Here is a 72,089-nt window from a genome sequence, read left to right as displayed (position 1 = left end):
ACAGAGAATTTTACACTGCAAACTTGCGAGCAGTAGCAGAGAATAACAGCAAAGGGTCGACCTTAAGAAAAGGTCACAAAATTGCCTTTATAGTTTAGGCATAACTGAGGAAACTGGCTCTGTATTAACTGCCCAACTACTGTCATCGAACCGCAAAAATATCCGATCAAAGATCACACTCGAGCATGATTCTGAAGTGCAAAATTAGATATTCGACTGAAGGAACACCTCGAGTAGACAGAAGCGGTGCCAATGAATGATCTTGACACAGTAGATGGATCGACTAAGACAGTGGAGTGTTTCCCTATGCCTTGCATTCATTTTTGGTAGGTCAAAATTGATCGCGAAGATCAGATCATAAGATAACATCGATCATCTTTACTTGCTGGTTCATGAATCCGTTGAAGTCAAAAAGTCGACCTGGCTATATAAACTAGCTGGGCCAATCATCTCTCTTTATTTTTCCACCTAGGGAGCCCTTCCGTGGTTGACCACCTTGATCGGACTGTTATTATTCACCGTAATCGCCAGCTGCTAATTGTCAACCCTGGTCTACCAGTGAGACACGTGTCATCAGGGCACTATGTCGCTAATGTAAAGATCGTGCAACTCTTCCATAACGCGATGGTGCGCATCATCGATCTCTGTAGATCTGATGATCGCAAAGACTCGTCATGTGTCGTACTTGCTTCACCCTGGCCCCGTCGTATCTGGTGCCACCTCAGCAGAATGCACTACACTTGAATGACACCTGGCGACATCTGTCTGACGTACCCCTTTGCAACTGGGCCCTGCTGACACGTGGCGAAAGGGCGCCATGTCGCTATGGTAAAGATCGTGTAATTTCACCATGGCGCCATCCGTTGATTTGTCTTAAATCTGACGACAAGCAAAGTGGATACTGCCCCTCAGTGCATCGACAAATAGAAATCGGCCATGTACCGACTATCTGTATTTCCTGCGCTGACATCTGAGATTCACCAGACACGTGGCCGAAGGGCATTATGTTGCCATCATATTCTCTGTGCAACTTTAGATAAGTGACATAGCGCTGACCATTGATCTCTGTAGATCTAACGGTAGAGAAGTTAACCTTTCCTTGTACTAGCGGCGGTGAAGATTCGGTCCCATGCGCTGACTGTATCCTGACTTGGCATATGTGGCGGTTCCTCATTGGTCCAACGAAGCACAAGTTTGGTCTGACAAAGCACCAACCCAGGGGGCCCATATTGCCTTGACCCTACTGAGGGACACGTGGCTTCATCTGATTCACCGCCGTAGCACTGGGCTTTCTGATTGGGCAGACGAGGTACCTGATGTGACCCAACCGCTTGCCTAAAGCTTTTGTCATTGATGGACTTTTCATTTGGGCGCTATGTCGCCAACAGAGAACTCGTGAGTTTTCCGTTGGCACCATGGCACCTTGCTACTTTTTCCCACTTTTCGGCCTATGAACTGGCCACTCACCATCGAACATTCCTGTCGCCATGAACTTGCCTGTCGAATGTTGGAAATCACTGTCGAACACCCTCCGGCCAGCCGGGCGCTATGTTGCTATGGAGATTTTTCGGCCAATGCACGATAGCGACATAGTGCCTATGATGCCGTAGAAACTTTTTTGACCCACCAAAACACGTTGCCCGTCGTGAGACTTTCTGACCCGCCGCTGGATCCACTAGACATGCATCAATAGGGCTCAATGTCGCTAATGTAAACTTCACACATCTTCATCATAGCACGATGGCACCAACCGTCGATCAGCCTTGATCTGATGGCGGAGAATTTGCGAGGTGCAAAAATATCATAAGGTTTGAAACTTAGGTAATTTTAATATCTCCGTGGGTATTAAAATATTAGTAATCGGGGAGGTGACCGTTGGGCGGGGTAACATTCAAATTTTGAAATTTTGCGGGGCAAACAAAATGTGGTAACATACTAGTGACTCACAGGGGACATGAGCCTGCTCAATGCATGACCAGTGCCTGTAAAATCCATTGGGCTACAGAGTTAGGAAATAAGATAGAATCTGGGTGTTATGTAACCCTAACCCTACCATGAAAGGCCAGAAAATGAAACCCTAGTCTCTGAAACCTGGAAAAAGAAGACTCAAAACTCCCAAAACTTTGAAAGGTTGGCAACTCCTAGAGATAACTATGTGCCTGTGCACTTATTGAAAGCAGGAAACAATAGAAAGGAACCTAAACCGATATGTACATGGTTTCACAAAACTTTAGAAACAGGGCTTTAGATAGATTCCATTGACTGGAATGGGCAGTACCTCACCATTTGGCCTGCTCAGCTGGAATGCATTGGCCTATTTGCAACTGGAGATTAGATAAGGGCCACTCCATAATGCATCAAACTTAGAATGTCTTCCTAGCTTTGCCCTATCAGCATCCCATTTTAAAACTAGATCCCCTTCTTTTTAAGTCCAAATCCTGGCCCTCTTATCAAAGTTTCTTTTCACCTGTTGCTGATGTAGCTCCAGGGTCTGCATAGCCTTGTTTCTCTTTTCTTCCAGTTCAATCAGTTCTACCATTCTCACTGACATGGCACTGTCTTCAATTAATTCCAGCTGATGAGCCAACTCCAAGGATGGGAATTCCAATGAAATTGGGAGTCTGGCCTCTCTACCATATACCAGCACAAAAGGTGAATTCCCAATAGATCTCTTGGGTGTTATCCTATTAGCCCACAGAGCAGTTCTTAGTTTCTTATGCCAGACCCTCTGATTGTCTTCTATTATCCTCTTCATGATTCTGATCAGATTCTTGATGGAAGACTCAGCCAAACCATTCCCCTAGGGATAGTAATTTGACGATGTGCTCAAGTAGATATTGTGGTTCATTGCCCATGCACAAATTTGGGTCCCAACAAAAGATTTAGCATTGTCTGAGATAATAGTAGAAGGAGCACCAAACCTAGATACAATCCCATCAAGGAACTCAACCACTGATGGTTTTTTGGCATCCTTCAAGGCAACTGCCTCTGTCTATCTAGTGAAATAATCAGTAGCAGCCAAAATCCATTTATGACCTGCACTAGATGGAGGATTAATGGGGCCTATAAAATCCAACCCCCACTGGGTGAAGGGCTGATCCACCTGAATAGGATGAAGGGGGAGAGCTGCAAGCCTTTATTTGCCTGAAAAGAAAGCACACTTCTCACATTTCCTCACATATCCATAACAATCATGAAACAGAGATGGCTAATAATAACCAACCCTCATGATCTTCATGGCAGTTGTTCTTGCAGAGAAATGGCCACCATCAGGACCATCATGAAGTTCTTTAATCATCCTCTTAGCCTGATCTTCTTCAACGCATCTCAATAGGGTCCCATTAAAATCCCTCCTAAATAGGATACCATCAATTACAACATAGGGAATTTACTGCAGTCTATATTGTCTCCTTTTAGCTTTGTCCAATCCCTGGGGTTATCCATTCCCTGATAAGAAGCTCTTCATATCATCTATCCAGCTCCTTGGGCCATTAACATTTCCTTCCTCCTGCTTCTCTATTACTACCATAGTAGCCTCTTCATCAGAATCTTGACCTGATAACATTTCTTTGCACAATCCTCTCCCTCTTACCAGCTTGGTAATCTAAATATCAACATAATATTCCATTACCCTAGTGATCCATCCAGCTCTCTTTTCACTGATATCCTTGTTTAATAGGAATTATTTTACATTGGCATGGGGCACCAACAAATGGATCCTATTGTGGGATAAGAGGTGCCTAAATTTCTTCAAGGCTCTGATGACTACAAGGGCTTGCTTCTCAACAAAGCTATACTTATCTTCATATTCCTTGAGCCCTTCACTGAAGAAGGCTATGGGTTGCTCCTCATCCTTGCCATTTGTTTGAGTCAAGACAGTAGAGATACTTGACTTACCACCTAAAGTGTAGAGGATGAAATCTTTCTCAAAATTTGGGTTCATGAGAGTAGGGGCTGAGGCTATGGCTGTCTTGATCTCTTCAAAACTCTCCTTCCCCACCTTGGTCCATGAGAAGACCATGTCTTTCTTAAGCATGGTTGTAAGAGGTTTCACCATGGTAGCAAGATTAGGGATAAACCTTCTCACAAAGTTTATTCTACCAAGGAAACTTTGCAGCCCCTTCTTCTGTTTAGGGAGAGGAAGGGAAAGTATTGCCTTCGTTCTTTCTGGATCAATGGTTAGCCCATCCTTAAATACAATGTGTCCTAATAACTTCCCTTGTCTTGTAGCAAAGACACACTTGGCTGGGTTGAGGGAAACCCCAAACTCTCTACATCTCAGAAATACCTGCCTTAGATGATCAAAATGATCTTCTACATTTTTTGAATATACAGTTATATCATCAAGGTATACAAAGACAAACTTGTCAATTAATTTTTTGAAGGCCATCTCCATTGCCTTCTAAAATGTGGCACCTGCATTTGTTAGTCCAAATGGAATCTTGCAATAAGCATAGGTGCCCCATTTAGTAGTAAATGTTGTCTTGTATCTATCAGATTCTTTAACCAGCACTTGATTATAACCAAAGAATCCATCAAGAAAAGAGAATCTCCTTGACCCACTGACCTTAGACAGGATTTTCTCCATGGAAGGGAGAGGATGGTGATCTTTAAGAGAAGCCTGATTGAGGTCTCTAAAGTCCACACACAGTCTGATTTCTTCATTCTTTTTCCTTACAGGGACAAGGTTAGCTACCCATGATGAGTGTTTGATAGGAAATATTATATTAGCCTCTATCAACTTGGATAGTTCTTTTCTCATTAGGGGCTCAATCTTAGGATTCACTGGTCTCTATTTTTGCCTTACTGGTTTGGCCTTATCAATTAAATCTATGGTATGCTGAAACAAACTAGGGTCGACCCCTTTTAAGTCATCATATGTCCAAGTAAATACATCATTAAATTCTTGACATAAATGAATGAAGTTTTCTTGCTCAACTTCAGAACATACCTTCCTCATATTCAGAGATTTACCATCAGCAATTGTAACTGGGGCATAATCATCCTTTTCTGCAGCTAGATTCATTCCTTTGCCTCTTGTTTGATCATCAGGATTAAAGACACTCTCCAAGGTAATGAGACCCTTGGGCAACTTGTTAGAACTAAGATGAATGATCTGATCACCATACTGATCTTGCAGCCTTGACTGATTTCTATCTGAGAATTCTACCTCATTCTGCAAGAAACTCGCAATTTGTTCATCAGAGTCAAACACTTGCCAATGAGTGTTGTTGTCGAGGATGGCAGGCCTCACTACCACCCTAATTTGCTGCTTCTTCTCCTCCTCAAGATTCCCTGGTACATCGTAAGTTGCACCTACTGCTGCAAGTCTATCAGCATGTTTATTTTCTTTCCTAGGAATGCTTTGAATATTAAATGCATTGAAGCCCTCAAGAAAATCCCAGACTCTGTGTTTGTAAGACTTGAGTAGGCCATTTTTGGTGAAATTCTGGTTTCTCACTTGGTTGACTACCAACTCACTATCTCCATATAATTTCAAGGCTTGAATTCCTCTCTTTTGGGCAAGTAAGAGACCTTGAATCAAGGATTCATACTCGGCCACATTATTAGTGCAACTGAATTGGAGCCTAAAGAAGAAGTAGTATCTTATCTGTGTAGGAGAGATCAACATAACGCCATCCCTTGATCCATTTCTATTCCTTGAGCCATCAAAGTGCATACTCCACATTCCACTTATATCATCATTAGTCCCAATTAGATCAGGGATTTGAACATCTTTCTCTATTATGCAATATGTACTAAGGCCTATCTCAAGAGTTCCTGACATAGGCTCAAACTGATATGTACCGGCCCATTCATCCAAGAAGAAATCAAGAATTTTTGCTGTGGAAGTGGCAGGCTCATTTACTATGTCATTTTCATCCATCTCTAAAATAGGACAATTCATGTTGATGGGATTGGGGGTGTAAGATTCAGTGTGATGAAGGGCTTGAGGTTCTGCTCTAATTGAGGCATTGGCTCCATATCTGGTCTTAAATGACATATATGACCAATCAGCAGATATGAATCCACCAATTTGAGCAGTGAAGTCTCTTGAAAGACAAATGGCAAAATAAGGCTTGACTTCAGCAACAGATATGTCTTGAATCACATTGCAACCAGGGCATGCATGTAGGGCCATCTCCACATTCCTAAGGATACCTACAATTTTGACAGTACTACCATCTAATTGTAACACATCCCTAACAATGGGCTCATATTTCATTCCTAAAGCATCAGCAACACACCTAGGCATTACTGAGCTACTAGCCCCTGAATCTATCATGCAATTGTGGACTAATTTGCCTCCTATAATCAGAGAAATGTAGAATGGAGGAGGTCTAACCTTTTTATTTGTCTCCACATCTCCTACTGGTTGGACTAGACTTGTAGTATTCTCCATGATAGATGGCTGATCCTTGGGTGCAATCTTCTCTAATTCTTGCTGCAGCATCCTCTTCTGCATTGGTATGGTAGCAACAGCATCCCACATAGAGATATTCACATTGGTCTTCTTCATTTGCTCTACCACACTGAAAGGTGTATTAGGAGCTTTGGTAAAAAATTTGGGAGCTGTATTTATAAGAGGTTGAGGTGGAGCAACATAAGGATCACTTGCATCTTTCTTTCTAGAATCTTTCCCTTGCTATTGTGAAGCACTTGTTTGTTCATTTGCTGCATGAGGTATAACACTTGAAGTTGAGGCCTAATTAGGAGAAGGAGGGGCATCATGTTCCATAGCTCTCTTCTTGCTTCTTGTGTTATGAGCAATGGAATCCTAGTTTACATTACAATGCTCCCCAACCTGATGATTCAAGAAAGAGCAATCATCACGTCCTTGAATATGTGAGGCCTCCTTGGGATGATCCTCCTTGTATGATTGCTTTGCTGTCAGTTCTTGGACAGTTAGGGCCATATAAGATTCTTCCTTCTGGCATATACAATAGGTATAAGAGTAGTTGCAAGAAGGATAGAAATCTTGATCTTGGGCCAAGTTATTTTGAGGGACTATAGCTCTGTTTTGATTTGAGCTTGAAGCAGAAGCATGACTATTTTTCCTATTTTGATCAAAAGAGCTATTCCACTGGTTAGGAGGCCTACCACCACTTGGAACCTGATATTGCAATTGGGGAGGCTTGCCATTTTGAGCTTGCTGCCTTTCCAAGGCCACCACCTTGTTACTCATTTTTTGTATCCTCTAATCTCTTCCCTTGGTCCTTCAACTCCCTCCCCTGCTCCTGCAATTTTTTATCTAGGGTCTTCTCTCTTTTATCTGTATTCAGCACTAGACCTTGGAGCATTTCTTTGAGTTCATCTATCCCATTTGGGAATGTAGAAGCTTGAGGGACTGGAGTGAGGGCTTGTGATGTAGAAGTTGTAGGAAGAGGGGCCATTTCTGGTTGGTGGTTGGGAACATCAGGAAAGAAAGGCATAGGGGGCCTTGGAGACAATTTTCCTCCTTGTATCAAGATGTTCTCAGCTTTTATGGCTATCTCATAAGCATCAGGCAAGGTATCTCCTCCCATAGTTTGGATTGTAGTGGCAATATCACTGTTAAAAGCTCTAAGGTAATGCAAGAAGGCATTACCAGGGGTAGGTTTCACTGAAGTAGGTATTCTATCCCATGTCTTTTGGAATCTATAATTAAAATCAGTCATACACTCATGAGGGGCTCTTTTTATTGTAGTCAACTGCTCTAAAAGTGACAAATGGTCACTTCTATCCTCAAAATGTTTGCATAATCCTGCTCCTAGTTCATCCCAATTAGTTATAGAACCATGAGCTAAGCCTCTATACCATTGTAACACTTTTCCTTTTAAAGATGAGGCTAGAAGTCTGACAACAACACCATCCTCTGTAATACCATGAATATTACAAACATTTGCTACCTCTTGGATATGCTCTAAAGGGGAGATGGAAGTTTCACTAGTAAAATTAGGTATACTTTTTAGTTCAAATACTGATATATCATGCCTTTGGGCTAACAAAAGAGGACTTCCACCATTAAAGGTGGCAAAGGCATGAACTCTTGGCTGTGCCATGTAAACAAGTGTTCTATTGATGAGTGTTGATGGTAGTCTAGGCTAAGTTCGAATAGTAGGAGGAGTAGAGACAGATCTTACAGGCACATTAACTGTTATTCCACCCCTAACTGGTGATAATGAAATTCTAGTCCTCCTTCTTCTAGGATTTGAAAGGGAAAGCTCTTGATATTGAAATTTACCTCTAGAAGACGCCCTTGTTTCAACTCTGGTCATGAATTACTGCAACTTTGGTCTGGAACTAGATTTTTGATGTTCAGAGTTGCCAAGTACTTTGAAGGATGAGCCTCTTAAAGGCTTGAATACTGAAGCCAACACTACCTCTTCAGCATTAATCTCTGAAACTCTTCCTTCTTGACACCAGTAGACTTTAAATCTTGTTTGAAAAGGGTCCCATCGGGCATGCCAAAAACTGTTGTCACTTAGGTTTGCACCCTTGTCCAAGGCCTATGCACGAGGACAACCTAGTGAAACATGGAAACAACCTCCAATCTGTGGGACTTGAACTGCGAGGTTGAGTCTCTGGAGAAGGCCAGCTTCCTCTTACCATCAGGGCGCACCTAACTACTCTTGAAAGGAAAAGGGGAAGAAGGAGATGCAGAAAACAACTCTACCTTACCTAAACTATGGAGGTGATGCACCAAAATAGAGTGTTCAGACCCATTTCTTCCCATATATGCACTACAAAACCAAGATAACATTCAGAGACATACACACTCAAACTTATGTCAATCAGTAACCACGTACAGATCAGAGAACCAACTGAATAACACAAGGAAAGGGTTTTCACTTATACATTATCCAGTAGGCCAAGAATAGATACAATATGTCAGTCACAGATCTCAATAGTACACCAATGAGAGGTAAGATGAATGCACATGCACATCGATGTATGAAGGAGATGATACAGAATGTTATACAGTTTAGAGACACAGAGAATTTTACACTGCAAACCTGCGAGCAGTAGCAAAGAATAATAGAGAAGGGTCAACCTTAAAAAAAGATCACAAAATTGCCTTTATAGTTTAGTCATAACTGAGGAAACTAGCTTTGCATTAACTGCCCAACTACTGCCATTGAATCCCAAAAATATCCGATCAAAGATCACACTTGAGCATGATTCTGAAGTGCAAAATTAGATATTCGACTGAAGGAATGCCTCGAGTAGACAGAAGCAGCGCCAATGAATGATCCTGACATAGTAGATGGATCGAATGAGATGGTGGAGTGTTTCCCTATGCCTTGCATTCATTTTTGGTAGGTCAGAATTGATCACAAAGATCAGATCATAAGATAACATCGATCATCTTTGCTTCCTGGTTCATGAATCTGTCGAAGTCAAAAAGTCGACCCGGCTATATAAACTAGCTGGGCCAATCATCTCTCTTTATTCTGCCACGTAGGGAGCCCTTCCACGATTGACCACCTTGATCAGACTATTATTATTCACCGTAACCGCCAGCAGCTAACCGTCAACCCTGGTCCGCCAGTGAGACACGCGTCATCAGGGCGCTATGTCGCTAATGTAAAGACCGTGTAGCTCTTCCATAGCGCGATGGCACCCATCATCGATCTCTGCAAATCTGATGATTGTGAAGACTCGTCATGTGTCATAGTTGCTTCACCTCGAGCCCGTCATATCTGGCGCCACCTCAGCAGAATGCACTACACTTGAATGACACCTGGCAACATTTTTCTGACGTACCCTGTTGCAACCGGGCCTCGCCGATACATGGTGAAAGGGCGCCATGTTGCTATGGTAAAGATCATGTAATTTCACCATGGCGAGATGGTGCCATCCGTTGATTTGCCTTAAATCTGACGGTAAGCAAAGTGGATACTGCCCCTCAGTGCATCAACGAATAGAAATCAGCCACGTACCGACTGTCTGTATTTCCTACCCTGACATCTGAGATTCACCAAACACGTGGCCGAAGGGCGTTATGTCACCATCATATTCTTCGTGAAACTTCTGATAAGTGACATAACACTGACCGTCGATCTCTGTAGATCTGACGGTAGAGAAGTTAACCTTTCCTTGTACTGGCGACAATGAAGATCTGGTCCCATTTGCTGACTGTATCCTGACCTAGCATATGTGGCAGTTCCTCATTGGTCCAACGAAGCACAACTTTGGTCTGACAAAGCACCAACCCGGGGGGTCCGTATTGCCTTGACCCTACTGAGGGACATGTGGCTTCATCTGATTCACCGCCGTAGCACTAGGCTTTTCAACTGGGCAGACGAGGTACCTGATGTGACCCAACCACTTGCCTGAAGCTTTCGCCATTGATGGAATTTTTGTTTGGGCATTATATCGCCAACAAAAAACTTGTGAGTTTTCTGTTGGCGCCATGGCACCTTGCCGCTTTTCCCCACTTTTCGGCCCATGAACTGGTCGCTCACCATCGAACATTCCCGTCGCCGTGAACTTGCCCGCCGAACATTGGAAATCACCATCGAACACCCTTCGGCCAGTCGAACGCTATGTCGCTATGGAGATTTTTTGGCCAATGCGCGATAGCGACATAGCACCTATGGCACTATAGAAACTTTTTTGACCTGCCAAAACACGTTGCCCGCTGTGAGACTTTTTGACCCGCCGCTGGACCCATCGGACACGCATCAACAGGGCATGATGTCGCTAATGTAAACTTCACACATCTTCATCATAGCACGATGGCGTCAACCATCGATCGGCCTTGATCTGAAGGCAGAGAATTTGCGAGGCACAAAAATATCATAAGGTTCGAAACTTAGGTAATCTTAATATCTCCGTGGGTATTAAAATATTAGTAATTGGGGAGGTGACCATTGGGCGGGGTAACATTCAAATTTTGAAATTTGGCGGGGCAAACAAAATGTGGTAACAATTACCAATATGAGATTTCCACAATCCATTTGTAGTGCAAGTTTGCTTTGGATTTGATTGTGTGTATTTTTCAACATCGTGGTTTCATATCACTCTACACAATCCATCATCAGCCGGATGAGAGAGAGTGCAAGATGCATTCAAAATGTCATATCATATGTAAGGCATGTGAACTATTTTATAGAATGCCTAAAAAACATTGATAGTAACTAATCTTAAGAATATATAATTAGTTATATGATTGAGACAAATCATGTACATTGTATGACGGTAGTCCATGGCTGGTAGGGCCCACCAAAAGATAAAACATATGATAAAAAGACTCCTTTTCATGTTTTGAACATATGGGGTACACATAACATGACTTATTATTTCACAATTCAACTAAGTTCAGTTAATTTCCACAAGCCACATTTCAAGCCTTTTGATTATATAAAGAAATGGATAGCATGAAAAGTTTAAGTAATGTCAAGCCATTTATTTACTTGATATATAATGTGAATAGAACTATTATGTTGCTCAACAACAAAAACCAAATAAAATTATCATCATGTACCCAAAAAGGGATGGATGGAATGTTGGAACTGACCTCCAACTAACTACTATCACCATCCCTCTATATTATAAGTTATAGTGGTGCTCTAGATTTTCTCTATTCCATCATACACTTTACCATAGTCCATATCAACAAGGTCAGAGAGATCAATTTCATTTGACTGGTATGTGGAAGACCTTGATGTTGAGAAGTTGTGTGATTCACGTGGCGTGGAAGGTGTTTTGGTCCCTTGGAAGGAAGCTTCATCTCTTTTACCAACTTCTTTATTTTTACTCGGAGAAGCATATTGATTTGAATTGTCCCCATGGCTCCTTGTAGATGATGCCAAGAGTGTCCTTACTATTTTCTTCTGCCATAACATAATGTTCACAAAGTTTTAGAATTGTCTCTAGATGAAATGAAACTATAGAGGCTCAATTGACATGAGATCTTAGTTAATGTAGAAGATAGATTATGAAATATCATTTGAAATGTTGATACAAAAGTCTTCCTAAAACAAAAATATAAACCATATCAATTAGAAAAAAAAAAATGTAAACCATATCAATCCTAAAAATGATTTATATCATCAATCAATGTAAAAGAGAGTAGAAAGAAATCATAAGTGATACCTAAAATGTGAACCTTGTAGGCATTTGATCCTTGAAAATGAATATGTTCTCTTGATGAAGGCTTAAACTAGTCTGGATCCTTGCAGAAACACATGGCATATAATTGAATGGATAAAAAGTTATGGTACAAGCACTTGAAAAACTTAGACTAAAAAGTGCATCTCAAGTGCCAAGGTCTTGAAAAATGCTGAACACATTTACTTATTGGTGAAGTTTATATGCAACATCAAGAAAAAGTTTTTTATATGGTGCAACACATTCACTCAAAGCTAGTGATCAGAAAAACAATCATCTTATAAAAGGATACCGATCACATTAAAATTGCATAAGATTAAAATTGCATAAGATTAATGTTAAAATTGGCCATCTTCCAAACTAAATCATCCATTTAGCAAGAAAAAGTCTTTACTATTTTTCTCATTGTTCTTTGCACCATCAAGTTTTATATTAACTATTTTATGTGGAAAAAATGTAATCTGGAGAACAGTTTCTGTTCTACCAACAGGTTCCATATAAATAAATGTCAAGGATTTTATATTATTCCAATCTAAACTGATTAGAAAATTTACCTCAAAGTTTTGCAGATCTATCTCTGACTAGCTGGAAGCTATGTAATAGACCAGTTAGAGCTAAAGCAAGCTGCCATATTAAGATGTTGAGGAAGATGTTGTACCTCTATCACTAGGAGCTTGTGTGTCTTCCTCATTACATGCTTGGGCTGAATATGTGATTGTAGAATTACATGTCTCACCTATTAAAAAAAAATAGTACATCAGCATGGCAAGAAGGCTTCCATCTTTTGATAATGTATTTAATGAATTGAACATCTCAATTACAACCAGTAGAGTCAAGGAAAGTGTCATAGCTTTAACTTTGCTAGTTGAGAAGTAATCGCATGGATTGCTATCAAAGGAAAAAACTTGTGTTCCTTCCTTAAAGAGAGACACAACAAAACCTTCCCAAGAAGAGCATTGGTCCCAATTTTTGAGCTAGGAAAAGCTCACAAGAGTATAACCATCCTCCAGTAAATCTATGCCCAAAAATATTCTATGGTTATACCATATAGCAAAAATACCAACTGTAACTACACCAACATAAAGACCAATAAGTTGCAAAATAAAGATGTGCAATCATAATTAGTTTTTACTGTTATATTATGCCACCTTTCATTTAACAAAACAATTAATTTGATTGATACCAAGTAGTAGAACAAAACCCATGTATTAATCAGAGAATCATCACTTCTTCAAGGGGGTTTCTTCATTATGTTCACATCTGGTGGATTGAAACCCAAAGCCGTTGCAGGTGGCCCATTAGTAACCAAGTTTACCCACAAAGTTGGACAAGTATCAAGCCCTCCTACATACCTAATTTTTTAGTTAAGAATATTGAGAAAACTTCACCAATATTTGAGGATATCATGTATCTGAAATCCATTTATCCAAAACCAAAAATCAAAACCAAATTCCCAAACAATCTAAAATTAACTCTTTCCTAAAAGAATTAATTTGTAGGTAAAGTGAACTAATATTTTTTCTTCTTTTGGATACAGATGTCATTGCAACAAATAATAATCTTGAAACCAAGGAATTTGGTTTCCACAATTAAAAAGACAATTATGTCTGATAACTAAATAATGGTGATCAATCTGTTGCTTGTGGAAACTCAAAATTTTAAAATGTAGGAGAAAATGATTTGATCATAGAACCAACCCATGATGATGATGCCTAAAACTACATGCACAGAAGAAATTTTTTGAGAAAAGGATGAAGAAGAAGGAAACTGGCGAGTTTCACCTGCCAATGATGGAGAAATAGTATAGCAGAACGAATTTAACTAAGAGAAAAAGCATTACTCAACTAGCTATCACAAAAGTAATTAAGTAATTTTCAGAACAGTTGAATTTTCATTATAAAAATCCATTTTATTAAAATTATGAGAATTAATAAATAGGTTGTAGCAAGATCTTTAATAGATTGATGTTTTACACAATTATAAGAAAGCTAAAAGATGACCCAAATCAGGATCTATTTTACAATTCAATCAGCTCTATAGTTGGAGCCATGGAAATTTAATACATTCCACATATACATCTGTTGGAAAGCTTTTTGATTTCTCATATTGCAGAGAAAGAAAATAATTAATGAAGACCCCAACAACTGAGATACATAACATGTTTTAGTGACTCCTTTGACTGTTCTCTTCTTCGGCAATGAAGGTTGGGGGTTTCTTCAACTTCAGACTGAGATTGACATTTGCACAAGGAGAAGAATTCGAGCACCACAACGTTAAATGATAAAGATGAGAGATTCTTCTTTGAATCCTCTTCCCTAATCAAATATTTTCAACTCATTTTCCCCTTCTTCCTTTCTCAGATGAAAAGCTTGAATAGAAACTAGTGCTATACGAGATAAAGAAAAATATGATGTTTGGTTATGTTTGGCTAAAAATGAGCTTGTGGGGAAGACTAAAAGAGTGAGAAGTGGGACAAAACTAGAAACTACCCTTAGTTTCATTCAACTCCCCTTTCTATGAGCTCTAAGGTAAAACTCATAGTGAAAAAATTGTATGATGATAAAAATTAAGTTTTCACTTTCCATGTTAATGTGCCTCAAGGTTTCTGATTCATTACTTTTATGATTGATCATAAAGAATGATCTGAAGCATTAATTCAGAAAGATAAGCACAACTGAATCCAAAATCCTTGGGAATATAATTGTATACCAAATTTTTAAATATGAAAAGATCTATGAAACATTGAAAGATGTGCTCTAGTTTCATTTAATTTCCTCTGAAATTCATGCACACCCATTTTAAATTCCCCTTTTAGCTATTTTAGATGGATCATGAAGCTTGAACATAAATGTTGATAGTAAAAGATTGATAGAGTTGAATCCAAGAATTTTTGATATGCTAATGTTATGGGATCCTAGATACTTGTTTTTAATTATCATTCTACCTTTTGAATTGGTACCTATCCACTTTAATATGGAGATTCTACTCAACTCTATTTTAATCACTTTGACTATCTTGTCCTCATATTCATAGATAACAATTTTTGAGAGAAACTTTGATGATAAAATATTTATACAATCAAATTTATAAAATTATGATAAAATACTATTGGTAGACTGTTAAAACTATGATTTTTATCATTATTCGTTACTTTTATTTGGTGTTGTTAACATGGACATCCTACTCAACTGTGTTTCACTGACTCTGTTTAAGGACCAAGAAGAACTGGAAAGAGCTGCAGATTGAGGTGGCTCAACTATCTGAACCCTGCTGTTAAGAGGGGCAACATAACAGTTGAAGAACAACCTCTCATCTTGGAACTCCATGGGAAGTGGGGCAACAGGTAATTTCTCCAAACACAATTTATACTATTTAAAGAAAACTTATAGAAAACTCAATTGTTTAGTATTTATGAACTTAGAGAAGAACCTGCTAGAGATAAAAGGCACTATTCTAGACTCTATGTATGCTAAATTTGATCCAAACCTTTCCATGTGAATCAGAGAGAATACAATTCACAATGAATATGAAAATTGCATCCATTATATCTTCCTCTGTATCCCCTAACCATTCCATTAATCATTGTATCCCCTGAGAGCATAAACATTGTAAACATCCTATTTAGTCTCTCACTAACCATCATTAATATTTTATAGATCAGGAAAATGCTTCAAAGCATCTATACAAGCTCCAAACACATAAAAAACATTGTTTACATTTGGAAGAAGAGAAATTACATGAAGAAGCATGGTCTACTATCTGTATGATCCATTCTAAAAGATTGGAGACAGTTAACAATTTTTTAGGCGACTGGGAGTTGACCCGATATTCTTCACATCACCAAGAGACAAGGTGCATCATCAGTTTTCAATTGGAGGGGTCAGGTGATGGTTTCAAAAAAAAATTAAAATATTAAAGTATTTACTTTATTGTTTTAATTAAATAAAATTGAAGTACTCTATTTATAAAATTACATTGTTATAATTTAATAGTCTCTTTTAGTAAAATGGGGCCACCATGAAGTTTACACTAGCCAAGGAGGTATAAATGTAATTTGAAAGGGACATTACAGAGTTGATCTAATGACATCAACCAAGCAGAAATACATCTCATGATCTAATTTCAATCAAAAGACATGTTAGACATTCATATATCAAACAGTTGCTAAATGAGTTTTGATACACAAAGAGACTAATAGTTTCCAAAACAAGTAGGTAAACATAATCAGGTCTTGTTGTATCACTGTATGTAATATTAAGATAAATTATACTGTATTGGTAGCATAAGCCCTAGAAAACATGAAGTACTTGCTTAAACAATTCAATTTCTATTTCTGACAAGCCTCTCCTGCAACAGAACAAAACAAATCATCAAACAAACAATTTGACAGACATAATTACAGTGAAATTTCACATACTACTCTTACTAAAATATTAGAGATAATATACTTCTTTGTATCAAGCCAGAGATCTTACCTATAGCCATATGTATGTTGACTAGGCATATGGTTGGAGTTAAGAACAAATATATTATAGGCATCATTGAGTTCAAGGTACTTGACAAGACTTGTGATGAAAAAATCCATCTCATCAATATTGACTTGCCATAGAAGCTCCTCATTAGACCTGCATGTTATACAAGTTAGATCTAAAAGGTAGAGACATATTTGAGTACTCATTCACATAAAGAAGAAAATTTCTTACCATATAAATAAATGTCAAGGATTTTATATTATTCCAATCTAAACCGATTAGAAAATTTACCTCAAAGTTTTGCAGATCTATCTCCGACCAGCTAGAAGCTATGTAACAAACCAGTTAGAGCTAAAGCAAGCTGCCATATTAAAATTCTTATTTTTAAAATAGATACAAAATACACATGAATTCTCTAAAGCTATAAAACTATCCACGTAAATTTGACATTCATATGAAGATAGACAAACACTGCTTGAGCAAGAGCTTAAATGGCCATCTCAAGAAGGAAGAACGACAACCAACACTGGTGACTAAGCACAGGCTACTAATGGAAAGGTACACTTGAAAGGAGTTAGCATAAATCTAAGATGCTACAGACCAATTCGATCCACCCTTAAATGATTACAATTTGCACAAATTTCCTCAATAAACCAGTTGAAATTTAGGTGCCTACAAAGTCACTCTTCAACATGTGATGCAGAAAGGCATCAATGTCATAGAATTAAGACCCATTCCATCTGTCAAAAATTAGATGCACAGTAAATAGAAAATAATATATGGTGTTAAGAAAATTTATTAAAATCTGATCTATATTTGTCTAGAGGCATTAAAACACAAACTCGCTGCTACGCGATCTTAGAGGGCGTGACTTCTAAAAAAGATCACTATTATTCTCCCTCTATTAAAAAATGTTGTTGAAATCTCAGTCTGAAATGAACTACTCGCCCTTGTTTCAGTGTTGGATACTAATTCTGGGTGTAATCAAATATAAAATGATTGTAAGCTGGAAACAAAATAAGTTTGTCATTCAACCTTTTCCTTCTATTTCCCAACTGCCAATCCTCCAAAGGAAGTGTGTGCGTGCTCAGTCCTCTTCCTAAATCTATTTGATAATTCTTCACTAGTTTTGAGGGCTATGTCCCAAATGATTTGGCTTCAACTTGTGTTCCAAGCCCAGATGCTGCAAATAACAACCTATGAAAAATATCTAAAGCCTTTCAAAGATGTTACCAGCCAATTCTATCATCTAATATGATATCTATCTTTGACCAACACACCCCCAAAATTATACATGTTATGCTATAATAAATTCTTGTTCATTAACAATTTTTTTGTGGAAGAAGATTTTGGAAAATTTTACATTAAACTAAGAATGCAAGCCAACTCTTACTTGACATCTATAGTCTTGAAAGATTTGTATCATAATTTGACAATATATTTTTGATCCATGGAAAACAATTTTGAAGTTAAAATACAATATGTTTCACAAGCTAGTAATAGGTTGGCACGAGGAAATGTTGTGGGAATTTGTACATTGAATTGACATTGATTTATTTTCATGATTGCAATCTATAGCCAAATAAATATAAAAGCATTTCATCCCAAAAGAATTATAGCAAGGGCTTAAGAAACTTGCTTTAGAAGTGCCTCGGGCCATTTTGGCTCAAGCTGAAACATGAACTCCAGATCTAGATCCTTGAGAGTTGTAGTCTCATCAATTTCAACTTTGTCTATTAATCAACCTTGAGATGAGCCTTTTAGATCGAACCGCCTATGTATGCGAAGCTCTGAATAGAACATATTTCCCATGACTATAAGTTGAACTTGCTACAAATTTCCAAATCCAATTTTTAAGAATCTGCGATAAGTTTTGCTTCACAACCACTTTGGATTCATAATGGCAAAGGAGTCCCATCAATAAAATCTAGAGTCTAGAAACATAAACATCTCAACATGATAAATCATATTACCTCTGCTTATACATTAATGGTAATAATATTAAATATACAAGTGTGACTCCTCATATTTAATTTTAAAAATAAGGTTTAGTTACAAAAAATTGACATATTATCTCAACGATTAAATAGAGAACAGAATAAGAAGGTATAGAAAATACCTTCTGTCCTCCTGCTACTCTAATACTATGTAGACCAAAAAAATTAGTGATCAATGTGCTTTCATAAGTACGAACATGATTATAGTAATTTGGCATAAACTATATTGAGAAAATCAAAATAAATAGAATAAATGCATCATGCGAATTATGAATAGAAAAGGAAATGAATATGGGTGATAGGAAAGCGAATTCAATAATATAGGCTCTTAACTTTAGTTACAGTCATGATATGGGTGATGCACAACTGCCTCATGGATTCACATTCCATCCCACTGATGAAGAGCTCATAACACATTATCTCATTACAAAGGTTTTAGATAGCAATTTCACAAGAAGGGTCATTGCTGAAGTGGACCTCAACAAGTGTGAGCCTTAGGGAGGGTTCAATTCCCTCCTTTATTATTCACTATGCATATAATCAATTAATAAGTGTGAGCATCATGGGTTTGATCTCCATTTGGCCTCCCCAATGGCAACAGCCACAAAGTATCTTCCATGAGCTTTTTCCATTGTTCCCCTTTGACCATGGTTCCCTCAAATAGAGGGAACTCATTGAATGGCTCACTCAGATATGGGTGCATCCTGGTCCAAAGTAGTTGATGTAGCAACTATACCAAACTAGTGTTTTTCCATGTAAAGACAGAATTCTTTGCAAATAAATTCATTGCTAGAAGTAAGAGGAATGAAATATAGATGAGAAAAGTAGCTCTCAAAATTCTTTGCCTTTTGGGGGAGATCATTACATTCACAATGCTCACCCTTGTAACAATAACTTAGCCAACGATGTCTATATACTATTAATTCCTGATAACCCCTACTGAAACATATAAGATAGTTGCCACAACCTTATTGTGAAGTAAGAAAATAGTAGACAGATTATACATTTCTTCCTTTTTAGAAATCATAAATGACATAGTCACAAATGAAAGCATTAAGAAAGCATCAAGACAAACCTGATAAATGAGAAAACGGTAACAATGAAATATGACTCCATGATATACTATTGCTACTATTAGAAATAAATAATCACAAAAATGATGATACATTAGCAGTGAAAGATGTTACATTAGTAGTGGAAGATGATACGCAACACCAATATACAAATCATAAAAGCACAATGCTTAGTAAGATTGTACAATAAAAAACTCCTAACCCATTTTATTGGTCAAGACTTGAATATGTAATATAATAGTAGAGCATATAATAAATTATTAAATATAAATTGGAAAAGTGAGCATCCAAAATATTTCAAAATAAAGTAGAATTTCTATTTTTTTCAGATGCTAAATAAGATATTCACTTCAAAAACATTGGTATTTGGGGTCCATCTTTGCTAGGAACAAAGATCTAGTATTTAATTTAAAGCAGATTAGAAACGAATAAAATGCATAAGGTAAATATTAAAAAAATTGGTTTCAATGCATTCTTCCCCTTAATTAAGGATTTCGTAGTGACATAATGGAACAATTTGGTACTAATTCTCAAAGGAAAAAAGAATAGTTTGTTGGATAACTGTTACATCATTACTATTTTTAGTCTTCTCTCCCACTAAATGTTGTGAAGTAATTTGCTAGTTTTAGTCTTTGTTTGAGTTTGTGATATTGCTGCAGTTTTTGAGTCAAACTCATTGACTCATATTTCAAGATAGTGGTTTACATAGACCCATCTTTTATGACAATGAATAGAACATTTAGCACTCAATTGCATCTAACTCTTAAACAAGAAAAGAAAAGTTCATTAGGTGATTGTTCAATCATTACTATTTTTAGTTTTTTGCTCTAGTGTATGCTTTGACTGGTCTTCATACTTAACAATTGTCAAGTAATTTGCTATTTTTTAGTCTTTTCTTGAGTTTTTTGTATTGCTATCAGAATTCAACCTTGTAGTTTTTGAGTCAGACTCATTGACCTGTGTTTCATAAGCAGTGGTTTGCACAAACCCATGTCTCATGACAATGAATACAACACTTAGCACTCATTAGATTGCTTGAGTTTGTTTAGAAGACTCTGTAATGAGCTTGGTAGCTAGAAGGGAAACAAATATGAGATAGTCAATTTATTTTTTTATTTGGGAGAGGTACTTAACACAAAGAAAAGTCTTATTGTCAACAAGTCAATAACAAACCTGATTCTGGTTACTAGATGATAATGATAGAGGATGATGATTTTTTGCATCATTTTCATCATGCTCTTCTTGAGTTGGATGTAGAAGAAGGAGCCCTTATTTGTCCAGAAACCAGGAGGAGATTTCCAGTCACCAAGAGTATTCCAAACATGTTGCTCAATGAAGACGAGGTGTAAATTTTGTGTATAAAACGAGTGACGTAAAAAATAGTGCAAAGATTAACATAATTTCAATTAGGGAATGCCTACATGTTTGTAACCTCTTCTGTTTTGTACAGTTTGTTAAGTTGGACTGAGGTAGAATTTGAAGGGAAATATTATAGAAGAAATATGTATAACCATCAATATATTTAAATCCCTTTTACTTTACTGTACTTTGTGGTAATTATTAAACTGTAGCAATGACCCCATATTAGAGAAGGCTACAAATGTTTATTTATGGAACTTCTTGTCCTTTAAGAATTTCATGTGAACTTCACACATTATTTAAGTTGTCTTAATTCACAATTAACATCGTTGAAGGAAAGATTTAAGTACAACCTAGATAAGCAGCTGCATAGGAGGACACTATAATAAAGCATGTAGCATACTCTTATGTGCAGCTAAAACCTAGTTATAAGAGAAAGAATTGTAATCCTACCAAAAAAAATCAGCCTGAACATGGTTGCAAAAGATTGACACCATTCTTTTTGTTAAACTCAATGATTGAAGATGAGGCTATGAAATTTGCCACTTTTTTCTTGAAGGGGAAGGGGTGGCTCACGAATGGTGGTGTTGCAGGATAATCATCCATGTACACAACTCTATCACTGTCTTAGAAGATTTTTGCATGAATTTATTGGATTGACTTGGGCGGAATGATCCTAAAATTTATTATAGAGAGCAAGCCCAATTGAAATATAATTGATCCATAGAACACTATGTGACTATTAGGAGTCACAGTACAACTCTGATACCACTGTGAATGCCTTAACTAATAACTTGCAAACTATCACTTAGAAAGCCTAACCTTTGTGCATGGAAGGTTTCATTTTCAAACTACAACTACTAAAACACAATGTCTAGTCAAAGAAAAGAATACGTTTATGCTGTGTCCCTTCTCCTCTGCTCAATGTGCTATTTAACTCAAACTCTCCTTTCCTAGCATACTTCACTCAAAGGAAGCATGGTTCAATCAAGCAAGGTAACTGATAAAATCTTACCCCTAAAATTGGTTAGTTTATTGACAAACCAATCCCCTAAATTAAGCTAGTTCCACACAGTTAATTGTCCACATGTCCACTTTAGTCCTAAGTTCCTAATGAATTGACTATATGCCCTTCTTTTCCCAGTTACATCTAACTAAAAATAATATCAATTTGAATCACATGCTATCATGACCTATAAAATTGCTGACAGACCACATACAGTGCTAGAGATTAAAAGGGGCCATTACATGCAATCAAACCATTGCAATATGCTTTAATTGCATCCCTGTACTAATTCTTTTGGAGATTAATTGTGTGCTCCTAGTAATGAAACCATTGATTGCACCCCACTAATAAAACCATTGCAAGATGCATTGATTGCATCTACACTTATGAATGCACTGTGTATGGGATACTCCAAAACCTCACTTAGTGATATATTTAACTTCTCAAGCATGGGTTGAGTTGCTTCTTTCCACTTGTTAATGTTTAAACCTTACAGAGAGCTCCAACACCTCTTGGGCTTATCAGAAGCTTATTCTAAGTGGAAACATGGCAATCTTTTTGCTATAGGGAAAATTTGTATAGAACCCTTTAACACTTAGCACTTTATCCCCAGCCTGTAGTCCTACAGGTAATGGGAATGTGGAAACTTTGTTGAATGCTTGCTAGATAGGTGGATTCATCCTACTTAGAAAGAGCTTGAAGGGTTGCATCTCAGAAGCTCCGAGTACTCAAGTCTAGAAGATTCCCTTTGAATGACTTCACCACATACATAGGCAATGGTCCAATCTATAACAGAAAAATGGCTTGAAAATAAAATGATATTTTTGGAGGAAGTTGGGTTTTGGTCATTTAAATCAAAATTTAAGATTCTGATTAAATAAAGTAAAATTTAAAGATTAATCTAAAAAGAAAAACATCTAAATATATTTAAAAATAATTTGAAATATAAATAAAAGATGAACATTGAACAATAATTTTCAAAATAAGTTATGGAAGGTTCATGCTAGATGTGTTGAAAGTTAAATAATAACTTAAATCATTCAATTTATGACTTGGCTGCTAAATTTGTGTGTTTGGCAACTTGTGGATATCGTATCGAACATGTGTGAGATGTATCTGTATTAGATATGGTGGTACTATGCTTATTAGCTAAGATTTATTGATTCTCAAGCCAACATGGATGGTTCATTGCACCGTTCAGCACAAGTGAATTGTTACCAATTTCATGGCCAATTAAACAACACCAATTCTTGAATTTAGATGTGTTCAAAAACTCTTTAATGGCTATGATCTCTTATTCACATTCTATGCAACCCTTCACATGAAAAATCATGCTAAATACATTGCATATTTTTAATTGTAAAGCCTTATATCCATGCTTCTAATATGATGTCAAATTCCAGTACTAACCCCATGCTAGTATCTCTATTCATAGTCTATGCAACCCTTCATGTAAAAAATCATGCTAAATACATTGCATACATTTATAAATTGTAAAGCCTTCTATCAATGCTTCTAAAATGATGTGGTATGCTTCTCTTAATGCCAAATTCCAGTACTAATCCCATGCTAGTACCTAGTGGCAAGCCTTATTTTTTAATAATCTGAAGCATATATATAGACCCTAGCAGAACACTACCTCACTATGTTAGCCCGCATTTCTGGGAGGGGAGGACAGGGAATGGGGTTTGTGGGACATATTTTTTTCCTAGAGCAGGGGATAGCAGTGGGGATAACTATATAAAAATAGGAAAAAATAAATATATATAGGGAAATTTATATAGTCATATAAAAACATGGATAAAGCATGCTTATAAACATTATAAAACCTTAACATATAACTTTTGTGTTAAATAACTCAAATTGAGAGTTCACATGAGAGTGGAAGTCAAACCCTTATCAAAACTAAAATCATTTTCAAAAGGGATAGTCAGGGGATGAGTTTTTGAGATTCTAGAATGTCCCCATTTCTAAGGTAAGTCAAATAATGTTGGAAACATTTCCATGGGTAACATTGAGTGCCTCATCATTTGGTTTTGTTTACAAGATGAAAACCCATTAACTCGCTCCAGGTGATTCGTCTTCCTAAACATCTGCTTGAATTTCCAAGGAGCAAAAACTCATTTTGGTGTCAAGTGTTGTCTTCCTTCACTCAAACCTTGGATAATCACATAGAATTCTTGGTCAATGACAGTATTTATGCTAGTGTCATTCCATTTTTCATATTTCCACAAACATAGGCTTCTCAAAAAAGTGATGCATACCTTTGCCACAGTAAGGCATTCTTACCATCAAGACTTCATGCCAACTAATTATATTGAAGCACATTGGTTGAAATTTGAGAGGACTTAAGGGTTGAGAGGCATCTAGCCAAACAAATAATCTAAGAAGATAGTGATTTGAACCTACTACTGGAAGAACAAAAGATTCAAATGATCACTCTATAAAGTGAAGATGTGGAGACATAATACTGATCTTGTCATTCTGGAATGTAACAAAAGCCTTTCTGCCAATTGTTGCAAGTGAAATTTCCTTCTTTGGAGCTATGAACTATGTCCAAAGATCTTTGAAATCTAATTCTTAGTGGGTGGTGTGGCCAGCCTTAGTTCATTTATCCTTTGTACCTACTATATCATTTAAATCTCCTTCCAACTGAATTTCTTGATTCTTGAGAAGAAAATGATGCTCTAAGAAATTGACCAAAGCTTACATTTTTGGAGCAGATTTATAAATGCATAAACATTAAAAAAGAAACCAGAGATGTTTGTCTTGAAGGATTTTAAAGAACAACAAATCTGGTTAGGAGGTTTACCTATAGGAGTAGTTGCAAATTTGAATTTTTTTTTTTATCGGTAAGAGGCCAAAGCCAAGATTAATTATTATTATGTGTTGTGATTAATTATCATTGTTATTTATTAAATTTGAGTAGACTTGAACCCAAGGCCTCCTAGATAAGATGCTCATAATTTACTGTTGTATTGTAAGCTCTTGCCTTGAAAATGTGAAATGTTAGGCAGGTTCCAAAGAATATATAAAAATGGAGGTACCTCTCATGTCCATAGTAATTCCTTGCTACAACTTTAAGGAAAAGGAGTATTATAAAATCATGTTTCCAAATTCTTGATTTTAAACTAACCACCTTTTGTTAGGGGCACCAAGGTTATTACCATTACCAAAGGCCTTTTACTGTTTCAATGAGGATAATCTTCCCTACCTACATTGCTTTGGGCTTGCTACAGATAGCCATTAAAAGCTTTTTGAGATCCTTCTAAAATTATGATCCTTCTCAAACATCCTCCTAAGTTAAATTAAATAGACATTCCACATTTCCTACCCTTTTTTTTGTCATTCTTAGGAAATGCTACATTACTTGAGAGAGCCCAATGTCCAAATATTCTAAGAATTGTTTCACATCTTTATGCAACAAACCCAAAGCCAGACCAGAGTTGAGCTCCTCGAAGACTATAAGTAGTCACAGTTGTCATGAACAGAGTTAATACTTATAGTTCTATCCTTTGGGAGGATGTTGATATCTTAGGGAGAGTTAGGGCCAAAATGATTTTGAGATTCTATGAACTTAGACTAGTGAAAAAGGGTTAAAAGAGAACTATTTGTGGTTAGAAAGCTAGAAGAAATGTTTCTTGATTTACGATATATAAATGTATATTCAAACATTCTCCACAATGTTGTTCCCATAAGCTTGATAATTTGAACTATCCTTAAAGAATAATTTCCAGATCTGTGTGCAACCTAAAAAATAAACACAAATAGAAAGCATGGAACTCTTAAACAATAGTAAGGAATAAACCACATTCCCTTAGTTAGCAGCAATCAACACATTATTGGAACAATACAATGATTAATGAAGTACAAATTTCGTGACTTTTGTTGGCAACATTACTATGCCTTATTTGTCAATTAACTTAAGAGATGCATTTAGTGCAACACTTAGAAATGAATAACAGCTGCATACAACCAGCACATAAAGTATTCTAGATTGTATTACATAGAAACATATCTCTCCAACATACTATGTCAGAATAAAAGGAGTCTTATGGCTAGATAGGGAGAGTGCAACACCATTATCCAGAAATCCATGCTAATAGTAGGAATGTATCCACACTCAGAAAACATGGTTCAAATATAAACATAACCCACATACCATCATGCTGAGAACTGAATATTCAATAAATTGATTCCTATATTATCGTGTGCACACAAATATACTTCTTGATTTGTATGAGATAATCATAATATAATAGCAAATATCTGTATTAAATTATTTCTAAAAATTTTCTTCAAATAAAGACATTGCAAATTTGCTTTGGAGTGATTGCCGATCTGCAATCAGTCCAATGGCAAAGGGTGTTTTCGTCCAAACCTTCAAGCTCCAAGGGTTTGTATCCTTAGAAAATCCACTCCATCCAAGAAAAGGAATGTGTTACATATCAATTTCACTAAACATAATGAACATGTTTAATTCAACTACAAACCCTTCCTTATAAAATCTCCCATCAGCAGGTAGGCGTACAATCAATGCTTCAGGCTGAGATGAACATTATTAAATAAAGTGGGGAATTAAATATTATTTTGTTCAATTTTTCCTTTTTAAATAATATTATTTTTGGACAAGTTAATTAATTAATTTAATTAGTGTTGCTTGTAAAATACTGGGGACATTACATGATTCTGCAAGGGTTTGTTTTATTGAACTATGACAATTTTTTGTGTCATCTCCCAACCTTATGATGAAAAGAGCATTTACAGTCCACCTTTGTAGATATGTTTTTGTTCAGGGAAGATCTAGATCTTGGATAACCTTAATTTGTCATAAATTGTAAAAGACTTTTTCAAGGATTCAGATCAACTTTTATCAACTAACCCAAATGATGACACCTCAAAACTATAATGAACTTAGTATTCGAATGGTAGCTTGTGATGTCTCACCCAAACCTCCAAAAAGAAAGAGTGAAAGGATTCTTTGGTGAGGCTATGCAAAGGAATTTCTATTGATCTTCCTCGATATGGAATTGAGCTATAGAAGAAGTCATTGGGAAGAAAGGAGGGCATCGTATTGGGTTCCAAGTTGTTTGAATCTATTTCTTTATAGAATCTATATGTAGTCATGTGTCTTGACAAAGTCCACTGAATTTGTATCCTCAAACATTTCAATCTTAGAATCAACAGTGGAGTTCAAGAGTGATATTCTAGGAGTAGAATTTCACAAACAACCCTTTGCTGAGAGGAAGAGAAAAATTGGCCACCAGGACCACTTGTTGTTCCAAAAAGGTGAAATAATCTTTCTCAGTTCAAGACAAAATTGAATAAGGGTGTATTCTCAAAAACATGAATTTTTTACGGATGCTTAAGTTACCTTCTAAACCTGGCCTTATTTTGATGCCCTTAAGGTAGACCTAGATCTAGATCTTGCATAGCCTTAGCTTGGCATAAATTGTAAAAGACTTATTCAAGTATTCATATCAACTCTTACCAACTCACCCAAGTAATGACCTATAGTGTCAAACTTTCATGGGCCTAGTATTCCAATGGTAGATGGTAAAGTCTCACCCAAAATTTGAAAAGAAAGAGGGAAAAGATTCATGTTGAGGCCATGCAAATGACTTCTATCAATCTTCCTTGGTATGGAGTTGAGCTACAAAAATTCCATCTAGAGGAAAGGAGGGTATAGTATTCGGTTTCAAGTTTTTTGAACCTTTTTTTACATAGTCTATGGATAGTCACATGTCTTGACAAAGCCCACTGAATTTGTATCCTCAACCCTTGCAATCTTAGAACCTACAGTAGAGTTTAGGAGTGGTATCACAAGAGTAGAATTTGCAAACAAACCTCTACTAAGAAGAGAAAAATTAATTATTGAGGGTTATTTCTTTTCATATTCCCTAGAGGTTTTGCATTGCTCACCAGGGCTGCTTGTTGCTCGAAAATGAAAAAAGCAAAACACTATTTTTTCACTTGAAGACAAATTTGAGTAAGGGTGTATTTTCAAAAAAAAAAAAAAAATTTAAAGAAGGCATAAGCTACCTTCTAAACCTACCCTTAGTTTGATGTCGCTAAAGTATGCCCTTCTAACACTGATGGAACTTGTCAGATTTCTTGTAATAGAACATTTTTGGGTTTTTAATAATAGATTCACATATATGTCATCTTTCTTATTGCCTATGGTGCATAAACTTTATAATTTTTTCAATCATGGACTTGTGGTTTATGATATTTGAATGAGGAAGGAACCAACAAATGTGTGGGAAAATGACAATTTCTAATGTAGATTTGAATTTCTTGCAAAATGTGGGTATTGAAGGAAGACTCTTTACAAGATAATTAGTTTTGTGTACTCTCTTGGTGTATTTTTTTTCATATGTAAAATATAGATTTTAAGAGAACCCCTAACCACAAGTAAAAGATAAAAATCATTTGAACTCTAATTGCATAGCTAGCATGAAAATGGGGTGGAGCAAGTTAAGTATCAGATTACATGGCAGGGCTGAGTGATAAACATGCATACTGAGGAGGATTAGTAGACATTGCTTAAAGGGTATTAGCACCTTAGAAGTGTGTGCAATTGGGTGCGACCAAATTTTCAAACTCAAGTATATAGGGCTAGGAGCTCTAGCATATGATCACATGCTCCTTTCCTGTGCAAGTTTTTCATTGGATAATTAGTGATGTTTTTCTTGATGCATTGATTGCATGTTATGGGTTTCTACAGTTAAGTCAAAAAATTTGAAATAACTCTTGCTTGTTGATAAATGTTTCAATTTCATTGGCTTAATTATATGAGTATCTCACTCAACAAAAGATAACCAAATTTTATCAGTCTAAGTAATGAAATAAATGAGCATGGTTAGCATCAAATCACATGAAATAGTTGAGTCCAAGGTGCACCTATTGTAAGAAGGATAAGTAGACATTGGTTAAAGTGTGTCGGCACCTTATTAGTGTGTGGAATTGGATTTTCCACACTAAGACTAGGAGATCTAGTGTTTGATTCCATGTGCCCTACATCTATGACAATACACTATTGTTTTCTATGTAATGGTTGGTAACGGTTTCTTGATGTTTTGTGTGCATGTTATGATTATTCTGTATGTGGAAAATTTGAAAAAGGTATTTCCTATGTGGTTGAGTAGGTTTTCACGTCTCAATGTCATTGATTATATTTTTGTTATTAATATGAATTGGTTACTCGACAAAAGATAACCATATTTTATTAGTTTAAGTATTGATGCAACATAAATGAAGCAATACATTCAAAACAATTAGTGGGAATGAATTAATGAGGTGAAGTGGTGCTATTAGATGATTTTTTTGTCAAGTTTGAAATCTGAAAAATTTAATATTTTTAACTTCCAAAGTTGAATTTTAAAGAGAAAGCCTTCTAATAAACATGAAGTTGAATGGTGATTGCTTGGTCATGAATGAAACATTGTTAAAGCTCTTTGTAATGGTACATTTGGGATTCTTCAATTGTTTTAACTTTTAAACTTCATAAAAAAAATAGATAATTTTGGGTTCCTTACATCTTGAAAAATAATTTCAAATCATCAGAATTGGAGATAGCATCAAGTGCTAAGAGCTTGTGGCAAGCAGGCTAAGGTGATGCAAGAATTCTAAAGGCAGACGACACAGATGGATATGATAGTAATTTTTGTGATTATTTATTTCTAATAGTAGCAATAGTATATCATGGCATCATATTTCATTGTTATTGTTTTCTCATTTATTAGGTTTCTCTTGATGCTTTCTTAATGCTTTTATTTGTGACTATGTTATTTATGATTTCTAAAAAGCAAGAAATGTATAGTTCATAACATTCATCACAATTATTCATTGATTTGTTTACTATTTTTCCCAACAAGTCATCACTTTTAGAGAATCTGTCTACTTCTCACATTTAGTACATTAGTAGTGAATCTGTATATTGCTCATTGTGATTTACCTCATTGTGAAGTCCATTTAATGGCAGTGATCATTGTGATTTGAGAGACAAAGAAGCCAAATATTCAAAAAATGACAAGCAAAAATGGAAAAATCTCTACAGTTTTAAGACTAGAAGATCTTCATGGATGGGAAGAAAAAATTTAACCATTTAGGGTGTGGTAAATGTAGGGAAAAATTACACTCGTACCATGCCAGGATTCAAATTAAACAAATTGAAATAAAATGTGAAGGGGCTTACCTCAAAAGTCTTCAGAGAATATATGAGTTGGGGAAAAAGGTAGAGCTCACGGGTGTCAAAGGAATTTTTTTGACATTTATCACTTCAATAAGAATAGATGGCACTTGTTTGTAGATGTCACTTTCTCACCATCCAATTTGAAAAATTATAGTTCCAGTACAGAAGAAATTTAACTAACGGTCTTTCGAGGAGGGTTTTGGATCCACGACCAATGGAAGATGCAGTGGAGAAAATGGAGGCAGAGATCTCATTCACCACCATGAGTGCCACTACGGATGTAGGAAAACCCATGTTGTTCAAACTCCTTCACAGAGTTAAGGATTGTGCCTCCAATTTAAAACATAAAACACATCTGCAACAACAATCTCCATTCCCTCAATGCCCGCTGCCATCAAAACTAGGAAAATGTAAATTTTTAACATTTAAACCCTTGCATTCCCTCAATGCCCACTACGATCAAAACCAACTAAAATGCGCACAAGGGGAAATGTTTTTGTTTTTAATATCTAAACCCCGTGTTGGTCAAAATTTTGACCAGTATGGGGCTTAGATGTAAAAAAAGAAATTTTTGCCTTCTACATTCTGACCAATCTAAAAAAATTTAGTTGATGGTCAAAAATTTTGGTAGAAAAATGAGGTCAAATGTAGTAGTGTATGGATCCTTATGCAATTACATGAAGAATTTGAGAGAGGAGAAACTAGTTGATAGATTGGTGCATAGTAATGTACTGGTGTAAAACTTGACAAATACGCTGCAAAGAAGGTTGATCTAGGATTTATATGGAATTTCCCTTTACAAGTAGATCACTAATGGGTAAGTATATTTATTAAATTAATAGGAATTATATTGGCTTTTGTATATATTCTATATTAAATCTTAGGCTTATATTTATTTGTACATAATCAATGGTGCATTTTATCAAATCAACTTGGTTGATTACCTTTTAACTTGAAGGAGTCTATGTAGTAGGAAATGGGCCATTCACAAAGTTTTAATTGAGGTTTGTGGAACTTTTCTAGAAGAGCTTCCTCTGTGCTAGGTAGTAAGTATTATGCAATTATTTTTTTTCTTTGTAGTGCTTCTCCTCTACTAAACTCTGTGTTAAATTCAAGGAGTGCATGATGCTTGGTGTATATTGTAGGCCAAATGGTGATTCCTTGTTTCAAAGTATAAGTTATTTAAAAGCTTGCTCTACCCAATTTATAGAAGATTTGTCTTTGCACTATTTAGTAAGTATATTTGTAGTTGATATGAGATTTATACTTTATAATTTTATTGTCTTTCTTTTATTACTACCTATAATAAATTATTCTTAAGTATATTATTGTCATCATAGATGCATTTTTCACATGAAGTCAACTACCTCATATCATAATAAATCGAACTCCATTTTAATAGGAATTTGATAATTCAGATGACCTCCATCAACTTCTTTGAAGTGTATACATTTGCACTGTCTTCGTAAGGTTTCAAATAGAAAAAGATAGAAATGGGAGCTCAAAGACCTCCAAAGCCTCCAACAGCTATGAGGTAAGTATTGAAAGCTTCACTAAAAGATTAAGCACATATCAAATTTGAATGTTATTATTATCATATTTGAGAATCTGCAAATTAGAGTTCACATAAAGCAACAAAATATTCCCTATTGTATATGTTTATATGTTTTTCCAACATAGGATTCACTCTACATTCTGGCAGAATATTCCTTGTTGTATATGGCTTTCAATTCCAATATATCTTCAACCTATGATCACTTCTGCACCTCACAAAATTGCATATGCACTGTTAGTGATTTATAATACATGTTAACAATTTCATCCCATGAAGGTTAGGCCTCTACGTTCATGAGATAATCCTCATTCTACCTAAGGTGTTATTGCAGTAACAAATTGAAATAAAGAGTAACTATTTTAAGTCAAGATTGGTATGACAGCAAGCCCATAATGTTATGAAACATATCAATAAAACATAGTAGTTCATGCATAAAACCTTGTCAAAGTCTTTTGAATACAAACCAATCGATTGGAGATCCAAAGTAATGGAAATCAATTGCAAAGAATAGAGTTTTCTTATTGATTTCTTTCTCCTCTGTCTGCACACTTGACTGTCTCTCTTATAACAGAGACTCAAAACAAAAACATAGAAATGCCTAAAACTAACTCAAAACCAATACAAATATCATTGGTTAGTTGAATGGTTTGGTTTTAAAACAAAAAAAAATACAAACTAATGTCAACATATATTTTATGGAATCCCTTTAAACAAAAAGACCATTAACCAAATTTTGATCTTTTATGATCACTAACATTCCTAGACTCTAAACACTCCAATGTTATCTATGCTTAGACAATGACAATCCATTAGAATTTCATTTAGTCCTATTAAGGACATTAGACATATTTGAATCATCATATTAGTCTAATTCTTAAAACTTGCCAATTAATTCCCTGATTTCCTCTAGCTATCTTTGTGGTCTTCATAAGCTACACCATTGGCTTGGTTGTGTGTGGGGTTCCTCACCAACTACTCTACCTAGGCCAGTGAACTAGCCAAGAAGAAAAAATTTATTTACAAATACCAAAACATAAAATGGGAACTTAATTAATGCACTAAGAAATTACTTGGAATGATTCATCAAACAATTTACTTTATTAGTCAATATTTCATACACTAGGAACTCCAACTCCTCAAAATGAATTCAAATGAGGTTATATAACTCTATTGTCCAAGTACCAACTTTCTTCATTAATCCTCAACCATTTCTTGGTGACTTTCTAATATTGCTATCAAAGTTGTCATTGATAATTTTTGTAATTTTTTCACTTTGATGACTTCAAAAGTCGTGATCACTCCTAAAGGGTCAATTTTGGTTTCAATAACATATCTAACTATTTTGAGACCCCTCTTACTGAGATTTTAAATGATCAAACTAGAACATTTATGTTGAAAAAAATACCAGATCTGAAGAATGCCAGTTATTTTTTTGCTTTTTGGGATCATATTGATAATATAACATATGGTTTGACTTTATGGTACTCATTTTTGTGTTAATGCTCTATAGATAAAGGTGAAGCATCTTGTAATCAAAAATCTTTCCATTGCAAAGAAGTTGCCAAAAAAAGATTATAGCATGAGGATTCTTCTTCTAAGGAGGTTAGTCATTTTGTTGTGGATAATTATCTATAGAATATAATCATGTTTCAGTGGAATCACAAGCTTATGGAATTTTGATGTTCAATAGTGAACAAATGGTTAATTAAAATGCCTTATTTCAAATTGAAAATCAAACAAAAAAATTGGTGCTCTCTAAATGATGAAGACATTCATTGTACTTTTCTAGCATAACATTAATAGATATTTGTTTTTTATCTTTAAATATTGCTATACTATTGTGACATTTTTCATTTTATAAACTTTTTTTTACTTTTTGAAAGAGAGATAAGAAATTTGTGTTTAATATTATTCAAAGCACATTACAAGAAAGACATAAAAAACCAAGTGCTTTGGGAAAGAATAACTCAATTATAGTAAAGAATGGGTCAGTTGCAGCTTTAAAAAATGGTAAAGAAGAATCAAGTGAGGAAGAGTCTTCTGAAGAGGTACTCAATGCTTAAGCCAAGTCTTCAGTACATAATAAAGCAACTGAATTTCATAAATTGTTTTTTTGATAGTTGATTTGTTTAAATATTGCCCATCAAAAATTACTTAGTACATCTCATCTTTTTTCTACACAAGAGCTTGCAGTTCTGAAGAATCTAAAGAAGATATTGTACCAAAGGTATATTTGGTGTTCTTTTTTAAGTGAAAATGTGACTAGAAATTTTGTATATTGTCATATTTCACATGCAAAAAGGTCAAATTGTAAATAGAGATGAAGCCATATGGATTTAAGTTTCTTCTTCATTATTTATAATGCTCTCGATTCCTCCTTTGTAGCTGTAAAAATACCTTTTTATTTTCAGCTTTACAGATACCCTTTACTAGGTTCTTGAAGATTCTGAAATATCTTGGGCTAACCCCACTCCAGCATGTCCTAACTCCTACTTGGTTCACAGACCTAACTCCTTTCCTTTTTCTCCAAGTTTTAGCTTTACTACTATGGCAAAGCAAGGGGTGTTTTTCACCTTGAGGATCATCAAAAAATCCTCTCCAACCATCATCACACTAGATGCATGTTGGATCTTTGCATTGGTCTCATTGTGTATTCCTTCCCATTTTTGGAGATGATGTAAACATTGCTCCTTCCATCATGCTTAGAATTGACATCAAATTGCTAGGGCCTTCCTAACAATAGGTGAAAAGCATCCATTTCTGCAACATCATAGACAATCTTGTCATTGTACTCTCCTATTTGAAATTGAACATGAACTTGTTCATTTACTATGACCTACTGCTCCTTATTTAGCCATGAAACCTTATAAGAGTTAGGATGAGGAAACTTCTTCAATACAAGCTTCTGTACCATTTCTATTGAGGCTATATTATTAGTTGAACTAGAATCTACAAAAACTTGGCAGACCTTACCTCTTACCGTGTAGAGAGTTCTGAATAATGTCTTTCTTTGGGGAGGTTCCTACTCCGTGACAGTCTTCAGCAGGGTTCTATTGAACATTGGATACTCTCCTCTCTCTAGATCAGCATTTCCTCTTGCCCCGTGGTAACTTTGTGCATCCTCCTCTTGAGCCAAATGGACTCTCTTATTCCCTTCTTGGCTGTTGTTGCCCATTTTCTTAGGAAGTTCTTGTATGTAACAAGTGCAATATGTAGAGGTAGAGTTATGGAAGGTCAACTAAGTATTGTTTCTTTTCATTTTTTATATTTCTTTATCTCTTTATCAATCTATCTCTCTATCTATACCTCTTTCTATCTATCATGCTTTAGTATTCATTTCTATATGTGTCTTCCTCTTACTACTCCATTTACAGGTTGCAAACAAATCATCCTTCTTCCACCAATTAGTCATTCCATTCAAGAAAGACCATGTTTGACGATATCAATGCACAAAAAAATAGGGAGAAAATTGCTAGACTGTGGTCTAACTTAAAAAGAAAAGGGGATGGAAAATGTTATTGTCCTTGAAAAAATTGTAAGGGCTTAAAGACTTGAAGATATCTAATCAAAACAGTTGAGGAACATTGTAGGCAACATGGTCACATTGAAGGGGGAAATGAATATCGTCCATTGGTATATATTTTAATAATTTATAAATTACATAAGACATGATTTGATGATGACACCATGGTCATGGCTAATATAAGGTCATCATTTTCATATAGATCAATGTCCCTGAGTTTCATTTTATGGACCATGACAATTTAGAGAGTGCGGATTTCCAAATGAGGGAACATGGAGGTGTGAATATTGAAGTAGAAGGTAATGATACCATGGAAGAAGACCACGATGATGAAGATCATGATGATCAAGATGATGATGATGATGATGATGTTGATGCAAAGCTTGATGTACCTATACTTGAGAAGGCACACGAGTCCCTATATGAAGGCTCCGAAACAACTCTTGTTGCTGTTGTATTGTTGTTGGTGAACTTGAAGGTTATGAATGGTTTATCCAATGTAGCAATGACACATATGTTAAGGTATGTCATCTTCTTTCATTATTTTACTCATAGTTCTCTTACAATTAACATTGGGTTTGTGTAGCAATTAATATTCTTGAAATTAACAAATTATATTTTTGGTCATAGGTTAATAGGTGAGAGTTTATTACCACCATCAAACATTCTACCTCACTCGCACTGAGAATTATCTACCATCATGAAAGATATTGTAATGGAGTATCAAACAATACATGCATGTCCAAATGATCATATTATATATCATAAATAGCATGAATTTGCAACACAATGCCCTATTTGTCATAGTAGTAGATATCAATACGATTGATTAACAAAAAAGGTGCCTCGCAAGGTTCTTCGACATATTCCCATTATTCCATGTTTGCAACGATTATTCAGGTGCAATAGCTTGGCACAATTTATGAATTACCATGCACGCAATAGAAGTCAAGATGACATTATGTGGATTCCTGTTGATGGTTCAACATTCAAGGAAATAGAGGAAAAATGACATAACTTTAAAGAAGAACCTCATAATCTCAAGCTTTCATTGGCAATAGATGGTGTCAATCCTTTTGGAGAGATGAGATCTACTTACTCATTGTGGCCTATTTTTGTTATCAACAATAACATACCTCCTTGGTTGTCCATAAAGAGAGAGCACATAATGTTGACACTGATTGTTCCAGGTATATTTTGATTTAATGGTCATCTAAATTAATTTATTATTACGAATCCATCCAAATGGTCATAATAATTATGTAATGTTTTTGTTCATTCAACTAGGTAAGTACCAAGTTAAAGATATCAATGTATATATTGAACCCCTTATCGACGAGTTGATGGTGTTATGGAATAGGGTTACTATGTATGACATCTATAGACAAATAGGACAAAGACAATTTCAATTTCATGCAATGCTTGTATGGACAATACTGGGCTAACACATTTTTGTGGTATGTTCTCTTCTTAACACCTCTTTTTGGTATGTTATAGTGGCAACACAAAGTTAACACATTTAATCCAATTATACATGATCTTGTAGGTCTTCAGAAAAAGGGAAAATTTCCATGTCCAGTTTGTGGTCCAAAGATGAAATCTTTTCATTCAAAAGTTTAAGAAAGCAGGTGTTCAATGAGAATAGACACTTTCTGCACAGAAATCATAAGTACCAAATTATAGAAAAACATCTTTTCAATGGGAAAGAAGAGATTATGTCAAAGCCACCGAGAATGAGACCTTGCCTATGGAAGTTGGCATACAATAAAATAAATCATTGAGGTAATGTCATTCCATCTGATGGTCTTTGTTTCAAATTTATATTTTGATATTGTGTTTTGTTTACTAATGATGTAATTGATGCTTGTGAAGGTCGTCAAGTCATCAATGACCAACTTCCAAAAGGACTAAAAATTTATCCTACACAATTTACTAGGTTTATGTACTATGAGAAACTCCCAATTGTGCATTTTTTTGATCCTATGCATATTGGAAAGAATGTAATAGAGACATTATGGAAGATCTTGGATGGAAGGCTTGATAAAGACCAAATTGTCAAAACTTGTAGTGACTTTGAAGAATCCAACCATGCAATGAAAAATGGCATTCAATAAAATAAAAATGGATACCAAATTGATACAAGTGCCCTTGGTTATTGTTAGAGTAGCAGAGAAATGATATAAAAGAAGTCATAAAAAAATACGATTTCCCACTAGATATGTTGTGAACAGAAACAATCTCATATCAAAGAAAAGTGAATTAGGGCTAGGGTTGAAAATGCATGATTGGCATACATTTATTAAGGTAATTCATGTTATTTTGTATTCACTATATATTTGTTTACTGCATGTAGTTTTAATTGCATTCTTTTATAAAATATTGACAAGATCATTTTACAAATATTGCAATATGTTCTACCTCTATCTCTCCCACACCACTTCGCCAACAATGTCAAATAGGTTATATATGATCTTGGAAAATACATGAGGTGGTTGTTATCCAAAGAAATCAATAAAGGAGATATAAAATATTGAAAGAGAAAAATTCCTCTTCTTATGTGTGAAATGCAAAAGTGTCTACCTCCAAGTTTTTTCAATGCATAAGAACACTACCTCATACATCAAGTTGAGGAGATTGAATTGTGTGGACCTGTACCAACTAGGTCCATGTGGATAGTTGAGAAGCACTTGAAATTTTTGAAAGGCTTGGTTTGACAGAGAGCGCATCTTGAGGGTTCTATGGTGGAGGGATATATGGTATACTAGACCATGGTGTACATTAGTGAATATATTCCTAATTTTGCAGCAAAGATCCATGTAGATCATATTTGGGATCCCAACTCAATTAAAAAAATTGAAGGGGAGTACTTGATGGGCAAAGGTAGATTGAGGAAAGTGAGAGGTAAATCTAAGATGTTATTGTAGTTAATTAATTCTTATAAATCTTCAATATAAGTTATTTATAATTGGTGTATTTTTTTTGATACAGGTGGTCAAGAGTGGGATGCTGCAATATATTTGTATATTATGAACAATCTTGATTGGATGATGGTATGGATTGAACGATCTCAACGAAATGGTTGTTCATTAACAGAAGCTCATCGTAATGGAGATTCCAATGTTATGTCGATGGTAGTTGATCTAGTAAAGGGTTTAAGAGGTGGAGAGGTATGTAGAAATTTATTAATGATCATAACTTGATGTATGTTTCATATCAACTCACGATGCAAATAATTTACACACACTTCAAAAATTGTAGGTCAAGCACCACAAAGCTATGTACTATCATGGCCACAAATTTTTGCATAAAACTCTTGGATGACACAAAGAAAACTTGTGATTCTGAGATAACTACAATTTTTGAGGTCACCAATATATCATCTAGAAATGACATACATCCTCAACAATCTCAAAATCAATACTATGGAATCTTGGATGATATAATGGAGTACAACTTTAACTCCTTCAAAGTAGTTTTATTCATCATTAAATGGTACAAGTTACGACTAAATCAAAATGATCCAGATAGAACGGTTATTCAACATGATAATAGATTTATAATGATTAATACAAGGTCATTTGAGCCAGTTGGAGATGAGCCCTATGTTCTTCCAAGCCAATGTGAGTAAGTGTTTTACTCAAAGGTTCCACATAAATAGGGTTGGTCATTTGTTGTTAGACATGATCCAAGAGGAAGGCCGATAAAGTATAATGTTATGGAAGAAGAAGATATTGAAGATGATAGTGATGACGATGATGGTGATGATGATTGTGATGATGATGATGATGGTGATGGTGATGATGGCGATGATGATGGTGATGATGATGGTGATGATGGCGATGATGATGATGATGATGATGATGATGATGATGATGATGATGATGATGATGATGATGAGGATGATGAAGAAGAAGATAATCAATGACTATAGACATTGTCACCCCTTCTATTGACAATCTTGTATTCCATATATAAGGTAAATTTGTTCATGTTTACGATGTTGTATATTGTTCATGTTGTCTTCTAAGTTATTTGTAACATACTAGTATCATGCAATTTTTAGCTAACTTAAGATAAATGATTAACATATACAAGAAATATGATTACATATTTATTGTGTTCAATTCTAATGATTACAACATATGTTATTTATAATTACCATTGTTTATATTGTGTCTGATTATCACCCTTTTGCAAACGCTCAATTGATTACAGACATCGTCACCCTTTCTATTGACGATCTTGCATTCCATATATAAGATAAATTTGTTCATGTTTATGATGTTGCATATTGTTCATGTTGTCTTCTAAGTTATTTGTAGCATACACGTATCATGTAATTTTTAGCTAACTTAAGTTAAATGATTAAAATATGCAGAAAATATGATTACATATTTATTGTGTTCATTCTAATGATTACAACATATGTTATTTATAATTACCATTGTTTATTGTGTCTGATTATCACCCTTTTTGCAAACAGTCAGTTGACTACAGACATCGTCACCCCTTCTGTTGACAATCTTGTATTCCATATATAAGGTAAATTTGTTCATGTTTACGATGTTGCATATTGTTCATGTTGTCTTCTAAGTTATTTGTAGCATTCACATATCATGTAATTTTTAGCTAACTTAAGATAAATGATTAAAATATGCGATAAATATGATTACATATATATTGTATTCAATTCTAATGATTACAACATGTTATTTATAATTACCATTGTTTATATTGTGTCTGATTATCACCCTTTTCGCAAATAGTCAATTGACTATAGACATCGTCACCCCTTCTGTTGACGGTCTTGTATTTCATATATAAGGTAAAAAAAATTCATGTTTACGATGTTGCATATTGTTCATGTTGTCTTCTAAGTTATTTTTAGCATGCGCATATAATGTAATTTTTAGCTGACTTAAGATAAATGATTAACATATGTTGGAAATTTGACCCCTTTGGCCTAGATCATGCACAGTGACATGGATCAGTGGGTATAAGTTAATAAATAGACATAATTTTTTATATTCTTCTTATTTATCATTGACCACATATGTTATAAATAGACATATTATATAATCATATAATGTATATATAGACAAAGAAGGTCCATATAGAAATATAATTGTATAATCACTTTCAACTTACTACATTTTATATCTCTCACATATAGACAAGGAAGAAATGTACGCATGAGTCACGAATTGATTATTCTATATATATTATTTAAATATTATCAAATTTCCATTTGATGGATTGTAGGTGCCACCAAATAGGTACTTGTCATATCTATCTACATCGAATGAGGGAAATGAGGAAATGGTAGATGAAAGCTCTACATGTAGTACGACTAAAATAGGGAGATAAACTAGAGGTCAAAATATTAGAAATTTTTTTGATAAACGCATGCAATTTTTCCTTGCTAATGGGGGGTCATGTTCTTATGATGATGAGACCAAAGGTGACATCAAGGTGCCCTTTTAGTACACACACATTGAGAAAGAATGGGTACCCAATGAGCTACCTCCAATTAACACATATTTTTGTGTTAATGAGAGGATATATCGCATTACTCCATCGTCATTACATGGTTTGGGCCTATTTTCCATGGATGGGATAAAGGTATGTTACAAAAAAGTTGTTTAATTGTTCAAGTATGTCAGTTCATGTTACAATTACAGTGATTGGATGTAGATTCTTTGATATAAAAAAGTATGCATAGGTATGCACTATCAGCTAATTATATACAACGAAAAAAAAAAGATCAAAGTAAAAGATTTGCTATGTATATTAATGGGAGACCAAAAGAAACAAGAAATATTGAAAGTCTTATAAATATTACATGACCTTCCTCAACTAGTAAGCAACCCAATTGCATATTTGAGGTGCGCGAGGGGAATGAAGTTTTTGTTTGTGCAATAAAATCAATAAGTGCAGGAGAAAAACTGCTAATAGATTACCATTTAAATCGCATAGATACAAACAAAGTTACTATCATGAGGGTTGTAAGTACCATATACCATTTTGTTAATAAGTTTTTTTTTTTTTTTGTCTATTACTTTCAGTTAGTTGAAGTTTTTATGTTTAATCTTTGTGATAGGACGATATGGATTTGATAGATTATAGAGGCCATGAGGATGCTGCTACCACCCATTCTTCAGCAAGGGTAAACCTTATTGAAATTGTACAAATTAGATAGTTGAAAAATGTTATATTATTACGTTATTTTATTTATATTTTTTGAGTTTTTATGATAGTTTTACTAATATTCCTCTCACAATCTGATGTTCAGGATAAGGGAAAAGTACCTGTAGTAAGTACAGAGCCACTAGCTACCCCTTCTGATGACGATATTGCAGAAACTCCCAATGTAAAAATAATGTTGAAGAAAAAAATAAAAATAAAAATTAGAAATAATGAGAACTTTGGATGAAGCAAATATTCCATCCAAGGAGATGATGAAGAGGTTATCTGATTTGAGAACGCAAGCTCATCGTTATGAAGTAAGTAGTAATGAATCTTTAGTTATAACAAAAGTTCAATAAATATTTATAATTTATAATATTTTATGTTGTGAAGTAAATATGTAATGTGTTCTTGTTACAAGATTTTTTGGGAACTGATCCATAACTTGGTCAAGGACAACGTGGTGAAGCCGGTACTAGCAGAGCTTCGACTGCCACTGGTAAAATAATCTTTTAGTTGACAAGTTATAAGAATTATTTTATTTTGAACATTCAAAAACTTCTTAAGTTAACTCTTACTTTTATTATTTTAGAATGTCTTTGCTAACAATGTATTGTTCAGGTCATCAAGTGCAGGAGAATCCTCAGAGGTCGACGGATGTCCATACAAGATTACCAAATGCAACGTTGGCAACAAGGGGACATCTAGCTGGTAAATCCTTGTTTTGCTATATTTGGTTTTGTGTTAATTATGAGTTGATAATTTGTACTTTTATCTTGGGTATATCACATAGTGGATTATTTTTTTGTGGTAGGAGATGCACCATCTGCTATACCATATACAGATCATAGTGCTAGTATTGGTGATAATTCACCATCATTTCCTAGAGCTACCTGTGTTTCTAGCATAGGAGCTATGTATACGTCATTGTTGATTGACAATGATGAATTGATGCCTTTAAAATGGCCTAAGATTCCAGGTACTTTAAATAATTATTTTTTATATTGTAATATGCATTTACCTATTCATAAGAAGCTTTGGATTGATTATCCCATGACATTTTTTGCAGGAAATGATACCTTTTATAGGAAGCTTTATGACCTCATACTGCAAATATTCAGGCACACCATACATACAAGGTGGAACATCATAAGTGAACTAATTTTATCCCACTATTTTTTTTTCATTTCATTCGGGTATTTTCTTTTACTAGCTATATCTAACAATTTTGTGTTTTTCCTTAAAAGGTGGAACTTTCAAGATAAAAAATTAAAAGATCAGCTCATCAAAGATTTAGAGCATGAGTTTGGTAATAATATTTTTGATCATAAGAAAATTTTACAAAATGCTTGCAAACATCTTAAGGCTGTGAGTGACTCATATAGAAAGATTATTGTCCTAAACTTGAAGTACGAGTGTCCTCCCTTTATTACAATGAGGGAATGGAATGAGTTCATTTTGGATGCAAAGGAGAAAGGGGTGGATGATCGAAGAGACACTACACCAACAAGTGCGAGAAGGTATGCAATAGTATTAACTACTAGTACATTAATGTAATAATGCACTAATTAGTACTAATCTTTATATCTATATCATCTAACATATTTCAAAATTTTCATAGGTTGCAGGACACATCAAAGGCAACAAAGGCTAGGTTGGAAAAGGTTGAGCAACACAAACTTGGCTCTAGGGGATATTCTAAAATCAAAGCACAAGTTGTAAGTAGTAGTAAATGAATTTTAGAGAAAAAAGTATTTATAAAATGCAAATAATTTTGTTAATTAATAAAAAAATGCAAGGCACTGATTTTAATCTAGAGGCCATGGAAGAACACAAAAGAATTGCCTTCAAGCAAGGCTATGTAGTCATGGCTGAATGCCTACAGCAAGCTTCCATGGCCCCAATCGAATAGTCTCCTGCATCATGTGCACAGGTAAATATGCCAAAAAATATATTATAAATTGAATACTTGAGAAACAATCTATTTGATAATAATGTGCACGACATTGCAATGCAGCCTATTAATCATGACATAGATCATATGCTGCATCATGAAGCCCCTAATGTGCATCATACTATCCATGGAGGTTCTCATTTGCTATTTAAAACTAATTATGTAATTATTAATACAATTTAACATCTTTAATTGAACTTGGTGTAACCTTTTTGTGTATATTTTAGAGGATATAGAATCACATCATATTGAACAAGTGCTAGAAGATGTTTAGACTGATTAGTAGGTAGCTCATGTCACACATTTAGGTAAAGAAAATCTATGTTTTGGTTTTTTAATTTATAGTTCTTTTACTTAAATAAAAACTCATAATTCACTAATATAAAATGGTGTGAATTTAACTCATAAAGTAATTGTTATTGCAACGAACCCCCCTTTGGTGTAGTGGCCTTGTGATGTTCCTGAATGGATGAGGAGGAGACATGTGTTAGAACCAGTAGAGGAGGTGGATGACGAGGACATTGATATTCCTCTTAGAAATTTCATGAAAAAATAAAAATAGCAAGAAAGAAAAAAAAAAAATGATTGTTGTGTGTTAATGAGTTTTATGTGTTAATGACTTATTCATGAATGTTGGGTGTTAATGAATATTGTGTTGATGAATTATTCATGAATGACTTACTCTTGAATGTTGTGTGTTAATGAATTATTCATGAATGTTGTGTGTTAATGAATTTTATGTGTTAATGAATGTTATCATGTGATTATAATGATTGAATGTTATATTTCAAAAATTGATGAATGAATGAATGTTATTAAATGTTAATGGGGAATTTAGAGTGATGTTAGTGGGCGGGGGGGTGCAAATGAGCTTCCACCTTCATGTGGTTGGCCTCGTTTAGTAGAGAATATTAAACTATTCTTGAAACCAAGTGAAGCTCAAACTTTAAAGATAAGCTTATAGTTAATAGTGACAAGAAATTAGCAAGTCCAAATGAAGTTCTTTGTTACAGGTACCTTTTTAGTTTTTAAAGCACAATGTCATGTTTTAATAGTGTGTAGTTTTTTTCTTAAGTCAAAGTATTCTTTTACTATAAAAACATAATTTATGACTTGTTTTCTACTAAAAGTATTAAATAGTCAAAATTGTCTTATTTTCCATGCTTAATTTTCATATTAATGTGAGATTCTTTAAAATGACCATCTAAGAACTGTACAATATATGATTTAAAAAACCCTACATGTTCAAAATGTGGCGTTCTTTCTAATAAATTTGATGTCAATGCATTCCAGGCAAAGGCTAGTCGTGATAAAGATTTTAAAGAAGCATTACAAGCTCTTAGGGGAAGCCAATGTGATGTGTCATATGAAGCAATTGAAACCTTGGTGTGTATCTTTTTCTATTCTAGAAATATATATATTTTTCATTCATCAGTATCAACTAGGTTAGCTTCCAATTTCAATTTAAGCTGAAATTTGAGTAAAATTTTGGAGCTAATCAGTTCCAATGAAGACATTAAAAAAAATATTTGATTGCTGCTAATATTAGGTTATCAATCTATTGAATATATTATACAAGAATATATAGAGGAGTTGGAAAATCTTCCCAAGACCAAAATACTTGATTTGTTTCACAAAAACTATGCTCCTGCTGTCATTGTAAGAAATACACTCAATGATTTGTTGGTTCTCCATAATTTATCTACTCATCCATAATTCCTTCCAATAGTCCATTCATCATTTACAACTTCATAATATGTATTGTACTTGATGAAATTTTGTTTGTTGAATCTTGATTATTTATCCAGTCATCCTTTATAGCTTAAGAATTGTATTTTCTATATCAGATTGGTGTTGGCCTAGTAGTATGCCAACAAATTGGTGGAATCAATGGTGTTATATTTTATCCTAGTACAATCTTTGAGGCTACTGGTGAGAAGCTACGTTAGGATATTAGATTTTTCTCTTTCATTTCTTCTAATATAAATGTGTTATTTTCTATTTTAGATGTAATATAATTATTCTAATTAGATAAAGCGGGATAAGGTTCAAACCCATACAATAAAGAAACAACAAGATCATAAAAATTAATATCAAGTTGAAACTACAGGCAGAAGGAATTCATAAGGGGTCAAAAGACTTTTGGACTTTAATGTAATATAATTAATTTGGACTTCATTGTAGGCTATTCTTTGGGTCAGACAACATCAGTTGCAATTATTATAGTTCAAGTGCCAACAATGGTCAATTCTAGATAAGAATATCTTATTTAGTTCCTCTCAATGATCAAACATGTTTGTCTTACTTATTAATTAGAAAGTGGTGCTTGGTAGGTGCCAAAGACAGCAGTAGGTGCATTGTTGATGGACAAATTTGGTAGGAGACCACTTCTAATGGTATGAATTAGGTCCTGAATAAAGACAATAGTAGGTGCATTGTTTATAACATCTTCTTGTATTTATGTTATATAGGCCTATATTGCAACATTTTCATTAGGGGTTGGTAGTATTCCATGGGTTATAATGTCTAAGGTTAGTTCTCATTAGAAAAGTGAATTGACTAGGTTAAGAAGAAAATGCAGAGATGAAGTCAATCTATCAATAAACACTAATGGATCAAAACTTCCTACCTTATCGTTTCTTCTAAGTTTAGTACCCAACTCTTTTGATTACTAGAGGCTAGACATTATTCTTAAGAAGAATGGACCTCATGATCATTATAAAGAGACTTTTCTTTAATGAGAAGACCCAATGTCTTATGGATTAGTTCCTCTGTACACCCTCATCCTCACCCACCTTGAAAATATCTAGAGAGCTTTTCTTCTAAATCATTCTTTCATTCAAACTCTTCATTCTCTAAGGCATTTAATGTTTATATCCCACTTCAATCATTCTCAACACCTTGATGTAATCCTTGGATCATTAGGAATGCCTACCCCTAGCTATAGATGCATGTACCCTGCCACTATAGAATCTCTCTATCAATAGCTGAGCTTTGAAACATGGGTTATAACTTAATCCCTAGGACACATTAATTTAAAACAAATCCTTAACTATTAAATAGATAAAGCAATTTAGTGAACCAATTATTTTTGGAGCATGCAAGTGTTCTCCAAAAGTTTTACACTACTAATATAGACTGAAAAGACAATTCTAAAATGAAATTCTAGTAACTGAACTTTAGTCTTTAGGTCACATTAGTCAAAACTGAATCCAACCTTCCAAATATTAAAATAAATTATATCAATAATCAATGGTTTATTTATATTGATAATCAATTTATATGAATTTCATAATCTATAGATTTATCTATGTTTGGTTTGATGCAGATATTTCCTATAAATATGAAGGGCAACACTGGTAGCTTGGTGTCTTTTGTTGCTTGATTTGGTGGTTGGCTTGTTACAGTTACTTTTAATTCACTCAAGTTTTCCTATTTTAATACCGTCTCTCATTAGTTGTAAGAGTGCTTGAATGGAGAAATGTTAGATGTGTTTTCAGCACCAGATGCTTCCTGTACCCAATGTAATTCCCGCTATGAAGATGGATTGCTTATTTTGGACATGGATCTTAAACTCTGCAGACAAGTGAAGGATAAATGGGGATTTCGAATGATAGCCCATTATGAAATGTATACAGAGCTACTCACAAATTACCTTAAGCTAGACATTAGACCACAAGTTGTTATAGACCCCTCACTGTAGAAGGAGAGATCTCAATAGTGCCTTGGAATAAATTTTTTCTTTTGTCAAGTAAAAATGTACTTTTTCAAGATTATATTGAAGATAGTCATTTAGAGAATGGCTCTAAACCATATTAAACAATGCAATCTACAAGTTTGTATCAAAAACCAGCCAAGATTGTTTCAAAGAAAACCAGCTCATTTCATTCATTGCGCATTCTTTCATGAGAAGATATGGATATACACATGCTAACTATGTTTTACAATATTTATAAATTTCAGAGTAAGAAAGACGTTGATGGGTACTTTGTCTCATAAAAGGAACAATAGATTCATCATTGACCATGGAATGTTAAAGCCAAATTAATAATGTGAATGATTCAATATGGCACTTAGGTACCTTGTCTGTTTTCAATGGCATTTTGGGCTTCATCTTTTGAGCATAGAGATACTAGGGATAGGGAATGTTTCAGTCATGTAGTAATTTTCATAACCTAGTTGTGGCTTCTAAGTGTGAGCTATTCTTGGTAGCTGAAATATAGTAGAAGTCCATAGATGTTGTTACCAACTTTAACCTAGGAGCAATAAATCACCATTGTTTTATAGTTCTTCAAAGAGCTACCCTTAAATATGAATAAGTGACCAATATGTGACGATACATTTTTAGAATTATCTAGAAAAGTCACAAGGTTAAGACACATTTTTCTCAAAAAACCTTAGGCTACTTTGATTAAAGAAATGATTATGTTTTCTATTATAGACTTCCAAGATGCCAAAAAATCAAGCACTATTTCCTTATTAGTCCCTAACATAGAATAAGTGTATTTCTCTCATTGGTTTCTAGTAAAATGCTTGTTAGTTGTAGATGAAAGGTCATTGTTATGGGTGCTTACAACAATGTTTGTGATTTTATTAGTTAACAGGTTGATTAGTTTTGTCACACTTGCTTAAATCATCATTAGCAATAGAAGTAATAGGACAAGCCATATTCCTGGATGGTATAGAAGAACATAATGATCCTTAGAGACCTAAGAAGGAAAAATGGCAAGGAATGTGTGTTCTAAGGTCCAAGGGACCTAAAATAATGTAGATAGGCCTTAAATGGCCTAAAGATGTAATTAGTTTTATAATTGAGTTAGAGGACCTAATGTCCTAAAATATGTAATAATGGTCAATTTTGACCAAATGATAAAAATGTGTGTTTGTTTGGGTCTATGAGTCCTTGATAGGGTGCCTTTAGTTAATTGGTAAATAACAAGGCTTTTTGTTGCTTTGGAAATCATTAAATTAAGTTTGTGTTTGGAGAGAAATTGTCAAGTTTGAATTTGAATATCAATGTCTAGTTGGCCTAATTGAAGTTTTAATCATTTGTTAATGTGATCGGTAGTTATAGTCAATTTTCTAAACTTTACAAGGTCTCATAAACTATAGAAAATGAATAGTAGGGGATTGGGAGGAACCAACCATTTAATGACTTCAAGATTACCCATAATAGATTATATCCTAATTTAGAATAAAAAGAATTTTTTTACTGATTATTTATGGTGTATTGTTTAACTATTTCTAAATTCTTAAGGATTCTATTTTTTGCAATTAAACAATGCTTTTGATTAGATAAATAGGTTTTACAGGGACCTTGAAACCCAAGAGTTAAAACATTAACAAGGCTGAAAATAAGTGAGAAAAGCCTAGCCAAAAGAGTTCAAGTTCAAACATTGATAATAAGCACAAGGCCCAACCGAAAAAAAAAGAACATAGAAAAGACCAGGAATAGAAACAACAAGAATCGACAAAGGCAAAAGCCCTGATAAAAACCCAAAAAAAGGCACATATAGAAACAAAAGAATAGGCAGTGGATTAGTCCTCATTCTTTCTCTCCAGCTCTTGCATGACCTAAGTAGCCTCATAGGCCATCTGGTTCTCCTTGGCCTCCTGCTGGTGCACCCTTTGATCCTCCTGGTCCTAACCATTGTTGATGTTGTCCTTTGCAGGGTCAACCACTAGTCTGGCTTTTTCCCTATCTTTTCCTTCCTCATCTTCCTTCATAACTCTGTCTTTGATCCAGCCAGTTAAAGATATGATGTTGTTGTTAATGGAGCTTAGCAGCAAAATCATTTGGTTCGAGAGATTGTGATTGTAGATCTCGAGGTTGTTAATCCTTCTTTCTGCCAGACTGAGCCTCTCACCATGGCCATCTCTATTATTAGAATCTGCTCCATTCCTATTTTCCTCCATATGAGCCACTTGCTCTTTGACCTCATCCAGCTCATGGAAAAGCCACTTGATTGATCTGAAGTTATCAATCATACTGTTGCGGGCATTGTTCAAGAGGTTCATCCCAATTTCCCTTGCTTTATCCAAAATAGCCACAATCACTGAGTCTATGATTTCTTCAAGCTACAGTACTTCTTGGTTTTCCATGAGGACCTGTGGGTTCATGGCCTCTCTAAAAATGCCCATTTTCGAGGTCCTAACATTAAAGTTTTTCCAAGCTTTCCTCCCATCTTTAACCCGCACCTCTCCTCCCTCAGTCTTAGAATCCATTTTTTACTCCTCGGGTTGGGCTTGAATATGGATAGGAGAAAGAGGTAGCAAAGACATATCTAGTTCTTGCGGCATTCTCTCATCCTCTAGACCCTCCCTCTTGCATTTCTTCCCTCCCCAGTCTTCCTTATTTTCCTCCTACATCTCCTTTTCCTCCTCTTTTGTCTCCACATCCTCCTCATTATCGTTGTCAACCTTCTCATCCTTCATTAGTTGCTTCTGACCATGAACCCTAGGGCTTTTTCTACTAGGGGTTATGGAAGAAGGTGAATTCTTGACCTAATGGGTGACTTTTTTACTAGTGGAAGAAATCTCGCTATCCTCAGAGCTTAAGCTCTGAATATCATCTGAGTCTGAAGAGAAGCTGGAACTTCTAGAGGTCACATTCTTAGTCTGAGGGGGGGCATTGCTTATTTTCTAAGCCTTAAAGTGCTCATAAATAAGTAGCAAGAGCCCCTCATGTAGAGCAGGGTTATCAGTGGGCTTCTTTTTGAAGCTATCCACTACCTTGCTCATGGAAGTTAACAAGTAAAAAGGAAAAGAAATTTTATAGTTGTGTCAAAAATGATTCAAAACAACAAAGTGGTGGGTACGAGACTGATCAAACCTAGGGTCCAGAGTAATATACTCAATTACAGCTCTCAGAACATACCTCCATAGTTTCTTCATGGTATCAGGAACATAGTATGTGTCAATCTTCTTTAGGGCTTTCAGGTCCTCCGCATCCTTCACAAAATCCTGCACAGCGTTAGCCAAGAGCTTCTTGTCATTAAACAATATTATTACATACCTTTGCATTTATTTAAGTTCATTTTTCAATCCTTTTCAATGTAATGTGTTGATTGATTTAAGGAACCATAGGAAGGGCAACCTCATTTTTAAGTTTTGAATGGAATAATGGTCATCCCACTATATGTCACCACTATCCATTATGGAATAGGCCTACAATCAATGTAATATAACCATACTCACATGGTGTAGAAAGAATAGGGGTTGAGTGATGATCACCAAGGGAGAAGAGAAAATATTCAAGAAAGGTAAATGGAATGTGTGAGCAACTATTGCATTGGTCAAGTTGTCCACACAGAGGTATTATTTTATGATAGTTTTTTTAATTTTAAGGACACGGTGAGGGGTCCTTTAGGTGGGTTTGAAGGTAAGTGGAGGCTTAGTTTGATGATGCTTGTTGTGGTATCCACAACACACGCCCTATTCCTCACTAGGAATGGGGACCCCCTACTTTTTTTGACTCTCGAACTTATAGTTCGAGAGTCAGGAGAAGAAAACTCGATTAAATAAGTTAGAGTCAAATTTTTTTTTAAAATTAAATTAAATTAAACTAAATTAAAAAATTTTAAAAAAAATCTCGCGCGTACGCACATATCGAGGCACGCACACTTTGCAAAGATAAGGAAGGGAGGGAGGTCATAAAACCCCCTTCCCCCTTTTTTTTCACTTCATTTTTTTTTTAGAGTGCTAAGAGGAAGGTATAAAACCTCCCCCCCTCCATCCCCATGAAGTTCTTGCACTTGCACATGCACGTAGGAGAAGAAGCACATGGCGCACACCCTTTTTGACGTACGCGCGCCACTGCAGCACCTTTTTGGGTTGCACACGATGCTGCGCTATCACGGTGCCCTTTTGGGCACGTGCGCAGTGCTACCACTGCACCCTTCTCGGCATGCGTGTGATGCTGTCGTCGTGCCCCTCTGGGCAGTGGGGCATGACCACCACTGTGGCGCCCTCTGGGCCAAGCGGGGCCGCCCCTGCATGCCCTTTTGGATGCATAGTAGCGTGGCCACTGCACGTGCCTTCTGGGCCGCATGAGACTATCACTCCATGTGCCCTTTTGGACGAGCGATGGCACGGCCACTGTGCACGCCTTCTGGGTCACGTGCGTTGTGTCACAGTGCCCCTCTCAAATGCACACGCGAGGCCACCACCGCAAACCCCATGTTATTTTTAAAAAAAATTATTTTATTATTTTATAAATTTTTTAAATTTTTATATATGATCAAAAAACCAAAAAAAAAAAAAAACAATAAATTAAATAAGTTCTAGGATATCATTTTTTTTAATGTTTTATATGTATCCAGTAATTAATCATTCTTTTTCTTTGTGACGTGCAGGTAATATAATCAAATGGCGTCCACATCTGGATCAATAGCAAAGCCAGTTGTGTACAAATTCCAAGGTGTAACCTCGAAGTCATGATTGCATGATGAACACTCTGAGATCAAAGACACAGAACTTGGACACACAGACTTGGGAGAGTTTTTGAGGGTTTCTAACAACCCAACTGAAAGATCTTCTTTGAGATCTGCCTTAATCCAGTCTGGATTGGTAAATGCAGCATCACATCCTGGGACCGTTTAGTCAACTGAATTGATTATGACCTTATCTCGACATTTTGTTCCTGAGGAAAGGGTGGTAAAGAGCATCACTGGGGAAGTGCTCTTAGATCTACGACTTGATAATATTGAGAGGGTTTTTCACCTACCTAGAGTTGATCAGTTTATCAAGCTTTCATATGAGGTAGCTGAGAGGTGGCATAAGGATCATCACCAGGAGGCCATCGACATCATATATTCCTCATACTTCATTGAGAAGCCATCTTGGGGAAGGAAAATCAGTAAAGTAGATATGACTCGAGGATATATAAAGGATGACATTGGATATTCAATCATTCTCCTAAGCAGAGTTATGGGATTGCGTGCAGTGGGTCATCTCGCTCCATTCATGGTTAACTTCATTAAAACCATTAGACATGAAAAGATGCCACTGGATTGGGCGACCACACTTAGTGAGAACTTGTGTGATCAGTTCCAGACAGTAAAGGACAAGAAGTTCTTTATGACTTCTTATGTGGTATATCTACTTGCAACAAGAGCCACCGACTATCTTGGGTTGTATAAGAAGGGCAGTATGCAGGATCCTAATGCATGGTATATAGTTTATCCTCAGCTAGTTAAGAAGAAGCTCTCACCGCAAAGCAAAGAGTACAGGATTGTCAATGATTCCTTCATCTTTGCCATCATTTGATTCATTGAAGGGGATAATGGGAAAAGATTGTTTGATGAGGCTAAGGCATAGATCACAGATCTTGGTGCATATTTCATCCAATTTTGAACATTCACATACCTTTGGGTTGGTGGTGCATCCTTTCATCCAAAGAAGCTCCCAAGGTACCCAAGTGACGAGGTTGTTCTAATGGAAATTTCTCAGCAGATTGAGTCAGCTTATGAGAGAATCAAGAAACAATGAAGGCCTTGTTTGGATTGGCCATTTGTAATAGAAGCATACTAGGTAAAGAGAAAGTAGGATGTCCTGACTTTCGAGTGGGAATGGGAGAATTATCCTCTCAAAGAATATAACTCCCCTCGGCCATTCTTCGACAATGTTGGTAAAGTGGAAAATCTGGCAAGAAAAGAGTTCTATCATGAAGACGCCATTGAAGATCATTGGATGAATGCCACAAATGACTATGATGTTCATATCAAGGACTATTGTAGAATGACTTTGTATTTAGCAAAGAAGGCTCTCCATTTGACCATCCCAGATGAGATAAGGTTACAGGATTCACAGGAGCTACTGGATCCCTAATTCAATATAGATAAAGTTGGTGAAAGGCCCATCCTAAATGAAAAAATTGATAGAGAGGAAGGTGATGATATTAATCATCGAGCAAGAAATGTCATCAGAATGACAAAGAGTTGGCTCAAGAAACCCTTTCCACTTGATCCAATTTTGAACACAATGATATTCCATGCACATGCTCACACAGAAAGTGTAAAGGGAAGGAAAGTCACAGTTCCTATCTTTGTGCTCCAGTCTCCTATCAGGCCAAAAATAGTCTACCAACTTGATCGTCTAGTGGGATACTACCATCCTTCAGAGAAGAAGAAAGAAAAGAGGAAGAGAGCTTCTCCTCAGAGGATTCAGATAGAGCATGTTGAAGAATAGGCCCCTTTGCACCAACATGAATCTACTTCCCAAGACCCCCAAGACCCCCAAGACCCTAGAATTTCTCATATCTAGGTTGATTTTCCATTGCCTCCTATTTTTCCAAGCCAACAAGAAGAAGGAGAGATTCTAGAGACATCCATTCATCCGATGCATGAAGAACCCACTTCTCTTATGGTTCCACAGAAGCAAAGGATGGTTAAGGTTAGAATGAACAAGAGGTAGAGAGTTTGTAAAAGATTGGTGCCTAATCCATCTATTCTTGAAACCATTCCCGAGGAAGAATCAGATGAGGATGAGATAGAGTCAGATGGGGAGGAAGAACAAGTGCCTCTACAAGGGAGAACCTGACTTGCCAAAGTCACATAATTGGAAAGAAAGAAGAATGTCACAAATACCCCACCACCCACCCAAGCTAAAATGGTAGAGCTCTCTTCTTCATAAGATGAAGTACAATGTTGGGTGAATGAGAAAAGAGAGGTAGGTGATGATATTCTCTCCATTCCAAATTTTGATTTCATGCCAGTGGGCACATAATTGATTAGAGATAAGATTAGAGATACTCCTACAAGTGAATTTCAACAGCAAGATTGGATGCAGATGCCACCTAAGACACAAGGTCCTCATCCAATGCCCCCATCTTCACCTCAGGCTATGATGGTAGATAAGGATTTAGTGACACCTCCACCTCTAAGTTCAGAGGAACATGTTCAGAAGGAATCATCATTACAAGGAGAACCAAAACCAAGGACTACTAGTGAGCCATCAAAAGAGGCACAGGTAATGGAATGTGTACAACAGCCTTCCTGGGATGTTGAGGATCAAACTTCGGGATCTACAAAAATTGAGACTACAAAAGAACCCTCACAACAGGAAACTCCAAGAAAAAGCGATAGAGGGAAGGAGGTAGTTGAACACATCCCTTCATCATCTACAGATAAGGTTACAAAAAGACATATCTCGAGATGGTTCTGGAAAGAAATAATGAGAAGTGCTAAGCATCAATTCCTTGCTTCAGAGGATGATATTTGTGACATTGCAGAGATTTTGAACAATTCTAACTCTCCATTATAGGATGTAACACCATTTGCATTCATTACCACTACTCAGAATCAGGACTTATTTGCACAAGTGGCTCATCCTCCGAAAGGTATAGATGAAGAAGCTGTCAGCCTTCAGAACTATGAAGTGAAGGATATCATGTTAGGGAAGCCTACATGGGATACTTCTCAATAGATGATGACTATGGGAGTCAAAGAAGTTCTTAACCATATGGAACGTGATGAGATTGAAATCAAAGCACTTCGAAGGCAAGTTGAGATCTTGAAAGGATATCTAGCTGAAGTTATTGGTCCTCTTGATTCTAAACACCCTGAGGAGACCTTGACTACCATTCTTAAAGAAGGGGAAGGTGTATGACTCAATCCATTCTTGAGAGCTTGTCAAGCTTGGTGAGACAACCTTAAGGATAGGGGTGTCACTATAATTACAGGAAGTTTGAAATTATTACATGCTACACAAGACAATGTTGATAAGATCATGGCAATTTTGAGGCAGGACTTCAGTATTATGGATGAGGTACAGGTTTGGAGCAAGTATTTGCAAATTCTACAAGCCATAAAAGGACAAAGGTACCACATTCTGATTGATGTATATACCAAAGAAGAGTTAGACATGATAGATGATTGGATAGAAAAGATTGTAGAGGGAAATAAGGTGATGGAAACATTGCATGATGAGATACATAGGGTCAAGGACCAAGCCCAAGAGAAAATTTTGGAAGCAGAAAAGTTATATAGTGATGCATGCTTGGATATTTTTGAAGATGAAGAATGAGAGAAGCTTTTACTAGTTGAGGTGGTTGTGGAAAAAATTAGAAAGACTTTAGAGGAAGCATCCAGTGATGAAGACATCAGACAAGCCTTCAGGATAGAAGAAGCACTGCTAGAGTTGGATACCAAACTTGAAGATTTTGCAAAAACTCAAATTGAGGTGGACAACTATAGACAAAAGGTCATAGATAAGTATGAGGCTTTGGATCTTCCCAATGTTGATAAGATTACTGAGATTATAGAGAAATTCAAGGGCAAACATCCAAACATATCTTTAGGATGAAGATGAGTAAAACCCAGATGCCAGAATTTCAATTTTGACACTTAGTAAAATTTTGAGATTTTGACCTAGTTGAGGTCTGCAGGTCTGCAGGTCCACAGGTCCGCAGGTTTGCAGCTCTACAATTCAGAGGTGTGCCAACAGTTGACTGCTAGTTCCAAAAATAACACTTTCAATGCATTGGAAATGCATTTTGATGGCAAGTTAACTCTGACACACATCAAGTGAAGGGCCAACTTCTATTTTTGGTGTCTCCATACACTTCTACTTCGACTAATGGCTTCCTCCTACTTTCTCTCTCATGCTTTCATTGTTTTTGACATGTAAAGGGCTCATGCATCCAATTAATGAATAAAATATGGATGGAGTCCCTCTAAGCACTAGTTAGATTACCAGTTTGTATATATTTAGTTTGTTTTAATGTTTTAAAAGCATTTTATTGCATCAAGATATCTCTCACTCTCAACACAAATTGAGGAGATGATTTCTTATAAATACCCCATTGTAAAATGTAAAAAAGGCTGTTGTTATTATGCAATAAAATTATGCTTTTGGTGCTAGCATTTGGAGTGTAGTTATTCTTGCCTGAATGTGTCATTGTTTTGTGGATTTTATTCATGAGATTGTGATTGAGCCAAAGGTTTATTGCGTTGTTTCTAGTTGTGCAATCTTTTAGTTCTGGTGTTTGCTACAAATATATGAATTCTGTTGACTTAACTAGCTTGAGAAGAGATCACCTGATTGTGTCTACATAGCTTTTTGTCTCACATGAGCACACTTTTCGTGGCCTTGCGATTTGATGAAGAGTGAAACATCATTTGATTTGTTAAAGATTCTCACCGATGATTGCATCAGTAGATTCTAGGAAGCGCTGCTCCTATTTTCATTGGTTTCCTACCAATTTCTTCAAAGGTTTAACTCACAACATGTTGTGTTCCGTAGCTTATGTCCATTTAGGAATTTCAATTTCAAGTTATTTGCTTTTAGTTTTGTTATTTGCTTTGCTAACCCCCCCTATTAGAATAGGACCTCATAGTAGTTGCATTGTTAGAGTTGCATTCATTGAAAAATAGAAAATAAAAAAATATTGTTCTTTTGGTGTGATATTTTGAGATAGCAAACAGATTTTACTTGATTCCAAGGTAAAAGAGTTTTTTGAAACTAGAAAGGGCCTCCTTGTGAACATTCACATTTATCTTCTACTAAGCAGATTTTGGTACATCACAAGACAAACACTAAACCTTGGAGTGGATCCTTAAAAAGATTTTCTTTTCAAGAGAGGAATTACACTATGGATTCCTACCATTGACCTCATGCAAAATGAACGCCCAACAATGCCCTAGATTGAGGCTTAATAGTGAGGGTTTGGGAGTTAATGCATAAAATGAGTATGGCCAAGTAAACTAGTGCAAGAATATGTGTTTTGGCAATAAATTGAGACATTGTGCAAAATTTAAGAACTTAGTTGCAAGATGAAAGGACACTTTCTTTGTAAAAGTAGCCTAATTGGAACTCTTGAAAGGGGTAGTAGGGTTTGTTCTGAGGTATTGGTTCAAAATAAATGTTGTTAAATTTGATATATGTTGTATAAATTTTTAAAGGTTATCTAAAACCCTAATATGTTCCGAGAGTTGTTTGGAAGAACTTGAAAATAAGTTGAAAAAACTAGTTTGGAAAAGGTAGTAGAATAGTTTCTCTATTTCACAACCAATCAATTTGCACCTCTATAGAATAGTGATTTGATTCAAATTTTGGATGAATGAAGTTGAAATTATTGATTTCTTTTTCGGAGGTTTGTAGATTTCTTTCTTGCAATCTATCAGTATAGCTTTCTTCCTTTGTGATTCATTATTTTGATGCATCACATATTATGCTGCCAAAATTATATGATCTATGTATCAAACTTTTCTTAACTAGCTCAGTATCTTCAATATAGATAACAATTCAAATATTTAAGGTCTTTAATGTAGATCTATAGAGTATGACTACCAAATTTATTTCAAATTTGAATGCTCTTGACATTTTTTGCATATTTTATTTGTGTCAATGTTTTCTATGATCCATTATCACCTTGTCCTTTCTAGATCATTGTTTCAATAATGCATTATAGAGTATGATCCATGTTTTGACAATCCATTGTTAGGATTATTTTTATTTTTTTAATTCATTATATTGATGGGTGTTTAAACTCTTTTAAAATCTTTATTATAGACTAAGAAAGTAAGACTGCCTAACTTGTTTTCAGATTCAGTTATTATTATCATTTTTTCCTATCAATATTTTAGATCATGTTCAATGATCTACCATCACAACTTTCGTGTTCTCTAACTTCCTATCTTGATCATGATAGATAATGGAGTATGCGCCATCGCCATAATATCTTGTTAATAACTCATAAATATTGATGCAAAAGAGATTTATGAAGTCATATCAAAACCTTTGAAATTCATTAAATTCTGAGAAAAATAGTGTACACTAAGTAAACTACTTATAAACATAATCTTTATTCACTCTAAATTTTCATTTTTTGAGTTTATTGTGTATTTTTGTAAACTTGGAATTAGAAATCATAGCTTTATCTATCATCATAACTTTTTTCTTTTCTAGCTCATTATATTGTCCGATCCATTATAAACATAACCACACTCATATGAAAAAGTCTTAATTTGTATCTTAAGTTGGAAAGCTTGTAGACTTGATTGCATGTATCTCTGAAATTATATTTATGATCTAGCATGACTTTTTGTTTCTTTTCAAGCTCAGTATACTAAATGATACATCATGGCAATTCTCTTTTTCACTAATTCACTATCTAGATTGTAGATTTTAAAATATGAATTGCAAAGTCGATGCAAAAATCTTACACATGATCAAAGTGGACTATCCTCATTCTATTCATTTTGTTTTGGTGTTTATTTTATACGAAGAGTATTTGGGGTCTTTCAATATAATGACATTCTAACTTGTGTCTTTTCAAAACTTCTTTAAACTAACCAGGTAAAAATGAAGCTTAAAGGGCACCAAAAGAAAATTAATGGCTTGGCATTTTCACACACTTTGAATGCATTGCTATCTTCTGGGCCAATGCCCAGGTTTGTCTTCATTTTGTATATCCATTTCCATCTCATTTTTTACATTCACATGTTTGTAGATTCAAATTACTAAATGTTTGGCCAATGTTCTATCGGCTCTGTTTCTAGAGCATTGATAGATGGGAGAAATGAAATCAAATTTTTTACAAGTGAAGATAGGAAGATCATCACCACTGATTGGGGATACAAGAGTACAGTTCCATAATGATCAATTTCACTTGTTGGTTGTTCACAAGAGCTAGTTTTCTATTTATGATGCTTCTAAGTTTGACCATTTGCATTATGTAAGTCTTTGTCAGCAATTTAGAATTCAAATTTAGTAAGTGATAATGATATAAGCTACCTTCTCTATATGAGTGTAAACTGATATCACATTTTTTTGTACTACAGTGGACACCTCATGATTCTCTATCTGCTCCCATTTCAAGTGTGCTATATTCATGCGATAGCCTTCTCGTATTTTATGATTTAACTCAAAATGTATCCTTTGATTATTCATGCACTTTCTATCCTCTAGTAATTGCATCACATCCATCTGACTCAAATCAGTTTGTTCTTGGAATGATTGACGGAGGAGATTATGTCATTGAGCCTTTAGAATCAGTAAGAAAGTGGGGTGTGGGACCTCCTCCAGATAATGGTACCATTGGATCAAATCCAACATTAAGAAATCAAGGTTTAGAACCAGCTCCAAGATAGTTCATCATATTAGAACATGGAAAATGGTGTCTTGTACTACCTTTTTATGTTTATCACTTACCTATCTACAACTCCACAATTGATATTAATGATAGTCTCTTGCCCTCACTATGCTACTTTTGATATATCAGTCTTGTAAACTGTATATATATCTTCAAGAGCATGGTGCTTCTTTGTGTATAAGTTTGAGCTTTTAGAGAAAATCATTCACTTATGAACATTCCATCAAAGATGATGTATACTAAGGAATTATGGCTTTTCTAGCTATTAAGTGGAAGTTTCACATTTTAACTTTACTTTTATTGATGCAGCTAAACTACAAGTGCCTTTTGTGTTCTTGAAAAATGGTAAGCTTTCAAATTTTTTGAAGCCATTATGGATGCAAATGAACTACAACTGGTGAGGTGTTAATTTTAAGGCAATTTTTTTTTCTATAATACAGTTCAATTGCTAGAAATAGCCTCAGTGATTGATTATGTTCTAATATTATGTCCTAGATGCTCTTGCTAAGGAATTGATCAACAAACATCCAAATAAGGGGTTATAGTTATATATGCGCTCTTATGATGATGTGATTGGGACTGTAAGTTTTTTTGTCACGTTTATCTATTTGAAAAATAGAGATTAGTTAGTGTTAGTGGCTTTCATTCCTAATAAATAATTCTTTCCTAATTTTATTTTTCCTTGCAGTCTTCACAAGCAATGGTGTCTCAAGAACCAAAATTTAGATAGGCTGTGCCAATTATTGCAAAGGCTTTGCTCTCTAGGACCCTTTTAAACTGCACAAAATTTGATTCTAAAGCACAATTGCTCGGTGGAGACTCAGGATATCATGCGCATTTATTCCTCCTTCCCATTGTTTTGTATGAAATAAATCATGTGATATCAATGAAACAATTGTGTGGAGGTAGAAATGTGCATGATACCCTGAGTCTCACACCGAGAAATTATGCTTTAGAATCCAATTTTGTGTAGTTTAGAAGGCTCCTATGAGAGCAAAGCTTTTCCAATAATTGGCACAACTCATCTAAATTTCTACCAAGCATTAGTCTCAATTTTGACCAACATGTCTTCCCTTTGTTGTCACATGTATGGTACCACTGTAGAAAATTAAGGGGTCTTGGTCACAATTTTGATGACAGTCGGTCTTTTTTACCATTGAATATTTGGCTTTATTGTCAAAAAAGTCAAGGGGTGTACATTGAAATTTTGACCAGCAATGGATGAAAATGAGGAAATAAGAGTTCAGGCTGGACTAAGGAAATTGACAAAACTCACGTCAGTAAGTCGACCTTTTTTGAGTCAAAATTTTGATGCATAATTACTATGACAACAAATTGACTAAAAAAGATCGATGACAGGTTTAGTCATCTATTCGACCAACTCTGGTCACAATTTTGACCTTTTCTCATCAAAACTTAGGGCTAAATTTACTAGTGTTATGCTCAAGGTACCCTTGACAGTTTCGTGAAACTGAGAAGATTGTCATCTTTTTCAATACACTTGTACTTGAACTATACTTTGATTGTAGAAAAAAATTGTTCACATCATTTAATGACATGATCGAAAGTGCTTACTATATTGAAGATGTTGTTGTTAAGAAAGGTGATATTGTGTTAAACAAAGGAAAAAATGGCAATGGAAATGGCAAGGACAAGAATAAAATGTGGAACAAGAATAAGTATGTCATCAATGATGGAGTGATAGACACTCCTAAAACCTAGGAATCATCCTTCAACCTCTCTAATGACATCTATATTTCCAAACAACAAGAGACTTCAAAGTCTCAATCCTTTGAGAAAACCAAGAAATCATCTAAACTAAATGTGTCTATAAACCAATGGTAGAATCCTATGAAGTGGTCCTAAAGTCTTTGCTTGAAAATAAGCTTTTCATGCTTCCAGAAAACTCCTAACCCTATGACCCTCCCATCAAGCCTACTTGGTGGAGGGATGACCACTTTTGCAATTATCATAGGAGTAAGGGGCATAACAACGACAATTGTTTCAAGCTCAAGGATATTATTCAAGACCTCATTGATAGAGGCAAGGTTGTACTAGATGGCTTGGTAAAAAAAATTGATCATAAAGCCTTCAAAGAACCATTACTTGAATATGAAAAAGTGGAATCATCTCATGCCAATAAGAAAAATCATGATGCAAAGATCCATTACACTTACACTAATGCAGAAAGTATCATAAACATGTTGGAACCCACTGAACATATCTGCATGATGGGTTCTAAATTTGATAAGAAACCCAACTATGACACTAACGATGAAAAACCTAAGGTAGTCTTGAGAAAATGTAATGCTCAATACAACTACATGGACACTAGGCCTAAGGTAATTCTTAAGGTGGTAGAACCATCCTCTTCACAAGGTGAGACACTCAACATTGTCACTAGGGTGCAATCCAAGGTTGTCCTCAAAGTAGAAAACAACCCTAAGAACACCTCATCATCCAAACAAGAGACTATTCTAGATGTATCCAGTTATGATCTTGTTAGTTAGTTGCAACAAACCCCTACACAAATTTCCATCTTTGAGTTGTTAGAATTGTCTCCTTTGCACAAAGAGATTTTGGAAAAATCTTTACACACAGCCAATATTCCCATAGATATTGATGTTGACGATTCCAAGCTATGGTCAATCATATTTCCTCACCTCACTATGACACATTCTTTAAGGAAGATGACAAGTCACTTAGTCATCCCCATAACCTAGCCCTCCACATCAAAGTTCAGATCTTTTGCACTTGTGTTAATTGAGTCCTAATAGAAAATGGTGCTAGGTTAAATATTATCTGCTTCAATGTCATTCAACAACTTGGCATGTTTGAATTTTCTATCGATCGTAGATAGAAAATCACCATTAAAGAATATGACAAGGTCGAATGGCCCTCTAAAGGCCTAATTGTGTTACCTATCCATATGGGTCCCATGGAAAAAGATGTGATCTTCCAAGTCTTAGACATCCTGCTACAATATAATCTATTGCTCGAAAGACCATGGATCGATGACATGCAATATTCCATCAATGTATCATTAGTGTATAAAATTCCCATTTAATGGTACTGAGATCATTATTACAAGGGAAAATTCAATGTCCATCAACACGCTCACTGCTACTAAAACACTAGTCCCCCACAATCTCTCTTCTTATGAGCTCAAAACATCTCTCAAGACATGTAAATAGAAATTACAAATGATGAGCCTCGGTATGGGAGAATACACTCTAGATTCTATTGCTACTTTGTCAATTTCTCCTAGATCATAGGGGAAATCTTCTAAGAAACTGAACCCCTCATATTCTACTATGACCATTTTTGGGACCTTTGCTTAGTCCTCTATTCCTCTAGAACTAGAAAATGAAGATCAAGCCATGAGGGACTGGATCTATAGGGAAGATGAAGTAGTTAAGGAGGTTACTATCGCTACTCCTACATCACCTAAGTGCTATGGAAAAATGCTATATTCTTGAAAAAAATGGGCTATAATGATTAAGGGTCCCTAAATGGTGATAAGAAATATCTTGTAGAACCCTTATGTCATACCAAGGGACATAAAAATAGAGATATTGCTAGACTAGGCTTTGGGTTAGAGTCTAAATTACCAATGTTTGATAGAAGGCCCCCCGTGGTTAGTGAATTAGAGGATGATGATCCACTCGTTGCTACTACTACACAAGAAGAGGACTTCATGCACCCTAATTTCCTCCTTTGGGGAGAAGAAATAATGATGTAGAAGATTCTATGTCTAAACAATATGAATTTGATGAATCTAACCATGAAGATCCTAATAGGGGAAGAATTAGAGAAAACATTGCTCGATTACTAGCTCAAAACTAGAGTACAAATTTTGGTGAATATGAATGGTAACCTCTATCAGATGCTTCTTGTGAGTTAGGAGTGGATGTCATACATTCTATCTCACCCAACCAAATGTAGTTGATGAGTCTAGTCTAGGGTCTGATGAGTTTGGTTCACAATTTTTTTCTAGTGGATCACGTTGATCCCTCTAGGTCTCCTCCTGATTTGGATCCCTTTGGAGAGTTCTCTATAGGCTGATTTCTTGTGTCACCAGAGATAATTTCTTCCACATCAACAATCTTGAAGCTTCTACTTCCCTCTCACTTATCCATCTTGATCTAATAGATTGGTTTGTTCAACACCAAAGGCTAGAGCTACCCTCTTTTTAGAATGACTATGAGATCACTTTCTACCTAAATGCCATTGAACCCATGATAACTTCCACTAGAGAACCATTTATTAACATGAAAAAAATATATATATAGTAAATTAGTCAAAAAATCAAGAAAAAAATGAAAAACAAGAATTCAGACAGTGAAATCCACTTTCTGGTGGTGTCTGAACCTCAAAAAATTTAAAATAAAGACGTATCCAAGGGTGAAAACCTCTTCGAGGCACTCGAGGATGAGGTGCTTGGTAGTCTAATGAGCTATTTCTAGGATAAATCTTTGGTTCTCTTTGAACCTACACAACCTATCAATCTTGGTACAAAAGAATCCCCCAAGATTATTCATGTCGCTTAAACATTATCAACCTAGAAAAAAGAGAAATTCACTAAATTTTTCCAAGAAAAGAAGATCAACTTTGCATGGATCTATTCAAATATGCCAGTACTTGACACAGATCTTATCATGCATCACTTATCTATTTCTCTTGGTGTTAAACTCGTCAAGCAAAAACTAATAAAAATGTATCCTCATGTGGCATTACTAGTAACAGTTGAGCTTAAAAAATTGTTAAGTGCAAACTTCATCCAAGCTATTGACAATGTAGAGTGGATTTAAAACATTATATCTATCACAAAACATGATGATTCCATACGTGTGTGCATCAATTTCAAAGATTTAATTGAAAAAAGTATCTCCTAAGGATGATTTTCCTCTTCCTAACATAGACATGATATTGGATATGACAGCGGGTTATGAATTGTATTCCTTAATGGATGGCTTCTATGGATAAAATAAAATTAAAATTGGCCCTAGAGATCAAGAGAAAACCATTTTTACATATGCATGGGGTACTTTCTATTGGAATGTGATACCCTTTAGGTTAAAGAATACAACATCAACTTACCAAAGAGCTATGACTACTATCTTCCATGACATGCTACCTAAGAATGTGGAAGATTATGTTGATGACACATTAGCTAAATCTAAGAAAAGAGATATACACCTTGGTGACTTGAGTTTGATATTGGACTACATGGAACAATTTCAACTTAGCTTAAATCCCAATAAGTGTACCTTTGGTGTCACATCAAGAAAATTGCTAGGCTACATCATATCTACAAAAGGCATAGAAGTTGAGCTAGAAAAGGTGCAAGCCATTATGGGCATGCCTCCTCCTAAGAACACTAGTCAATCAAGAAGTCTTCAAGGACATCTTCAATCTATTAGGAGGTTTATATCTTAGCTAGCTAATAGTGAACAATCATTCAATAAAAAATTGCACAAAGGCTCCACATGTATTTGGATTGAGGAATGTCAAAAGAGCTTAGATTAAATGAAAGCATACTTGGCTAAACCTCCAATATTGATGCCACCTATACCAAGGAAGCCTTTCATTTTATACATATCAGCTATAGATTCTTCCTTAGGAGCATTACTAGCACAAAGTGATGAGAATGGAAAGGGTCATTCTGTAGACTACATTAGTCACACTTTGGTGGCTTATGAATTAAATTATAGTAACATTGAAAAGGCTTGTCTCGTAGTGGTATTTGCCTCCCAAAAACTTAGAAAATACATGCTTTCCCACATAGTACATCTTATTGTAGAATTTGACACTCTCAAATATCTACTAAGTAAAGCTTCACAAATTGGAGAACTTGCTAAATGGATGATTCTTTCCAAATTTTACATTTAGTATGTCGAATGTAAAGCCATTATGGGACAAGCTATAGCTGATCAACTTGTTGAGTTTCCATTACAAGAGAACACTCCAACATAAATTGATTTTCTTGATGCCTCTATTATGTATGTCACTGAGAGGACGTGAAAGATGTTTTTTGATGGCTCATACACCCAGAATGGAGCTAGTGCATGAATATTTTTTGTAACACCTCATGGTTCTACAATCCCGAAGTCCTATTTAAAAACTCTTGTTTCCATCCACCAACAATATAGAAAAGTATGAGGCTTTAACCAATGGGATTAAAATGGCTCTAGAATGAAGGATTATAGAACTACACATCTATGGGAACTATCAACTTATCATTAATCAAGTTAATAATGACTATCAAACTAAAGATGGCAAGCCCGTACCTTACAAGAAATTAATTGATGCCTTACAAAACTATTTCACATTTGTAACATTCCAAAAAATTCCTAGGGTAGAAAATAAGGTTGTAGATGCTATGGCCACTTTACAATAAATTCTACAATAGCAAGAATATGAATCTCACTTTGAGTTCCCGGTGGAAGAATTATGACACCTTGCATCAATCATGTAATCTGGATTATTTTGGGTCATTGATCCTCTTGCTATTCCACCATATTCTCCTACCTACACAATCAAATGATTCCCAAAAACCTCACACTTAACCAAAAACTTGAACTCCTTCACAATGCATCCCACTATACCCCTATTTTTGGTGATTTTGATAGGAAGGGTCTCGACATAATGCTTCTTAGGTGTCTAGAACTAGAAGATTCCAAAAAGGCATTGGCTGAAGTCCACAATGGCATTTGCAGGGCATGCTCTAATGGCCTTACACTTGCTTGAAAATTGCTTAGGGCATGTTATTATTGGTCGGCTATGTAGGATGATGCTATTAGATATGCTAAATCTTGCAAAAAATGTCAGTTACATGGCAACCCGATTCATGCTTCTGGGCGTGAGCTTATCTCTTTTGTCACATATTGGCCTTTTTAGCAATGGGCCTTTGATTTGGTGGGAAAAATTTATCCAAGCTCATCTAGTGGACATAAACATTCATCATTATAGTGACTGATTAATTTATGAAATTTGTTGAAGCTATGCCCTTATCTACTGCTATAGGTAGAGATGTTGCCTTGTTCATTTTAATTCACATCATTTGCTACTATGGTATTCCTTCCTCTATTGTTACTGATAATGGATGATAGTTCAAGAATAAGGACCTCAAGCAACTTTGCAAAAAATTCAAAATCAAACAACATTGGTCCTCTATATAATATCCTCAAGGGAATGACTAAGCTAAGGCCTCTAACAAGACACTACTAAAGATTTTGCATGGAACAATCCACAAATTAGGTAGGGATTGACATCTACAAATCAATCCAACATTATGGGCTTACAATACCACTATACATACTCCTACAAGGGCTACACATTTTTCACCAGTCTATGGTTTTAAGGTTGTTCTACTTTTAGAAGTTTAAATTCCCTCATTATGAGTCTCTCTACATGGATTAATCACTAATGATGACTATAGGGCTATGAAGATACATGAGCTAGAAACCCTCGACGAATGTCGAAAGGATACTTTTGATCACATGAGGGCCGATCATAAATTGATGTCTACTAGCTACAAACAAAAGGTTAATACTTGTGAGTTCCAAGTGGGTGAACTTGTTCTTTGAGAGAACCCTAAGAATCAATAGAACAGGGAACATAAGGGAAAATTTGAGCCTAATTGGTTGGGTCTTTACATTGTCACACAACGTTTGGCTCTGGGGCCTATCAAATTTCTACTTATAAAGGAGAACAACTCATTGAGCCTATCAACATCTTACATTTGAAGAAATTCTATGCTTAAGGCTCTTATAGTTTAGCTATTTGTACATATCTTATGGTCCTGAAAAAAAATTCAAAAAATCATATATGATGTTGAAAAAAATCCTTAAAAATTTATAATGTCATAAAAAAAGATCATCTTAATGAAAACCTAGCAATAGGCACTTTGATGCATCACCAAAAAAAATCAAAAAATTCAAAAATATAAAAAAATTGCAAAAATGTCTTGAAAAAATCTTTCAAGTGGTGAAAACCTAGAAATAGGCACTATTTGATATCCTCACACCTATGTCTATCATTCTCACTTCACGCTCATGCATTTCAAAATATATTTCCTAGCTTAGAATTGAATCTTTTCCTCGTCTAGGGGGAACAATTTCTTAGCTTATCAAGGTATTCTTGTGCATTAGGGTTTCTTTGGAAACTCATTTAAAATAATGTTTCTCAACACTTCCCCCCTTGACATCGAGTGTTTCCCAAAACTTTTTGATTATCTTACCTACAGTCTAGGATGCTACAATATTTCTCACTATCAGATGTGAGTCTTAAAGGAATGACCATGTGACTTACACACACACATACTTCAACATTAAACTTGATGAGATATGATGAACTTTATCTTCTTTGTGTGTTGTCTATGAGAAATTCTTTGCTAAGTGTTATCTCCCTAATAGTCTTTTGAGGATGTCATGGACTAGAAGACTAGGGGCATGGGGCATGTTTTACTTTTCTTCTTCTTATAGGTATACTTTTTTATTCAAAGGTTTTGAGAGCCTTTGTGCTTTTCCTACTTGACACTTTGGGCCCGTAATGTGTCATCCTTGTCTATTTTTGCAAGACCACTCTTGGGGGTTATCCTGGCGCTTATGCCTTGATACAAGTGTAGTATTTCTATACTAAACTTAGAAAATCTAAATGCATTAGTCATCTTGACCTACATGCCTTTGATGCTTAGGTTGTATTTCCACATACCTATTCAATATAGATCATATTCATATCCTCATAGTTATACTAGTGAGCATTGTATGATCTTTTGATGTCCCTAATAATGCTCAATGATGAAATTAGAGTCTAAATGTTTTGTGTCCCTTGCAAGTAAACCATTTTGCATACTAGATTTCATTATAGGCTCATTCCATATTAGTCTTGCATTTTTCATATGGAGAGAGCTCTCTCTTCATCTTTCACAAACACGTCACCAAACTATGTTCCTATCTTCTCATTCTTTCTCTTGATCATGTCTTTCATTCCTTTTTTATCACATCCACTTTCTTGCTTCTTCTATACCTATCATCACAAGGGGTTAATATGATCATCACATATAATCTATCCAAGTATCACATTTTCAAAAAATGAGTCTATATCATAAACATGAGAGCTAAAAACATCTATGAGAGAGATCCATGAGCATATAAACATGAACATAAAATTGAGCATACATAACCATGAGCATGACTCACAAAAGCACAAGTACTAAAACATCCATATAAAGCATCCATCACATGAGCATAAAAATGAGACAAGTACACAATAAAGATTGATTGAATCCAATATCTCATATATGTATATATATATATATATATATATATATATATATATATATATATATATATATATATATATATCAAATGAATCAAAGTACATGTACATGTGAGAGATCCAAAATATGGATAAATTGTCTCAAAATACATATGAAACAATAAAAAATGTCACAAGGACATCAACCTAGACCTACTCCTAGACCTAAGACTAATTCTCACCCTCCTGGGCTAGAGGTGGTTGTGGTGGTGGAGCTTGTCTCCTATCGGGCAGTTGTACCACACCCTCTAATTAGTTGGTTCACTCTAAATAATAGGGTAGTCCCTACCCTAGCAATACCACACCACTATATGTAGCATAGTAATAGGTTGTCCATGATCCATGGTACTTAGACTCTCACCTCACTGCATCCTGCTCCTTGTGGATCTCCTCACTCTGTGCCCACTCATCAATGAGTTGCTGATCATGTATGGTAATGGTGATTCATGCTGCCTAAACCTCTACCTCTAAGGGTTGAATCCAAGCATCTCGGGCATCCTCCCCATGTTCTCCTATCGGCTAACCATCTCATGGCTTTGATCTCTCCATCCTCTTACACCTCAATGGCCACTCCTCCTCCTCCTTCTCCCTCATAGCTTGGGACCACATCCATCTCACTATAGGTCCTTGAGAACTACTCCCTACCTCCATCTGTCTCCCACCTTAGCCTCCACCTCCTTATCCCACTACCTTGGGAAATGCATGTATTCACATAAACTAAATGGATATCCTTGCATCTCATAGAGATAAGTTGGATTAACCCCCACATTTTCAAGATCTATTTGGTAATCCCCGAGCTCTCACATCAAAGCTGATATGTCTCTTAGTGTTTTTTGGTAGTTTAACATAGGTAGCCAACCCTGATCCTCCTCTCCATAGAAGTGAGCATATGTGGTGATCTTAGTGAATATCACCTAGCTCTTCCCAAACTAGCTCCATACCTGGACAATGACAAGCATTCAACTATATCAGAGTACCTCTCAACCAGTGACTTGCTATAATGCATATACTCTAGCTCCTAGGCATCTACCCACCTCATGCATTGATGGTACAATGTCTAAACAAAGGATGTCAACTCATAGAATAACCTCCTATAGTAGGTGACATCCCCACTATGTGTCTAGGGTATGAACCTTGTATATCTGTATATAAATGGATGGCTTTGGTCTCATAGTTGCACCTAGGGCTATATCACAGCTATGTGCTCCCATGCCTAGATCTAGGTGGAAAATGCACCATAATCCCATGTCCTCCCATCTCAAAAAATAATCTTGTGGAGCTCATGATACATGTCAAAAAGGATAGTGGATCCCCATGCCATCTTCTAAAGTTGCCCAATCAAGTCTTCTACCAACTGACCCCAACCTAGAGGGAAGCCCTTCTGAACCTTGTTAGTGACAAGGGTCTAGGTAGCTAATGAACAAATGAGGGAGGAAAAGGGATATTCATCAACACACTTGTCTATGAGCCTCTCCCAACTGAGGTGGTGGTCTAGAATGTCACATCCTTGAATAGTTGTTGGACCACTAATCTCCCCTCTCTCAGAGTCTAATCATAGTAAACATGTGATATGCAAAAGCTCATATAAGCGCACCTCATATGGGAATTAAAAACTAAAAAACACAAATGTTAATACATAGCTATCATACTTATAGGGTCTCTATGATATGGCACATGTAGGATGTGATACACATCCTTAAGGGTGATTGTGGCCTCACCAGTGGGAAAATGGAAAGTATTATGCTCATTGTACCAGCTCTCAGCTAATGTTGTCAATAACTTGTGGTTCACCCAAATATGGGGCATGCAAAACAACCAACTAAAACCCATGCTCTCTATTGTTGCCTTCTCATGAGTAGCTAGGTGGTGGACAACACATAACACCACCACCTTTGGGGCTCTAATTAGTAGCACTAGAAACACTATCTGCATAACCAAAATGAGAAACAATGAAGCATCAATATCAGCTATAATATATCAAGTGACATCATAAATAGATAAATACAAAAGAAAACAACAACTAGATGCTAAAAATCTACCTCCAAACATGATAAAATGCTCAAACACATTCTATGCAATACTTCTTATAACAACTATGTGATACAGTACCATGCAATACTTTTCTAATACACATGAAATACTTTTGGGGTGTGTGATAGTTAGCATGTCATCATGTGAGATTTGGGTGCCTCTGATGTGATATATGTTATAAGAGCCATGTGATACTTTTTGGTTGCATGCCCCATATTTAGGTGAACCAAAAATTATTGATAACATTAGCCAAGAGGTGTAACAGTGAGCATAATACTTTCCATTTTCCCACTACTGAGGCCAAGATCATCCTTGAGGATGTGTATCACATCCTATGTGTGCCATGTCACAGAGATCCTGTCAGTATGATAGCTATGTCTTAAGATTTGTGTTTTTAGGTTTATGATTTTGTGTGTGTGATACTTTTAGGTATTGCATGATATTTCACCCAAAACACATAAAAATCATTTAAAACATGTTAAAATATGCATTAAATGACCTAAAAGTGTAATTTTTTTGAATACATACCAGGGCCTTGTACTTGGGTGGCCAGTTGTGCAATCAGTTGTGCTCAAAATGATGTTCGTGTGTCAGAATGACTACTAAAGCCATCATTATCTCTCAAACCACTCAAAAGCTCTCCAAATTCACAAAAGATAAATGAAGTTGAAAATGACCCTTGGACCCCTTATATAGGGCCTTTGACTCAAATTTGACCAATTTTTCAAAATCCTTAGAATTTCAAAAAAATTACACCCCTAGCTAATCTCAATGTCCTAGATCCATTTTCAAAATTGAAATCAAAATCCATGTTCATCTGGCTGATTAAAATTGTATTTTAAATTTATGTCTTCTTCTATGTAATTAGCTAACCTTTTGAGGTCTAATATTCAAGTCTTCACTGGGGCATCTTCATTTCTTCATGTCTTCATCACTTCTATGCCTCTTACCCACTTCAATTCACATCTCTCTTCTAAACCATTTTTCTACTTGATTTGACCTAATTTTCATACTATATCTTTCTTTATCAACTCTAATCAAAATGGGGCATTCTATCACTTTCTTATTGTCACTCTTGGTTTTAATCACATATTTGTTATCACGAACCTTACTCTATCTCTATTTGATCATATCTTTCTCATTTCTACATCCCCTTTACCTCATTTCGATTTCAATCCTGAGGGAGCAAGAATATTATATCATTGCTTGCTTGTTATAGCTATCTATTT

The 72,089-nt window shown here is 35.4% G+C and overlaps 1 pseudogene; it reads right to left on the bottom strand.

Moving 5' to 3' along the window:
• Window positions 1-12,461: 12,461 nt before the first annotated feature.
• On the bottom strand, window positions 12,462-51,465 carry LOC149539577 (calcium-transporting ATPase 4, endoplasmic reticulum-type-like; annotated as a pseudogene).
• Between the last annotated feature and the right edge of the window lie 20,624 nt (window positions 51,466-72,089).

This window comes from Cupressus sempervirens, chromosome 9 (assembly GCF_028749045.1).
Source record: "Cupressus sempervirens isolate cs-2001-9-10 chromosome 9, ASM2874904v1, whole genome shotgun sequence".
Lineage (NCBI taxonomy): Eukaryota > Viridiplantae > Streptophyta > Pinopsida > Cupressales > Cupressaceae > Cupressus > Cupressus sempervirens.
Note: the sequence above shows the minus strand (reverse complement) of the source record. Positions and strands in the feature narration are given on the sequence as shown.